The sequence below is a fragment of the Pyrus communis genome, chromosome 1 (genome assembly GCF_963583255.1).
Source record: "Pyrus communis chromosome 1, drPyrComm1.1, whole genome shotgun sequence".
Classification (NCBI taxonomy): domain Eukaryota; kingdom Viridiplantae; phylum Streptophyta; class Magnoliopsida; order Rosales; family Rosaceae; genus Pyrus; species Pyrus communis.
In genome coordinates this window covers 18,943,933-19,016,021 of record NC_084803.1, presented here as the reverse complement: position 1 = coordinate 19,016,021, position 72,089 = coordinate 18,943,933, and the positions used below count along the sequence as shown (strand labels likewise).

General features: G+C 35.0%; 6 protein-coding genes across 7 annotated transcripts; 4 read left to right on the top strand and 2 right to left on the bottom strand.

Annotated features, from left to right (window-relative positions):
- Positions 1–4,529: 4,529 nt before the first annotated feature.
- On the top strand, positions 4,530–6,204 carry LOC137735553 (protein DETOXIFICATION 49-like). The gene is made up of 2 exons (XM_068474981.1): positions 4,530–4,667; positions 4,792–6,204. The coding sequence occupies exons 1-2, from the start codon at positions 4,530–4,532 to the stop codon at positions 6,202–6,204; spliced, it is 1,551 nt and encodes a 516-aa protein (XP_068331082.1).
- An 8,199-nt stretch (positions 6,205–14,403) lies between these two features.
- Positions 14,404–15,229, top strand: LOC137728631 (calmodulin-like protein 30). Its single transcript, XM_068467365.1, has one exon. It carries the CDS (start codon positions 14,420–14,422, stop codon positions 15,017–15,019), a length of 600 nt encoding a protein of 199 aa, XP_068323466.1. The 5' UTR covers positions 14,404–14,419; the 3' UTR covers positions 15,020–15,229.
- Positions 15,230–40,261: 25,032 nt separating this feature from the next.
- LOC137728861 (uncharacterized) lies at positions 40,262–41,379 on the top strand. The gene is made up of 2 exons (XM_068467650.1): positions 40,262–40,778; positions 40,982–41,379. The coding sequence occupies exons 1-2, from the start codon at positions 40,272–40,274 to the stop codon at positions 41,024–41,026; spliced, it is 552 nt and encodes a 183-aa protein (XP_068323751.1). The 5' UTR covers positions 40,262–40,271; the 3' UTR covers positions 41,027–41,379.
- Positions 41,380–42,530: 1,151 nt separating this feature from the next.
- LOC137718071 (B3 domain-containing protein Os01g0234100-like) lies at positions 42,531–45,793 on the bottom strand. The gene is made up of 7 exons (XM_068457585.1): positions 45,530–45,793; positions 45,361–45,450; positions 44,830–44,864; positions 44,562–44,724; positions 44,237–44,443; positions 43,942–44,032; positions 42,531–43,807 (listed from the first exon to the last, which is right to left on the bottom strand). The coding sequence occupies exons 1-7, from the start codon at positions 45,665–45,667 to the stop codon at positions 43,026–43,028; spliced, it is 1,506 nt and encodes a 501-aa protein (XP_068313686.1). The 5' UTR covers positions 45,668–45,793; the 3' UTR covers positions 42,531–43,025.
- A 7,530-nt stretch (positions 45,794–53,323) lies between these two features.
- LOC137719186 (uncharacterized membrane protein At3g27390-like) lies at positions 53,324–57,343 on the top strand. The gene is made up of 9 exons (XM_068458405.1): positions 53,324–53,635; positions 53,776–53,884; positions 54,028–54,223; positions 54,346–54,479; positions 54,817–55,105; positions 55,196–55,302; positions 55,418–55,592; positions 56,093–56,544; positions 56,991–57,343. The coding sequence occupies exons 1-9, from the start codon at positions 53,509–53,511 to the stop codon at positions 57,157–57,159; spliced, it is 1,758 nt and encodes a 585-aa protein (XP_068314506.1). The 5' UTR covers positions 53,324–53,508; the 3' UTR covers positions 57,160–57,343.
- Positions 57,344–63,191: 5,848 nt separating this feature from the next.
- Positions 63,192–71,170, bottom strand: LOC137708528 (cyclin-dependent kinase inhibitor 6-like). 2 transcript variants are annotated; one of them, XM_068447636.1, is made up of 5 exons: positions 70,786–71,170; positions 70,619–70,674; positions 70,210–70,374; positions 69,990–70,097; positions 63,192–65,482 (listed from the first exon to the last, which is right to left on the bottom strand). In XM_068447636.1, the coding sequence occupies exons 1-4, from the start codon at positions 71,092–71,094 to the stop codon at positions 70,028–70,030; spliced, it is 600 nt and encodes a 199-aa protein (XP_068303737.1). In that variant the 5' UTR covers positions 71,095–71,170; the 3' UTR covers positions 63,192–65,482; positions 69,990–70,027. The 2 variants fall into 2 exon arrangements, with proteins under 2 accessions (XP_068303737.1, XP_068303729.1); XM_068447628.1 differs by lacking the exon at positions 63,192–65,482 and having other exon boundaries at positions 69,556–70,097.
- Positions 71,171–72,089: the final 919 nt, after the last annotated feature.

Genomic DNA, 72,089 nt, shown 5'->3' with positions numbered 1-72,089 from the left:
AACACTTGCAATAAAGTGTTAACAATTGACTTATATGCTTTCACCACTTCATGAAATAACACTATGCTATATGGCCTCCGTCACAACCTTAGTTAGTTGGTCACCCTTCCATGACCAACGCACCCTAGGAGAACCAATCAAAGAGCTACTCAACATTACCCTTTGCAAACTCTGTTTTACCAACACCTAGAAGACTTAAGAAGAAGAAAGAAATAACCTATATTTCTCATTCTTAAGCCCAAATTCTTGACCTCAAAAAGGAATTTACAACAACATCAACTGATTTGTCTTGCCCTACCACTGGTACAACATCAATTGTTTTACAACACTGTTGGAGACACTATTCTTCTCAATTTGGTACAACAATTTGCTTCCTTGGCTTGGACGTCTGACTTCTCATCTATTTCTCGTTTCGCGAGCATTAGTGCTAACTCTACTCAGTCCATCTTCCAACATTTCTAGCCCCAAAATTCTAGAAACCAGTAAGTATTATTTTATGCATAAGTAGAGTAAGACGTACAAAATAAAACAAGGATTTTGTTTTGGTACTACTCGCTTGATTGTAACTCTTCTTGAACACATAATCATATGCGGCATTAGTCACTTCTAAGAAAATACAATCATGCTCTAGACAACCTGCAACAATCTCCATTTGCAGCCTATCAATCTTCTTTAGTTCTTCAATTGAAAAAGCATGGAACATAATGACATCATCTAACTTATTCCAAACTAAAGTGTTCTCTCACATCTTCCATCACTTTTTCATCAACAAAATTGCCCCTTAAACCATATAGGAGATGCACCGCTTCCAATTTTAAAGTCAAAATAATTATCATATTATTAAAGTCAATTGTCTAAACTAGAAAGGTATTGGAGCATTATCACTTTTATAGGTGCAAAACACTTCTTTTATGAGTGATAATTCCACGTGCACAACATTTACTAAGCGTAATGTTCTCCGGGTCCTTTAATCGTGTTCGTTTAATGTACATCGCGGTCAATTTTCATCATGTACTGTTTATATTCAATTTTAAATAAAAAAAATTTACAATGATTTATAACCGCATGATGTACGATGAATGAACACAATTGGAGGATTCCCGGGATCCTCACAAAGAGGATTCGGAGAGGATCCTCATTTGGGATAGGTCTTTAGCCATTATAGATATAAATTGTTATTTGTTTTAAACATTGTTTTTAAGTGTGATTGTGTAAATCCTATATTAGATTTGACACTAGTTATTCTTCCTTATTAGGACTTGTATTCCTTGGAGGAAGAGAATTCTTTTTCCTCTTATTACTACAAATAAACTTATATTCCTCGTGCACACCCTTTCTCTCTTATCAAATAAAATAAGCCACAATATTATTATTATTATTATTATTATTATTATTATTATATTTGTAAGTTCTTTGTTTATGATGAGTATGACATTAGATTGAAATAGGTCTTTATTGGATCAACTAATTTTTGATCACCACAACATTCTTCTCCAGCCATGGAGGAGATGAGCAGTCGCAGTGCTTGGTTTGCTCTTCTTCTTCCTCCATGCTGCTAATAAGGGGTGTTTCCGATACGACAAGTTTTGGATTATGACGACTTAAGAGTGTCACAGATATTGGGTTCAACTTCAACTAGATGCTAACACAACAAACTCATGAATTAGGAGAAGGGAGGGGGTGGGGGGAGCCTTAGATTCCACTATGACACTAGCCCTTCTCTCTTGTGACTAGGAATTAGGGTTTGGGACTAATACTACTACGCAGCTAAGGATTAGAATTATTTTTCTAATGAGTTTGTAATTGTGCAGTTATGGTACTTTTTTATATTATTTTTTCGTGTATGTCTTCTTGATTTATTTTAAGAACCACATTTGGCTTGTCTTTTTTACGTACGTTTTTTTACTATATTCTTAAAAAAAAGTATTTATAAAAAAAGTAAATATTAAAAATATGAGTAATTCTCCATTTACTATCATAAAGTATCATGGTTTTCAGACTTTCATACATTAAGGTTTTTTTATCCTAGTTTCGTACTTAAAAGTTACATTTTTCTTCCAAATTCATACTCCGTTAGGTTGACCATTAGTACTCCGTTAAAACATAACGTGGCTCATATGTGGACAATAACTGTATATCCACGCATTACTGTGGCTCCACGTGGATAATTAAAAATAAAATAAAAAAGCTTTGAGAATTAAAAATTAAAAAAATTTCAACACGTGTTTTTTTTTCCTATCATCTTCCTCCCAAAAGAAGAAGTTCGATCCCAAGAACCCCAAAACTCAGAACCCTACAACCAAAATTTCATGATGTGGATCTTGGCAACAACATCACCTAATACCCTGAGCTCGACTCGGTCATTGAAGGAAGCGTCTCGAACTAAATCGACGGTGTCGGCTTGGAGCACATTGACTCAATAAACGGCGATGGTGGCAACGACTTGGCAGACAATGTGGGCATCCTGGTAGAAGTCGGGGATGAAGGCATTGCCCAATGGGATCCTGCGGTACATGACAATGAACCTGGACTTGCTGTACTTGTTCCCAACTTTGTTTGGGTTATCAACAGAGAAAAGCATGGGAATGTTAAAGGAGAGGAAGACGGAGGTAGGGTTTTGGATGCAGTCGGCGGTCAGGGTGGGTTTGGGGGAGTTGATGCCCATGTACTGGATGCCAACTTGCTGGAGACGAACTACGACTTCTTTGGCTTCACGGCGATGACGAGGAGGGTTAGGAAGGACAAGAGTAAGGGCTGGTTTGTTATTGCTATGCTTTGAAAAAAAAAAAAAAATGTTTCTGCTGTGCTGTGAGAATAAGCTCATTTTTGCTGCTTCATGTTTTCAGCTTAATTTCACCCAAAACTGTGAAAATAATCTATTTTTAAATATTTACCAAATACTTTTAATTATGAGCTCAGCTTTTTTTAATACCCAATTTTTTTTATAAAAACACATAAGTACCAAACCAGTACTAAGAAGAGGCGGCAACAACAGCAACCCTTGAAGGAATTGCTTAATTTATTTTATTTATTTTAATTGTTTATCTTTTATTTTTAAAATTAATTTTTAAAATTTAAAATTGTTTAATTGTCCATGTGGAGCCACAGTGACGCGTGGATATCCAGTTATCATTCACATGGGAGGCACGCCATGTTTCAACAAAGTTACTAACGATCAACCTAACGGAAGTATGAATTTGAGAAAAAAAACATAACTTTAGACATAAGACTTGGATGAAAAAAAAACTTGAGGTATAAAAGTTTGAAAACCACAATATTTTAGGATAATAAAGTGATAATCACCCGAAAATACATATAACAACAACAAAAAAGTATTCGAACATTATCACTTTTACAGGTGCAAACACTTCTTTTTAAGAATAATATTTCCACGTGCATAACATTTATTAAGTGTAGTGTTGACTGCGTCTCTTTTTGTCATACAAGATTAATTGTTTCCAAACCATTTCTACAATCGGAATGAGACTTGCTCATTGTTTTAATTAACTATGTATCATGGTTGTTGCTATTTTAAATTGGCGTGACTCGAATAAAATAATTGTATTGAGAAAACTCATTATGGCTCCTTATCACAAAACAAACAAGAACTCGCGACCGCTTAAAAACGAATCTTTTAAAATATGAAAACCTACAATTTTAAATAATACATTTATAATTTAAATGAAAAACTCATACATTTTCTGTTTAAGAGAACAATGATAAAATATTAAGTCATTGATTTCATCATTTGAATTTTACATACATGAATATGAATTTTTAAGTAATCAAATTATGTCAAATAAGAAAGGATTTTCAAATTTGATATTAGGTATTGATTTGGAAACATTCTGTCCATGATTTATTGGTTTCAAATATATGACATTTATTGGCCAATGGAAAAAAAAATCTCCAGACACAAAATTTATTTAGTTTGACCCAATGGTAAGAACATCAAAGTTTTTCCTTACTTTATAATTTACTTAGTTTGACCCAATGAGTTAACAACTTTTAATGCATTTGGTCTAAATTAAAGAGGTGTTAATTTGTCCTAGTATTCTAATCCTCACTTTTATCTCATTCTCAGAGTTATGTGGGTTCATGAATTTTTGGCATTCGGAGAGACTGCCAGTTTGTCACCAACGTTAAAGTGTCAAATCTGATGTAAAGCAAGATTGGCTTTCAGCCTTGTGAGAAATCCAAAGACAAAACCCTCATATAAAATGACAAACCACTCGCATGGCCACCTCTTCCCCTTTTCTTATCTTCCTCACACTCGTCAATCCCTCACTAGCAAACCCTAACTAACTCTTCAAGACAAAGACAAAACCGATCACTTACAATGAAAAGCCATGCCTATATGTTTGTCCAATCTATTTGTTATTGCCATTGTAGTGAGATAACTGTATAAAGATTTCTGAGTGCTAGGAAAATTAACCATCTTTCTCTCCTTAGTTTGAGTCCCGCTCCATTTCATCAATTTAGTCATTGAGATCTACACAAAAATTTCAATCTTGTTTAGCCAATTTGAGATGAGGTATAACAAGATTGGTGAAGCTACCTCACATATATATTTTTTGCTTTTGTCCAAGCTATTCGACCACCCCATCAATGACGATGAAGAAGATGGACAAGATTCTCAGCATCGGCCATCCACCATTTCTTCAATGGTAAGTTTTATGAAACGCTTTTGTTTTTTTTTCATACCATATTTGCATGTATGTATTTTTTTTTTTTTTTTTTTTTGTGCATCTGAATTATATTCATTATTTTTTGTTCAATTGATTTGAATAGGTTCTTGAAGAGATCAAGCAGTTATACAACATAGCTCTGCCAATGATTTTGACTGGCCTCATGGTGTATGCAAAATCAGCGATTTCAATGTTCTTTTTGGGAAAATCGGGAAAAGGGGAATTAGCAGGAGGGAGCCTAGCCATTAGTGTGGCCAACATTAGTGGTTACTCGGTTATTGCCGGCCTCGCTTCAGGCATGGAAGGGATCTCATCACAGGCATTTGGAGCCCAACAATGGCCTCTCATGTCTCACATCCTCCAACGCACTATCACCATCCTCATCCTCACCTCTATCCCCATTTCCATCTTGTGGTTCCATTGTGAGCCGTTACTTATCTTTTCGGGCCAAAACCCAACAATCTCATCCACGGCCACAACCTACCTCACCTTCTCTATCCCAACTTTATTTTTCCAATCTATCATAAATCCCCTCAGAATCCACCTTAGAACCCAAAGCATCACATTCCCTTTAATGCTTAGTGCTGCAGTGGCCCTTGTGATTCACACCCCTGCCAGCTATATGCTTGCATGGCATTTTGGCTTAGGCATTCAGGGTGTTGCCCTTGCTGAAACCTTAACCGACATGAGCTGTCTCATAACTCTTATACTATACTTGTGTGTTTCAAATATCAGCACAAACACATGGCAATGGTGGTCCATCCGATGTTGCTTCAATGGCTGGAGCCAAATTATACGTCAAGCAGTCCCAAGTTGTGTTTCTGTGTGCTTAGAGTGGTGGTGGTATGAGATTATGATTATCCTATCAGGGCTTCTCAGTAATGCAGCTGAAGCTATGTCTACCATGGGAATTATAATTCAGGCCACCGCGTTGGTCTACCAATTCCCCTATGCATTAAGTCAAGCTGTTTCGACTCGGGTGGGGAATGAGATAGGCGCCAACTATCCAAAACAAGCTAAGCAATCATCGTTTATTGCATTGTATTTTTCCATTCTCACAGGGCTTATAATATCCACTTTCTTGCTCACAATGCATAATGTTTGGGGGGAAATCTTCACGGCCGATCGAGCGGTTATATCACTGACTGCTTCTGTGTTGCCTGTGGTAGGGTTGTGTGAGCTTGGGAACTGCCCTCAAACCACTGTTTGTGGTGTGTTGAAAGGTAGTGCGAGGCCAATGTTGGGTGTGATTATCAACTTTGGTGCTTTCTACGTTGTTGGGTTACCTATGGCATTTTTAATGGCATTTGTGATGCATTTAGGCTTGTTGGGCCTATGGTTGGGCCTTCTAGCAGCCCAAATGGTTTGCTTTGTTGCGATGGTTATTGTGTTGATCAGGACTGACTGGGTGGCACTAGTGGAGAGATCTAGAGAGCTCACTAGTGCTGGTGTGGAGGAGATTTTAGCGAACGAATTCTATGAGGACTTGGTATATGCTATTATGCTAGTTAATTAGGAAATCAACATATCTATCGATCGACTTGTCTTTGTCTCTTGTTTTCTTTCTTAATAAAGCTTAACCTTTTTTAAGGTTACGTTTATGTTTAAATAAAATAATTTTTTTCTTTATTATATTTGTATATTGTGTGCAAGCAAGTACCAAAAACGAATTGTACAGCCTCTCTTGGACCCCATCAAGTTGAAGCTTTTCCGGCCTTCATTTTGGTCTTTCAAAACCTTAACAACTAAAAAGAGAAAATACATGAAGAATTTTCTCCTGTTAGACAATCAGAAAAATTATATCACAACCAAATAGTAATAACAGGTAAACCAACTTTTTAGATCATATTTGCAAATTATGTGATATTTCACCAATAAAAAAATACATGTTAAACAACACTTAAGTAATAACTGTTAAACAATAATTTAATATTAATCTAATTAAACAATATTATTAAAGATATGTGGTTTTTTTATCTATAATTTATAAGTCAAAGTACAAGTGTTAATATAACTGCTAAATAATAATTTAATATTAGTCTTATTTCTAAAAAATAAAAGACTTTCACTTTGTCAGAGAGAGAGAGAGAGAAATGTTTTGGTAGATAAAAGTTATTGTAAAACGTGTAAGGTTCGGTTTGCTTCTCTTTAGAAACTCACTACATGATTGTCGTCATGGGTCAAAATATTGTCTATTAATGTGGGTCCTACAATATGTGAGTCATAAGCGGCATCTTATCCTGTAATGGGTCCCATAAACCTCACCATGCAACCGACGACATAATTTGTTCTACCTTAAATCTCGCGCAAGCTTTTTCAAAACTTGAGTTGCGACAAGGGCAAGCTATTGGCATAATTAAAAATATAACAAAGTGGATGCAAATCTTTGCCATATTCTACCATGAGTAGAATTATTTGTACACCTATTTTTACTTTCTATACATCTTTGTCAATTTTTATCAATTGATATTTTTCAATTCATTTTATCTGATAGTCGAAAATTGAGAGAAGTGTGAGAGGTAAAAATGAGTCTCTTTTAGATAGTTTTCTAATTGTATTGTAATACTAAAGGGGAATACTTACCTTACTTAAATAAATACACAATGAGATGAGAAATCACACATCATAATTCACTCAATTCTTTCTACTTCTTGCGGCACCCTCTCTTTCAATCTCTCTATAGTTCTTCAATTAAATAGACTTATAACATATTACCAGCACGCTCTTGACACTACGTTAAAAAGAGTTTGTTCATCTTTATTCAGGGAAGTATTGCGTTTCAATCATTGTTATTATGATTAACTTTTTATTTATTATATTAGTATGCTTATATTGATTATACTTGGTTTTTCCTATACTGAACGTGATACAACACATCGGACCCGAAATTCCCAATTTTCAATAAGGATCTCCTATAAATTCAAAGGTTTTATTTCGTTTTCAACCAATTAGGTTCTTCCAATACACATACAAGATATTTTATAAACCCTTAGTTGTATGGAGACATTCCCAATGATGCATGAACCCCATGCTATTATTTCATAGTTTTACTATTATATATATATATATATATATATATATATATATATATATATATTGCATATTCTAATAGGGAATTGTTATTAGCACTCAAAAAATCTCATTTGGCACTCCAAACTTTCTATAATTAGAAAGAAAAATACACTTGTAAGGAGTGTCAAATGAGATTTTTGGAGTGCTTATAACAATTCTCATTTCAATATATATATATATATATATATATAAGTATGTTAATGCACACGCAATTAATATTTCATATATTTGATTTTGCAATATGTGTTATATTTTTATGAAATTGTTATGTGGAATTATGTGAGTCAAAGAAACCAAAAGAAAATAGAAGCACAAATTAGGGTTCTAAAAACTCAGGAAAATGAGAAAAACAAAAAAGGGAAATCGTGGTCGAGCCGCGGCCTGAAGTCACACTGCCACGCCGCATCTGAGTCTATGTAGAGTTGAAAGTAAGGATGGGCAAAATACCCATGGGTTTGGGTAACCGCGGTTATCCGCCTATTTAAAGTTTACGATTACGATTATGAGTAACCGTTTAGACGAACAAACGGTTTTGGGTATAACCGTTTATCTGTGAAATTTAAATGGACGGTTATGTGTATTATGCGCGGTTATAACGGGTATCCATCGGTTATAGGTATTACCCGCGGTTATAACAGATATCCATTTACCGATTTAATTTAATATATGTAAAATTAAAAACTCTAAATTTTCAATCTCTCCGCCAGACTCAGAGTCTCAAACGCCTCATCCCCCTCTCATCTCTTCTCCATCTCCGCCCTCTCTCTCATCTCCGCCTCTCATCTATCTCTCCTCGCTGCCTTCCTCCCATTGGCCTTGCCCTAATTTCTGCTGCTCGTCCATGGTCGCCTCCATATCAAATACAAAGAGAGAAAAAGTTGTAGAGAGAGAAGATTAACAATTGGAAATTGATTTAATATTTTTTGTGTGGGAATTATGTGCATTATTATTATTTTTTTTAAAATTGGAAATTTTAACGTTTTTTTTATTTAAAATTCTGGAGTTTGCAGGGAGAAAAATGAAAGAGGAAGCAGCGCAGTGAGCGTTCGTTTTTATAGCGAAGGAGAGAGGGGGATAGTGAGAGAGGAAGGTCGAATAGGAAAGTTCCGGAAAGTACCCGACCCGATTATTTGGAGCCCTACACTGCCATTCCCGATGTTTGCTGGGTGTAACAGAAAAATATCGTTTCTAAACTATTATTTCAATTATTGGAATTGTATGAGGACTTAAATGATTAAAATAAAGAAATTCATGCTAAAATGTATCTATAACGATGTTTAATTGTTAAAAAAATGAAAATTATGACAAAATTTTCTTTTGTAATTTTCAAGTTGTTAAAAAAAAAAACATGTAAACGGGTGAAAAAGGGGTAAATGGGTAAAAAAAAGGATAAACGGGTTCAAAAATGGGTAAGTAGGTAAATGATTATGGTTAAATAGGTAAACAGTTATGGTTAAATGGGTACACAGTTATGGGTATGGTTAACCTTTTATAAACGGCGGTTATAGGTATGGGTATAACCGTTTATACGGGTATAAATATAAACTGTTATGGGTAAATAACTGCGGTTACCCACCCGCCATAACTGTTGCCCATCTCTACTCGAAAGCTCTGTCACATGCACAAAACAACGCCATTGGCGTCTGGACCCAAACATCAACCCTCTAACCTGCTGCGTGCAAGACCAGCCCATTTTGGGCCTCCCTTCTCTGCTGGACTGGCCTGTTCAACTGATCCACTCGTTGGGCCCTTTATCTAACCAAGCTTGAAACTTGCTGCTGGCTGTTCCCCTCGGCCCGTGCTCTGCTGCAGCCTGTAAACGCACATTGGGCTTGTTTGTCTCGGCCCATGACACTGCAACAAGCCTGCAGCAGCCCGCCCGAGCCCAACAGCGTGAAGTTTTTGCTACAGAGCCTTGTTTACCATGCAATACATACTTGCTGGGCTGCTACATTTTCTCGGCTTAATATTAATTTTTGGCTTCATAGCTTAGTAGCCGCACCAAATTATGGGCTGTCATTGGCTCAAGCCTAATTAGGATATATTTTCTTAATCATTTAACCTTAAGTCATCTAAAGTGAATATAACCCAAATATCATTAATTTGTTTTCACGATCGATCCCGTATGATCCCGATCTATAAAATTAATTTAAGTGATCAATAGTCCATTAATTTGACAAAAATCCAATATGGCTTGCATTCCACTTTTTGGAACTAATGATGCAGTATTATGTCTTTTATGTGAATCGTTGACATCCTTTCATAGCTCCGAAGCTATTCACACTTGGGTTCCTAAATCAATATCAAATTCACCACACTTAGATGTATATTGTATTTTGTATTCTTGCAACTACCCCTTTTATGAACTAGAAGTTCATCTAAGCTCGAACCTGTAGTTTCGTATTTAGTGCATTTGAAACTCGAAGTTTTCATAAAACAATACACCTAGGGAAAACCCAAAGTTTTTCATGCAAACTAAACCAAACCATATCTTAGAACCCCGAATGTTCTAACTTTGATGCTTATGGAGGTTTTATTTCCAATAGCATCAACCACAATCTTGTTCCTTCCAACAAATTGTCAAATGATCAAAAGTTCGATTTCTTGAATTAGGAAGCTTTTGACAAAGCACTTTATGTGGGTACAAGATGTGAAGCTCCACTTGACTATGCAAAAGTTGAGAATACATTCGTCAATGAATAGGTATAATTCTAAAGTTTAGTAAACATGCCGTAAGAGGAAAAAGTGAGAGATTAGTTTGCATATGGTCCAATATCTTGATGGTTTAAGATGTTGGATTTCTATCAATGCATCTCACATTCGAAACTCCCCTCCCTACATTATTGTAGTAGTTTCAAATCCTCCCCTTCCCTTAATAATAATAATAATTTTAAAAAAAAAAATTCATAAGAGGAGGGAGATTCAGCTAAGCTGCACAATGTGCAAACTATAACTAGGAATCGAACTCGACACAAATATTATACATCGGATAATACTTGCATCCCCATGGGCATAAAGCACATATCTCACCCCTTAAAATAACGTATTTTCACCACATAAATTTTATAATCAAAACAGTTCAATTTCTTAATTTTCATTTGAAGATCATCTTTATAAAAAATAAAAAAAAAGTATTCGAACCAGAGATTGTTTATGCATCCAAATGTATGAATGGATGGTGTGAGTACCAAGTAACATATTCATTATGAACCGTCCATCAATGTGATATAATCGGATCACTATCAATCTCCAATTCGAATAATTTTTCTGTAGGGATGATCTTCAAATGAAGATTAAAAAACTAAATTGTTTTGATTATGAAATTTATAGGGCAACATTATTCGTACATAGTGATAAATGTGCATTCTCCATGTGGGATGTAAAGTATTATCCATATATATATTTATATTTATTTATATGTCTTCGTCATTTGTGTGGATCAAACCTTACGTGAAGTCTAGATTTATTGTTTGGCTTCCCTTGTCAAATGTTGTAAATTGTACCACCATGCACTAGTTAGATTTAGGGTTAAAATGCTACTTTGGGATCTTGCTGCTGGAAATATCATTTCAAGGCTTTAACTTCTTACATCAAAGGTTTGTTCATATATATGCATTTCACGCCATCATTTTCAGTTGATTCTGTCTAGTGGTTCTGTCTAGCCAAAACTTATTGCGTAATGTTCTTCATTGAATATTTCTAAACCTATCTTTGAAATTGCTTGCTTAAATTCGTTTTATATGCTCATTTGTTTTGGCTGGGAGTTTTACATTTTCATAGAATAGTTGTTTTAGCTTTGAGCTGCCTCCTTGAGTTCCTCATCAGAAACCCTAGCCACAAAATCACACTCATGCATTAAACACCCAAATAGTTGCATATTAGGATAGCTTTGTCATTGTGATTTTGTTTTAAGTTTGTGGTCAAGTTTTTTCAAGTTTCAAATCTTTAAACTGACGTATTTTTGGATTCGCGTCAGTTTCATCTTTCAAGTATTTGACTGGTGAAACTGACTAAACATCCAAAAATAGGTCAATTTAAATATTTGAAACTTGAAAAAACTTGACCACAAAGTTAAAACAAAATCACAATGACAATGCTACCCTAATGGTGATACTGACTAGACATCGAATCTAGATTTGCATCCACTTCATCATAACATCATTTGCATAAGTTGATTTGATTTTGGTGCCACAAGGTGAAGAGCTTAGGAGGAGCTGCCATTTCGTGAAAATCGAAGGAATCCATCTTGTGAAATGCAAGGTTGCACAAAGGTACAAGCTGCTCCATAAATTAGGATCTAAGAATTGAGCTTGTGTGGTTACTTTGTAAGAATCTTGATTTTACTAGTGGATTGGACTCAGTGGAGAGTCCCCAGTTTTTTTAACCCAGAGGTGGGTTTTTTCGGCCAAAAACTTCTTGCATTCTTTCTCTTAAGCTTGTCCACATATCTTATTTACTTGCATATGTTTCATGCATCCTATGAATTGTTATTTGATATGTGTTACAGACTAAGTTTACACTGCATATTATGAGCAATGAACTGATTTGTTGTTGACTAGGATAACTCGTAGTGAATTAAGTTTGATTCAAATTTGCTTTTGATTAACTGACGAATCTGTACTTAGTTGACTGGTAAGCTTGACTAGTCGATCCAGCATACTTTAATTCATAATTGCTTTATTATTATTGTTTGCATAATGAACTAATATGTAAATGTGTTCAAGTTTAGGAATTATTATTGGGAAACTAATCTGGGCAGACTTTGATTAGTTGAACGTATTGGTCAGTTAGGTTTTGTTCTTACAACTACCCTTTATATCACTGCTAACTTGTAACTAGTTGACTAGCTCATTTGACTAGTCTGCTGTGCAAGTTAATTTTTTATTTGCAGGATATTCCGCCTAGTACCAATTTCACCTTATACCTATTACTTACAACTAAAAAAAGGATATCATTTGACCATTATATAACGTGAATATTTCTCAGAATATTTAAGTATTAATTATGGTGTTGAAATTAATTCAAGTATGGTTAACAATAGGGTATCACTACAAAGAAAATGGAGGGTGGTTTTATTGCTAGTGCTACTCCCTTATTGAAGGCACCCCCTCATCACTCATATAACACTAGGGGTGGGTATGGTTCCAACCAAAATTTCGGTTCGGTTCGGTTTTCTTTCGGTTTTTTGCGGTTCAATTTTTTTTTCAGTTTGGTTTTGTTCGGTTCAGTTTCGGTTCAACTCCTTTTTTTTTTAATTTTATAAAACCTAATTTTTTTTTTTTTTAATACGAAATCTAGAAAAGGGGCTTGCATGGTACATATACAAAGTAAACCCAAGCACATCATTTACATACTCAATACAAATTGGCTTCTTAGAAGTTGCCTTCCAAAACTTTCCTCTATAACCAATGGAATAACGTCCCTAATTGAACCAAGTATGCTTCTTGAAAAGCTCTAGACTTAGTTTCAAACTTGGCAACAATGTTTCACAAAAGAAACATGATGAGCGTACATTCATAAAGTGTAAAGAAATTCAGTTCAGTTTCTGAACGTCCAAAATCGAAATCGAACCACTAAATTTCGGTTCAGTTCTTCTGTTTTTTGGGTTCGGTTTTTTTTTTTTTTTTTTTTTTTTTTTTTTTTTTTTTTTCTTCGATTTTTTGAACCCAGCATCTCCAAAAGAGTCTATTTGACATTAAACCTCACCAAATACAACTTTTCTAAAAATCTGAATAACATCTCTAGTGAGTCAATACTACAAGAGGAATTAGAAAGGTGTGATACTGATACAGACTAAGAGTAATAGAGTTATAGGTAATGCTAGGTAAATTAAATTTTGTAAGCTAAATGATGTGGTTGTTGATATAATATGCATGTTTTCCTTTCCTTTTTTTATTTTTTTACCTGAGATATAATCAATTAATCATCGATATTAGATGAGCAATCCTTTACCAATATGATGTTTATTTCATCTTCATTTTATAGAATATTCCACTCAACTAACACAAGAATGTGCAACTTTATTTGGTTGCGTCATGGCATATACCAAAATTGAGGTTTGGAATAGAAATCACCAAGATTATCATTTTATTACAATTTGCAAAAATAGGGACATTGTGGGTATGAATATCAATGATTTGAATTGTTTATTTTCAAGTTTCAATTCATAGATCAAATTGAGGTCAAAGAAATTAACAAACATTATGTTCTAAGAAACATTAAAATTTCATCATGACAATCAAATGGGCAAATGTTTCGAATTGAATTGATTTTTTGCATGAATAATCTACGAGGTGCAACTTGAAAATAGATAGTTCGGATTTAGGTTAAGTAATGCAAATCCCTTCCCTTAAGGACCGTGTGTTTGTGTGTGTATAATTCCTTCAGTTGTTTCTTTCTTCAATGAATTTAATCGGAAAGTGAGTGTGGAATAAGAATACATGGACCAATTTCATGTTGTGCTCTTTTCTTTTTGTTTTTTTTGTTAACTTTGAATCCGAATTTGTTTTGACAATGCGCGTGAATGTCTCTCTCTTTATATTATTCCTCAACAGATAAGACCCCAACACATTATATAAGATGGTAGTTTCATGCATGCAGTAGTATTCATCGCATTAGTCATATATATTACAATTTAATTTCCTCTGAATAAAACAAAAATGTCAAATTTCAGCTTTTTCAGGTTTCAATATGGCACTCCAAGAAAGCCTCCAAACAAACCAGCTCCCCAAATGAGTAATATCTCCAAAGAAACAACCCAAGTGAGCTTCTCCAAAGAAAGGTCTAAAAGGTCTCGTTTTTCAAGGCCTTCATCCCAACCAAAAGTGGAGGAAGTAAGATATGTGTTCGATAAATTCGACACGAACAAAGATGGTAGAATCAGCAGGGAGGAGTACAAGTCGGCTCTCAAGACCCTGGACAAAGACATTGCAGAGGGTGAGATTGCCAAGTCATTCAAGGCCCTTGACTCTGATGGGGATGGCTTCGTTGGGTTCACCGAGTTTGTGGAAACGTTCAACATGGGAAATGATGAGGCAAGAAAGGCGGACATCGAAAGCGCGTTTCGAGTGTTCGATTTGGATGGGAATGGGAAAATAAGCGCAGAGGAGTTGTCTCTGGTGTTGAAGAAGTTGGGAGAGAATTGCAGCCTTGGGGCTTGTAGGAATATGGTGAAAGCTGTGGACTCTAATGGTGATGGTTTAATTGACATGAATGAGTTTACCAAAATGATGGGAAGCTTCAAAACACCAACTGTTTGAAGAGATATATGTATATATAATTTGGTTTTCCCATACCATGTTATATACGGTCAAGTAATTTGGTTCTAATATTTGTAAGGGATGTTTGCTTCTGTTCTTAAATAAGCTATATCAGCTGGATGTCTGTCTTTGCTTCTAACATTACTATTTGCAAAGAGTAAAATAGATACATCTCCTCTTTTGGAGCATGTATGACTAATATAACTAATCAATTTTAGTGACCTCCTCACAATATGCATGGAAAACGAAAAAATTTCCTTGTATATAGGCCAACATAAAAGCTGCGGTGCTCTTAATTTGTAGGGCCCTGTGCGGTCGCACTGCTAACCCAAATCAGTGGCTAATATGATACTGTAGCTTTGATAAGTGCTCATGTTTGCTTTGCTAGTTTTCATGTCCAAAGTCTGATTAATCAGCTTATGAATAAATAAATCTAAAAGGAGAAACTTGGATGCTGTAAGATAGCTTAACTCTATGGCATATCATGGAAGGTTTTTTTTTTTTTTTTTGGACAAGCATGACATATTATGGAAGTTAAAATGATAAAAATGATGAGATTTGCTAGAATACGTACACACAAAATTTACTTTGTCATTACGGCCCAGTCCATGATTAAGGAACAAAAATCCTAAATCTTAGATATCTTTTATGTATAAAGCCGGAGGCCCATTTTGGGGTCACCCTCTTAGACAAAAAATTGTTGGACAAAAATGCTCCTCAGCCAAAAAAAATTCAAAGCAATAAAAAAGTATGTAGAAAATAAAGCAAGGGTAATTTTGTAAATTTATTTTTTAATAATATCCTGCATCTTCAATCAGTCTACAGTCTTCCACCGCTTCATTCTCGCTTTGTCCTTTCTGCTTTTGTCGTTCTCTCTCTAAAAGATTCTGCCTTCTCTCTCTAAAAGTCCTCTCTCTCCTCCTTCGCCATACCCAAGCTTTTCTCTGTCGGTTTGCTTTCCTGATTTCTGGTTTTCCCTTTTGCTCGCTGCGTGCAGATCAGCAGCTGCACTGCTGTTCTTCCTCTCATCCTTCTTAATTCTTCCACTCCAAAAACTTCATTTCATCATAACTTTTTCATAAGGCAATGAAATCGCACAAGGTCGGAGCTTATAAATTCGTATCAGAACCCTCTTCCATATGATATGACACCCATACCTCAAAATCAACTGTGCTCAAAGATCGGAGCCTAGAACAATGACGGTTTTTTGGCGGAGTTTTGCTGATTCCGCCTAATCCTGCCGGAATTTGGTCTCGACCCAAGTTCAACTTAAAAGCAAACAACGTTGGCGATGTACCTGATAGCTTGCACTACAAGACCTTGAATGTTGGTAGGTGTTTGGACATAGGATTAACTATAACCGGAACAGGAGGAAGATGGTGTGCGGACACAGGACAACAGCATCCATACATGTACTAGCAACAGAAAGGGATGACGACGTCTGGAAACAGACAATTTGAGAATTGGGGTGATAATTCAGCCATGGCTGACAACAGCCAGCAGATTGATACTTAACCCTAGTTGGTACTGAGATGATTTTGAAAAACGTGGCTATCAAAAAAAGGCCCCAGCTTTTTTTCACAGTTTTGGGTGAAAAAAAAGTCATACGTGGCTATCAAAAAAAGCTCCCAGTTTTTTTTCACAGTTTTGGGTGAAAAAAAGCCAAAAACACAAAGATGCAAAACTCAGCTTTGAAAAATCAGTTTTTTTTCACATTTGTTTTACATAAAATTTTATCAAACACTATAATACTGTTTTTTTTTTTTTTTTTTTCAAAAACACTTTTACAAAAAAAGTTTACTAAACACTCTGCTGCTTTATTTCACGCTGCTTATTCTCACAGCACAATATAAGCAATTTTTTTTTCAAGTACAACAATATCAAATCAGCCCTTAAACGAATGTCGACACCGATGACAAAAAGCATGTATCACCACCTCTCTATGTGGTCTCTGTTTCACGAGCATATGTGCCTGCTAGATTGCTACCATACTTTTTCATGGGAATCTTTCTATGGCCTTAGTGGAATTGAGAATCATTTGAAATTTGGAATTTTGGATTACCATCCATGTTGTTTCAAGCTTCAAATAACATGTAGACGTTTGTTTGGTCAGTTGGGCTCACGGCTCGGCCCCTTTGCATTATAGTTCGAATCTACCTCCCATAAATTATAGTAATTTAGAAAATCGCTTTGTCAATTAAAAAGATAGTTTCCAGAATGTTTTCGATTCAATTACTACCTTAATAACATGGCCCATATCTAAGTTGATTTGCTTTAAATCTGCATATTTTACCGTAAACTTTATTTAGCTTTCTAATTTTTTAGTGTCAGTGGATTAATATGAGATACGATTTTGTTTTAGGTTCATGGGGTGCAGCATGGAGCACTAATGGTAGTGGATTCCACAGAGCAGGCAGAGGAAAGAACAACTGGTGACCAAAAGTAATATTTGGTTTATTGATGAAAGTGATTTTATTAGAAAGGTGGAAAGTTTTACCAAATTACCGTACCAACCGCCCTACCAGCCATACCATATTAAATTATTATCAAAATTTTGTATCAATTGGTAATGGTACTGTATTTGTACCGTATCATACTATTTCGGTACGGTATTGATATCCAAAACTAGTACCGGTGGTATACTATATCTACCAATATTATTAATATTATATTATGTATTTATTCATATAATTATTTGAGGGCAAAATTAATAAAATTAATAATAATTATTGTAGAAGTGTAAAAAAAAAAAAAAAAAAAAAAAATGCAATCACTCATAGTGACAAGCTTTACAACTTTCATGTAGAGGTCATCTTAAAAATCCAACACTATAATTCATAAACCTTAAATTTATATTTAACCGTTGATTGTTATTTACGCTTTATTCTTCTTATTGAATTTCATTTTTTAAATTTCATTTTTTGAAACTATGAACATCTAGCGGATGTAAGAAGATGAACCGTTAAGATCTTTGATATTACGCTTTGATATTTACGGTTAACTGAAATATGCGTAGATGTCATATAGTTTGTAGAAACTTTATAAACATCAAGCAATATTTTTACTAACCGTAAAACTCTAAACATAATATCAATGATCCAAATCGTACATCTTCCTGCATCATCTAATAGATCATGTTTTCAAAAAAGAAAATCCGAAAAAAAAAAAAAATTTAATGAGAAAAATGAAGCGTAAATGCAAACAACAATCAACGGTTAAATTTTGATCTATGATTTATATGATTATAATGGTGAATTTCAAAGTTAAGCTCTTCACGAAAGTTGTAAAACTTGACATTACAAGCGTTTATATATTTTTTCTATATTTTTTACACTTCTATATTAATTAAAAAATATTAGATTTTGGGCAAACTAAGTGGCGTAAAACAAAGTGACAATTACCATTGGCATACCATACCAACTAAACTATTTGGTATATCGATATTTCAGTATACCAAAAGTTTGGTATATCGATATTTCAGCACTTATTTGAATGTCTTTTTTCTATTTAATTTCATCGAGAGCTTCCTTATACCTTTTTAGACCGTGACATCTTAGACTAATTATATAACGTTACGTGAGAGTGTTAAAACATATTGGATCACGTTATTCATTTGGCGTAACACACTGGCATACCAGGGTGTAGGTCTGTAACCCAGCGTCTAAATCTTTTAGCTATCTTGAGACAAAGTCTCGGTATCAACCCTGAAGATTCACTGCCAGGTCTATAAAAATTAAGTTTGTCTTAAATGCTTCTCAGCCTTCTCACTCTCTTTAATAGCAAAGGCCTATTTTTTTAGCCTCCCTCCCCTTTTTCACTTCTCTTTTGGTTTAATTTTATGGATTTTTGGCGTCTGATTTTGGTTTTTGATGTGATTGACTTCTTTGGTGTTTATTTTTTTAAGTTTTCTCAGTGGTATAGTGACTGCCAGAATTATTGGGTTTTCGATTTATTTGAATAATTTTTAAGTCGCGGGGTCTGTATCATTTTTGGTGAGTTTTTGCGATTTTCTTACTGGCTTTAGTTCCTTTTTTGGTTTGTTCTGTATATTTACATGGGTTTTGTCTGTTCATTTCTTTTTTTTCTGGATATCGTTTAGATTGATTCTATGAATGTGTCGTTGAGTTTTGTTTTTTATTTCAGGAGGTGCAGCTTTTCGTTTTATTTTGGCCTTTTCTATCTGATGTTGTAACATTTTTGAAATAAAGATGAGTAATTTACATTTTTTTTTTCAAGCTGTTCTCTAACGAAGTAATAATTTTTTATGAATGTTGTGAGACTTCACTTTTATATAATCTGATGCATAAATGTGTTTGATGTTATTTTATGAATATTTTAAATGGGTTAAGATGCATATCGCTGTTTACAGGGTATAAAAAGTAGTTAGCTGCTGTTTTTTGTATTTTTGGGGATTTTATCAGATTTGAAAAAAGATGGAGACGAAATTGATTTCGAACAAATTAAAGAATGCAAAATTTTGGTTATTTGGTTATTGTTATTAATTGGTAATGAGCTATTCAACATTTTTATTTTAATTGTGAGAACAACTTCCGAATGACTTCCTCCTCCTATGTGTCTTCAAAAGTTGTTTTACTGTACTATATAAAGGTTTTGACCTGTATGTCACCGAAGCCAATACCTGAAGGGGCAAATTTCTTGGGCCGAACGTGTTTAAGTTGACTTTAATGTGCTGGAAGAAATGGAGGAATTTTACTGGCGCTTGAATTGCTAAGTTGACTTGACTTAGCAGGATTTGGGCAATCTCAGAATTGTCAAACAAAACCTTTGATTTCCTGGATAGTTTTTGACTTGATATTAATCTAATTACATGTGAAAGGACAGGTCATAGCTCTAACAATTAGAGAGATATAGTGACTCAGACTCTTGCTGCCTTCTTAATTCTCATTCTCCTATTGTATACAATGCAGTTGATCTTTTGTGTTATTTGATACTTTTTTTAGTGGTTCTTGATAGCTTGAGTGATGCTTATTGAAAAAACAGGGTTTCAAAATACTATGCTTTCACGTTTCGGCATCTTTCCGTTTCTGTTTCAAGGATTTTTGCACTAAGAGTGAGTGATTCTAAAATTAGGGAATTGTTAACATCAGTCTCTGAAAAAACAAAATTTTTCACTTGATATAATGTGATCAATTCCTTTGACAAATGCAAGTGTTTGAAAAATTCAACTGTGCAAGTTGTGAAAAAAAAAAGAAGGGATTTCGAAATACTGTGCTTTCACGTTTCTACATCTTTTTGTTTCTGTTTCAAGGATTTCTGCATAAAGGTGAGTGATATAAAATTAGGGAATTGTTAACATCACATTTTAAGCATTTGTTTTCGTTCTGTTTTTTAAGTTTGAATAAACTTTGGTATTCCTTTTAGCTTTTATCGTGTTTAAATTGAAGTCCTAATTTCGGTGGATTGTTCATAATTAGTATGTTATGTTGTTTTACTATGTGTTTTATGTGTTTGTTAATTTATCGGAGTCTTCATAAGAAATGTTGTGTACAAAGATATTTTGCTTCCATCAAATATATGATAAGGTTATATTCATTCTTTTAATTTTTAATTCACTTTTTAAATCCACGCATATAAATACATTTAAATTTTATAAGTCGCGCGTAGAACGCCGTAATTATAAAAAAAAACCTTCCACACACACGTGAACGTGTGCAGGGAGGCTTGTGTGTGTGTGTGTGTGTGTGTGTGTGTGTGTGTGTGTGTGTTGCTCTAACCAGTCCCATCCCGTTGTTTTGACGACTTCCATCATCTACTTCTTAAGATCAAAATTGTACCGTAGATGATAGACAATCAATAGCTTCAAAAGTTTTACGTTTCTACGGAAGGAATCAACAATGCATATCAAACTCACTTATCTTTAAACAATAAATTTCGCACGTTACAGATTGATAGGGGTTGGAGGGACTAAATCAAACTCAAACTCAAAACCACTTGAAAGCCAACTAGTAAAGAAGAGGGGACTGAAACTCAAACTCAAACCCACTTATAAAAAAAATGGTTATGGTACCATGTTAAGCTATAAGAAATTGTGTCAAAAACGTATACCAAATCATATTTCCAACCCTCTTCACTAGTACATGAGCATTCATATGAAACAAAGGAAAGAAACATTATAAAGTATACATGCTCTAGTCACGATTTAATGTTCACGATTTTTCTTAATTAATACACTAATTGAAGCCGTATATTGTGAGACAAATACCAATGTCCATACTTTTAGTGGCAGTGTATGTGAGATTGAAGTGACACGTGTGCTTGAAATGGTAATGGATCAAACTCATGTTGAGTGATAGCATTGTGTTTGAAGTCACATGCATCACTCCGACACGTGTTAAAAGTGTTTGCACTTGGAGTGAACACGTACCGAAGAAAAACCACCAAGGTAATTTTGAAAGATGATAGATTGACGAAACGGTTATTTAGTACTACGGTTTGGTGGTATTCTTTTTAACTTGGAAGTGAGAGGTCTTATATTTGAATCTTGTAGATAGTGAATTCGATAACAAATTAGGTTGCCCATTATGTGGCTTTGTTGAACTTCCTCTCCTCTTAGTGTAAAAATCAATATACTCAAAAAAAAAATTGAAGAAATGAAATAGACAAGGGCATTGATGTTCATCAAGATCAAACGTTGATGGCATTTTTCAATGCAACCGTCATATTCGCAATTGCCCAATCACTATAGGCTAATTTGGAATTACCTCTTTAAAAAACACTTATGCTCAGAAGTATTTTCAGTGAAAAATGTTTTTATTAAATACACATTGACTTTTTTTTCTTAAGAATCCACGTGTTCTTTGGAAAAAAAAAAAATACTTGAAGTGGTTACTGATAGAAGTACACGTTAGGTGTTTCTTCTAGAAAACATTTTAAGGCTTTTTTTAATTGAGAAGCATTGTAAAAAAAAATTTGTCAAATATAGTCAGAAGAGTTTTTCGTAATCTAAAAACGCTTTTAATCGTTTTAAAAGTATTTCCAAACAAACCCTATGTATTTCCTCATATTGTTAATATTTTAGATGCACAAAAATCTCAAGCACGGATGGCTCTTGACTGAAAATTCATTTCTGTGGAGAAATCAAATAATGTTCAAATGAAGTCAAATATACCAAAATTTACAGATGGCACTTACCCAATAATTCATAGAGCTTTATAAACTCGCTGCATTACTAAATATATTAGTAAGTATATAACAACTTTGTCACATATGCCTTGAAGCAATAACCAATTTTATTCTGTACTTTTTGTTCTTCTACGTTATTATATAATTGTATACACCGCAATAATATTCTCTCCGTAAACTTTTTAGGAACGTTTGTTTGGCCTCGTTAGTTTTTATTGGACTAGACTGGGTTACTTATTAGTCTAGTCTAGCGTTTGTTCTATGCATGGATAAGTTTAATGGTACTAAATAGGACTGGTGTGGACTAAGTAACTCGCTAAGAGGTCTTAGCGAGTCCCCCTGAAAACGTCGGTACTCGGTACTACTAAGACCTTCGCTTCCTCTCCTTCACATCCCAGCACTTGCTTCATTTCTGTCCTAATAATGGGTAAGTTTCTTCTAGACCTGACAATTTCTTACACGACCAGTTAACACGACACGTAAACGACACGAAAATAACGAATTTTGGATCAACACGATAACTAATCGGGTCATTATCGGATCACGATAATAACCCATTAATAACGGGTCCTTAACAGGTTTACACGCGAGTAACACATGGGTAACTTGTTTCGACATGAGAAGAAAAAAGTTATTTGATGATTTTAATTTTTTAAACTACTAAAAAAACTTACTATAAAATACAATAGATATAATGAATATGTATATATTGTTTATTAATTATTAATCTATATAAATTTTAAAATTTAAGTTTTATGTATTTATTTATTTTTATAGTATATTATAGCCAAAATTTGAGATTAAAAATCATAAAACACATTAAAAATAAAAATATCAAGTAATTTAAAAATACCAAACACATTAAAAAAATTATAATAATTAATTTATATGTGCGAAAAATATGAAAAAAAAATATGCAAATGCTCGTAGTCGCATCCTCTACGCTTTGAGGATGGGTATATGATCGTTTGAATTTTTAAAACCATACAAACTCTCATGAATTGTAACATCCCATATCGCTCAGGGGAGTGTATCTTGTAAGCCTTATATGTATATTCTCATCTCTACCTAGCACGGGGCCTTTTGGGAGCTCACTGGCTTCAGGTTCCTTAGGAACTCTGAAGTGAAGCGAGTTGGGGGCAAGAGCATTCTCAGTAGGCCTGGCAAACGGGTCATGTCTATTGTTTTCGTGTGACACCTGTTATCTTAACGGGTCGTGTCGTGTCACACACGTTATCTTAACGGGTCCTTAACAGGTTAAAGTGACCCGACCCGTTATGACCCGTTAAGAAAAAAAAATATATATATTTTTTTAATTTGCACATACCACACATTGCCGCATAAATATTACTTCAAAACATTAAAACATTTGTCGTTTAAGTACTATATCTACACTCGAAAATAAGAGCCTAATAAAAAAATAATACATACACTACTAATCTATTACAAATATTAAATGTGCAAGGATATGCAAAATGAAAGAGTTTTTGTTTTCAAGGTTGTAAGTCTTTCTCAAAAGTTTAAACCTACATTTACAAAATCTTCAATTTACATCGATCATCATGAAATTGTATTGGAACTTTGGCTTGATCTATTGTGTTCAAGAGTTATGTTGATGATGTTTTCAGTAAAGTTTTCCACGTCAGAACTCTCTTCTGCATAAACTAAGTATAGAAAAACCAAACATTAAAAATCATTCAAATTATGAGAAGTTTACCAAAATAATTATGAAAAAAAAATAATAGTACTATACCATATAAAAATATATTACCTCATTTTCCAAATAGCCAATCTCGTGTGCACAATAAAGCTTGAACTGTTTCTGGTAACAATGACCTACGATACTGATCTAGTACTCTGCCCCAATACTAAATGCAGATTCTGATGCAACAGTTGAAATAGGAATTGTTAACACATCTCATGCTAACTGAGAAAATATCGGATAATGAAAACGCTCCATTTGCCACCAAGAAAGAACATCTATGTCTACTTTTCTATCTATTCTTTTATCCTCCAAATATTTCTGCAATTCATTTTTTTTTCAATCGAACTTGAACCATCATAATTATTATCAAAATCCTACATCATAAAAAATCATGCATCATGTCAATTTCAAATATAATATCAACACTTTTTATAGTACTAATACTACAATCTACAAATATATAAAGTAAATAAAAACAAACTTAGGTTACCTCAAAGATAACATCTATAGATTCTGTTTGATGAATAGGCACTGAATTCACTGCAGTATTTGAATTATCAAGATGCAGAAGTTTTTCCAAGTACACACCAAAAAAATCATTCAATTTGTCATTAACCTTTGTAAATTCGACCGAATTCACACTATGAAGCTTTGTGTAAGCCCAATCCACAAAATGCAATTTATAACGAGGATCTAAGATGATTGCAATTGCCAAAATCAAACTGTACTTAGACCAATATTTCTCAAACTTCATATACATATAAGTCCCCATCTTCTTCATGAAACTTTTAGAGTCATTCATGGCTACCTTAATTTGAAGTTGGATTACAAAGACCTTAGGGAAGAACAAATTTGATGTGGGGTACTTTGTCCCAGAGAATAAGCAGGTAACCTCATAAAAGTACCCCAAAAACTTGGAAATCTTCATTATTTTATCCCACTCTTCAGAAGATGGACAACTAGTAAAATTGGAATCACTCAACCCTAAATGAATCAAAGCATATCGATAGAAAATTGCACTATCTAGCATAATATCGGTTGAGTTCCATCTAGTAGGGACATCTTGTCTCAACCCTCTCCTACTATCCAATATCCCTACTTGTCTAACACATTCACAAAACTTTAGTTTCCTAGCCTCAGAGCCCTTTATATACTTGACGCATTCACAAATTTTTATCACCGAAGAATCAATTTCTTTAAGTCCATCTTGAACTATCAAATTCAAGACATGAGCACAACAACGCACATGAAAGAAGTCACCATTCATCACGAGAAGACTTCTAAGATTCAATTGATTCTTCAAAATGCTAACAAAAGAAATATTTGAAGAAGCATTATCCAAAGTAATAGAAAATAACTTCTTCTCAATCCCTCACTTAGTCACCAATGCATTAATTTTCTTAGATAATGCAACACCAGTATGAGGAGGAGGCATGTGACAAAAACTTAAAATTCTCTTATGCAATTTCCAATCTTTGTCTGCAAAGTGAGCAGTAAGAGCAAGATACCCATCAGTGCATTGTGAGGTCCATAAGTCTGATGTCAAACAAATTCTACCTTCAACTGAGCCTAACAAATTATGAAGCTTTTGTTTTTCATTTTTGAACATCCTCAACGCACAAGCTTTAATTTTATTTCTACATGGTAACTTAATATTAGGAGATATATATGCAAACAAAGCCCTAATTCCCTCATATTCAAAAAAACTAAAAGGAAGATTATGCTTGATGATGACCTCTACCAATAACCCACGGAATACCATAGGATCAAAGTTTTGGGAACATAATTCAGACACCGACAATAATCCACCAGGCTGTCCAGGGCATGTTTTCAAATGTCTATTCATATTACCCGTCCCATGATGACTAACATCTATTACCAGTTTCTTACAATCTTTGCATTGAGCACAACTTTTACCATCTTCAAAAACAATAGTCAATTTGTTGAAAGTTTTCCAAACAAGAGACCTGAGTGTTCGCTTACCTAATTTGATAACTCTAGCCTTTTTCTTTGCCGGACTTGTATTTGTATCTTATGTATTTTCACTTCCATGATTAGGTTGCATTCCCATTGTCACTTCCACTGACCCTCCATCATTAAGGTTCGTAAAATCTTGCTCTACAACATCCATTGCTTCAAGAAAGAAAAACAAAATTTTCAAATCTTGCTCATACCAATTTCATACCATATCCATTTCAATTTCACATATATAATTGCACTCAAACAGTAAGCAAACAGTAAACAAATAATGGAATATCGAATGATTTTGACTAAATTAGTAAGCCGTATAATGGAATATCATACTAATTTGAGTATTCCACATACATAGTTGATTTATTTTTTCATATTTAACCATAAGATCACCATGTTAAAACACTTGTGTCCATCTATATTATAACAGTGCTACAACTATGTCAAAAGATTCTCTCATATAACCGTTAAATTTGGCACATAACAGTGTTGTTATTTCATCTATATTATAACCGTCAAAAAGATTTTCTCATTCAATTTGTCCATCTATATCATTCAACTATGTCACTTAAATTTGGCACCCACCACAGCATATGTGGTATATGCAATCAACTGTTAAAGTGGATAAGGACTTTTAAAATGCTCTGCAACCAGCACAAGCAAATCCTTGCATTTTCTCCGACTTTATTTAGAGCTGGTTTGAGGTTATTTAAATTTTTTCTAAATGTGGATTTAAAAAAAAAAAAAAGTAAAAAAAAACTTAATTGTGAAAAAATATTCCCCTATCTTTTTCCATGATTGTATTTCTCACAAAGTCATAGCATAGTGCAAATACAATTTAAAAAAAATAAATATAGAAACTAGGCCATACAATGCAGAATACATCTTCATAAAACGTTTAATTTCATCATGCTCCTCTTTCTATCTTTAACTATTAAAATGAAAAAGAACAAAGAAGGAAAGAACAAAATCCCAAAAGCCCTAATTCAGAGTCCCTATTCAAAATCCCTAGTTCAGAAACATGAATTTCAGAAATTCCGAATTCCAAAAGCCCTAATTCAGAGTCCCTATTCAAAATCCCTAATTTAGAAACCTGAATTTCAGAAATTCCTAATTCCCAAAGCCCTAATTTAGAAACCCTAATTTCAGTAATTCCTAATTCGAAAAGCCCTAATTCAGAAACCCTTGAGTTTATTGCAGGAATTTCTTACCTTGTGCAGTGAAGAGGAGTGCGGACTGAGATCAAGAGCTCGATTTAGGAGCCGGATTTGGGTGGTACTGGTATGGACAGTGGGTGAATCGGTCAGGAGTGAGGAGATTGACTGAGTGACTGAGTGAGGAGGGTGATAGTCTGGTTGAGGTCGAGACTCGAGGACGACGAGGAGAGTGAGGTCATTGATTTAAGACTGAGGTGAGGGCCCATGAGGAGGGTTAGGTGCTGCGTCCGCGTGAGGTCTCGAAGTTGAAGACGAAGTCGATTGAAAGAGAGAGTGATTTGAGTCTGAGTTAATGAGAGAGAAGAGTAATAGCCTACAATGGACGGCTGAGATTAAATCTCAGCCGATCCAATGGTTATCAATTTTTTAAATTTAATAAATAAATAAATAAAAAATATATATATAATTATGAAATGGACGGCTAAGATTAAATCTCAGCCGATCCAATGGTCATCAATTTTTTAAATGTAATTTAATATATATATAAGTATATTATATAATTATTATAGTTTTTAGGAGTATAAAATTGTTAAATTAATGTATATAATTATTATAGTTGATTCATACTTTTATTAAGTATATAACATAAGATTTTGTGATATCCACATCCACTAGTGTAAATATTTTAAATTGAAGATCGAATTCATTCTTTGTATTCATATAGGGTCAAGGAGTGTAGCTGTAAAAAATCATCAAAATCGGAGTTAAAATAACTGTTAAATTGTGATTTTTCGTTTATAACCGTCGAAAAGTTTTGTCTCGTTAACTTGATCTCTGAATGTTTGTTTTTTGCAATTTTTTGCTAACGTGATCTCGAAGCATATACAAACAAGTTTGACGGTTAGGATCGTTGAAATTAGTTTCAGAGAATTTGTATCCCATCAAAACGATAGATTGACTAACACTTAAAGTTTATTTATACTTTTATTAAGTATAACATAAGATTTTTTGGTATCCACTTGTGTAAATATTTTAAATTGAAGATCGAATTCATTCAGTATATTCATATAGGGTCAAGGAGTGTAGTTGTAAAAAATCATCAAAATCAGAGTTAAAATAACCGTTAAATCATGATTTTTTGTTTTTAACCGTCGAAAAGCTTTATCCAATTACTTGATCTCTGAATGTTTGTTTTTTGTTATTTTTTGCTGATGTGATCTCGAAGCATATACAAACAAGTCTGACGGTTGGGATCGTTGAAATTAGTTTCGGAGAATTTGTATCCCATCAAAACGATAGATTGACTAACACTTGAAGTTTATTTATACTTTCATTAAGTATAACATAAGATTTTGTGGTATCCACTTGTGTAAATATTTTAAATTGAAGATCGAAATCATTCATTGTATTCATATAGGGTCAAGGAGTGTAGCTGTAAAAAATCATCAAAATCGGAGTTAAAATAACCATTAAATCGTGATTTTTCGTTTATAACCGTCGAAAAGCTTTGTCCCGTTACTTGATCTCTGAATGTTTGTTTTTTGCGATTTTTTGCTGATGTGATCTTGAAGCATATACAAACAAGTTTGACGATTGTGATCGTTGAAATTATTTTCGAAGAATTCGTATCCCATCAAGTTCAATGGTGTGTGTGTATATATATATATATTAAGTAGATTTAAATCTATTTATTTTGTACGTATAATTGATCGGTACACGGAGTAGTACATTCACGTGTGTCATTATAAAAATAGTGAGATATGTCATATGTGTGATAAAAAGTTAATAACTTAACAAAAATAAAAAAATTTCTCACCACTTCTATTAATTTTCATTTTTCCCTCTCTTTTTTGTTTCCTTTTCAACTTTTCTTATAATTTTCACTTTTCCCTCTGGCAGTCTACGGTGCCTAGCCTACCTATCTTTCCTTAATTCCTTCTCTTTTTTGTTTCCTTTTCAACTTTTCTTATCATTTTCATTTTCCCTCCCTTTTTCTTCAAAAAAGGCGGCACTGCAAGGAATGGAATGGAATTATCAATTATGGAATCAACGGCACTGCAAGGAATGGAATGGAATTATCAATTATGGAATCAAATCAATGGATGCATATTAATTAATAAATATTATAGTTTTTATAAAATTTAATTCAAAATTTAATATATATATAATTATTATAGATAGTTAATATTTTGGGGGTATAATTATTATAGTATATATAATTATTATAGTTAATTTCATATATATATATATAATTATTATAGTTTTTAGGGGTATAAAATTGTTAAATTAATATATATATATATATATATAATTATTACATTATTTTTTTAGGGTTATAAAATTATAAAAATAATATTTTGCTTATCGTGTTACCCACGTGTATACCCGAATCAACCTGTTATCTTAACAGGTGCTTATCGGATTACCCAATAACGACCCAATTCGTTATCGTATCGACCTGAACACCTGTTAATTTCGTGTCGTGTCGTGTCAGGTTATCGGGTCGTGTTAGGAATTGTCAGGCCTAATTCCCAGGATGGTTGACCCACTGGGAAGTTCTCGTGTGAGTTCCTATAAACAAAATCGTGAGGACATGGTCGGGGCCTAAAGCGGACAATATCGTGCTACGATGGAGTCGAGCCTGGGATGTGGTGGGGGCTCGGGCTGGGATGTGACAATTTGGTATCAGAGCCAATCCTTGGCCGGAAGTGTGCCGACGAGGACGTCGGGCCCCTAAGGGGGTGGGATTATAACATCCCACATCGCTTAGGGGAGTGGATCCTATAAGCCTTATATGTATATTCCCATCTCTACCTAGCACGAGGCCTTTTGGGAGCTCACTGGCTTCGGGTTCCTTAAGAACTCCGAAGTTAAGAGAGTTGGGGGCGTGAGCATTCTCAGGATGGGTGACCCACTGGGAAGTTCTCGTGTGAGTTCCCAGAAACAAAACTGTGATGGCATGGTCGGGGCCCAAAGTGGACAATATCGTGCTACGGTGGAGTCGAGCCCAGGATGGGTGATCCATTGGGAAGTTCTCGTGTGAGTTCCCAGAAACAAAACCGTGAGGGCATGGTCGGGGCCCAAAACGGACAATATCGTGCTACGGTGGAATCGAGCCCTGGATGTGGTAGGGACTCGGGCCAGGATGTGACATGAATAGTATTTTTAAGGGAGTTCAAAATAAACAAAATTCATAATCATTAATGTATAAGTCTAAAAGATGTGAAATCATAATAAACGTTCATAATTGCATCTTCAACGCTTAGATGATGGTTACATAGTCGTTTAGATTTTTAAAACCCTCCAAATCTCATGAACAATGTTTTTTATTTGAGTGCAAAATTAATAAAATTAATAATAATTATTGTAGAAGTGTGAAAAATGTAATCACTCGTAACGAAAAGTTTTTAAACTTTCATGAAGGGGTCAACTCTGAAATTTAGTATATATATACTAATTTAGTATTATGTTTTACATTTTTTTGGGTCAAATTATGTTTTTCATTTTCATTTTTATTGATTTAAAATATATTTTTATTAACAGGTAACGGGTCGAGTCATATTACCTAATAATATTAACGGGTTGATTTCGGATCGGGTCATATTACCCGTTTACTTTAACGGGTCATATTACCCGTTTACTTTAACGGGTAATACACAACACGATTCGTTAAGTTATCGGGTATGACACGAAAACGATACGAACACAAGAAACATGACATGAATGCCAGGTCTAATTTCTTCCCTAATTCCCCCGCCAACATACAAACTATGTAATTACACCTGTGTATAGAAAATGAGGAAGATGAAAATCACGGCTTTGCTGGTCCTCAAATCCAGACGAATTTGACCCAATCACCAACGCCTCTGATATCAACCACTTCGGCTACTTCCAAAAGTCTAGGGTTCAGGAGTTATCGCCTTCGTCGGTCACATTGCCGCCAAACGCAACCCGCCCCCAGCGCCAGTCCATCAACCACGAAGGGTCTTTTGATATCTGACGTGAATATGAAGAATGGTTTGTGGATAGAACTGGAGGGATTGAAACAGTTGGAATTGTTGTCAAACCAAGAGAGATTGAAGGAGGAAAAGGACGGCGGAGCGGGGATTGAAGCTTGTCGAAGAAGAGAAAAAAATAGGAATTTTCTCTAGATGCGAAGAAGATAAGGAAATGGAAAAGGAAAGTAGAGAGAGGGGAAGAGAGTAGTCGGCAAAAAAACAGTGACATTAATAATAATAAAATACTAATAAATTAATTAGAAAATAATAAAAGGATTATTTGTATGTGAAAATAATTTAGTCCGTTAGTCTGACACTGTACCAAACACGATTCATGATTCTTATACTACTTAGACCATGCCAAGCTAATCCAGCTTATCCCTGAAGCTAGTTCAGTCCGACTTAATCCGGTGCAACAAACGCACCATTTAGGTCTTGAGCGGATCCACTTTCATTCTAAAAATGATTGTCAAACGCTTGTTTGCTTTCTCTACACGTCTTTGTTATTTTATGTTTGATTCTCTTTGATTTATTCATCTCTTTCATAAATAATTAAACATGTGAAAGCGGCAGAAAAAGGTTTTGTGGATATCAATTCCCTATATAATTGCCTATCATTTTATATAATTACACTTAGTTAACTATGTTGATCCCATTCGTACTCGCAAGAATAAAGTTAGCACACGGCCTTAAAGAAATAACTAGTGATGTGGAAAAAAGATGCCAATAAAAAGTGTCAATCCATACATGCCTAAATTCGATTCTCCACTACTAAAAATCCACTTTAAATCGTCTAAGTAGAGAACCAAACCAAACCAAAACAAACCAAGCTTGCCTGCCCATATAGCAACATTTCCATAATTTCCATCTTCTCCGGACAAAACATTTTTCTACATAGAAAGTAGAGAAAACTTCAATCCATTATGGCCATAATGTGTTGTGTGCAGGTGCAGCCTAACCAGGAGATGACGGTGGAAGAGTTCAAAGCGTGGATTTACGGATTTGACAATGATCACAACGGGCAGATTAGCCGTGAGGAACTGAAAGAGGCTCTTCGCAGCCTGAGGGTTTGGTTCGGGTGGTGGAGAGCTCGCCAAGCAATTAAGTCATCGGATTTCAACGGTAGTGGCCAAATCGACAACCCCAAAGAGTTTGAGAAGCTTGTTAACTATGCACAGCAACGTCTAGGCATGAAAATTCATGAAAATAATGATTGGTGATCATTTATAATGCATGGTAGAACCAAAAACGAATGTCTCTATGCTTGTAGGATTTGATTAAGCGAAATAAAAATAAAATAATTTGGTGTTGTTATGTTGCTATTAATTTCTTGTTTTTTTTAGCACTTCTTTTTTATTTTTTATGCTATAGTCTGATTCAGATGGTTTTGTTTTACATGAGACAAAATCCTTACATATCTATATATTGATTGGAAGATGTTTTTTTTTTCTTTCTCCTGATGATTTAATTTGTTTGTTTATGAATAAACAGTATAGGTTCTGTTTTGTGGTATTGTATATCTTTTATTTATTTAGTTCAAAGGATCTGGTATGAATTCGTACGTCAAAAATGGACCAAAACTAGAGACAGAGGACACGAGGAATTCATGAGCAAAAACATGAAACATGAACAAATTTGGTCGCTATTGTGCATGGTTCAATAATCTAGGCAGAGAACCAAACAAAAAGCTTGGATGCGAACAATTGAGATATATAAAAAAATGTTGAAAAAAATAAACGTGACTAGTTTTATAGCTTTGTAAACAATTGTTTAAAAAAATTAAGTTGTTTCATATTGTTCTCCAACCACTTTGTCTTGATAGTTCTTCTCAACTTTTTTAGCAATTTTACTTCCTAGCATATACATGTTATGATATAGATGGTCATGTCATGTGGTGCATCCGATTGATGTAGAAAATTGTTTAACATTTAGTTGTGCATGTGGCTAAATTGAAAGCAATAAACGTCTAAGCATATGTGATCAAACTTATCAACCATTTTGTGCACAATAAAAGACCTAAAGACTAAAGTACCAATTGGTTATTAATTTAGTGGCGTTTTTCTTCTTAATATTAGAAGTCTTTGAATCATTCTATACAGCTGATTGGAAGAAACAAAAATTCTAATTATGTTTTTTAAGAAAATTTTGAAAAAGCATTACAAAGAGGATCTTTGGCAAATCTTAAGAGAAGTGCTATTGGCACTCTAAAAATCTTATTCTATACTCCTCACACTTGTTTTTTTCTTTCTAAATATAGAAAGTTTGGAGTGTAGAATGAAAATTTTGGAGTGTCAATAATAATTCCCAATCTTAAATCCATAAAAATCACTTTAACCTACGCAACATTTCATTTGCCGCAATATGAGCTTCTCGATAAGTATAATCAATGATCAATTTGAAATTTATTGAAGAAGTTGCCAAATATCTTGTAAAATAATAGCGACTATCCACATAATATGGATTTTTTATTTATTTCCAAACTGATAATAATGAAATATTTGGGACTCCATACCGAATCTTTCGATACAAGACTCGGAATTACGTATTCAATGGTTCAGAATTCCAAACCGAACCGAATATATATATTCATTTATTTTTTTATTTTGGTTGCATGCATTTAAATGTTGGATTTAAGTAGTTTGACAGTAGACTATATTATAAATTGTAGTGTGAAATTGAGTAGTTGGAACTTTGAAATGTCAATTTGACTTGGTATGAAATTTCAAATTTTTATGAGGTAAAAGCTTAAATCTCAATTGATATGAAATTGGGCAACAAAATTTCAGGCCTAAAGTCCAAACTTTGGCTCACAATCCAAAAATCTCAAATTTCAGCCGAAAAACCCAAAACCCAAAATTCAGTCCCGATCCATTCCGAAATACTGAAAACATTTCAGGAATCCAGAAAATTGGGAATACCGAATTTTTGGTTCAGGATTGGTCTTCAAATTCACGTCCCGTAAATTTTCAGTTTGGGATTCAGGATCCTATTTTCGGTTTGGAATCCCATACCAAATCACCCCTAGAAAGAAAGGCCCAAAGCACTAGTTAACAAAAGGGAAAACCTCAAAGCCAAAGCCTAATCCATGTTGGGGAAGGCAAAAAACATAGAGCACAAGGAGCAGCAACATTCCAATTATGGAAGACCCACATGTTAAATGTGAAAGGCTTAACTTTTAAAGTGCAAATCGACATCGAATCATATTGGTGATCAGCTGAAGAACTGTATCTAAGGGTTTCTTGTAGTTGTTGAGATGCGATTATTCTACTCACACCATATGCAGTATATAATGGCTACTAGAGAGAGTTTTTTTAACTACCATGGGAAAGGATTTCCCCCACCATTGGGCCGCCACATACTCCACAAAAGAAGACCAACGAGGGTCCCCACACCTCATCAACATATGCTGCCAAAGACCTCACTATAAAGGGCACTCAAAGAAAATGTGAGTCATATTCCAACTTAGATATTCACAAAACACATAGTCAAGATTGGCACGAAGAGCAAACTAACTAATGTGGTCAAGCTTAGTCAATTTATTCTTTATGGTTAACCACAACACAAAACTCATGTCAAATAGGCGCACTATGTGACGCCAAGTGGTCCTAAGAAATTTTAGGAGCCACCGGATTGATGCAATTCCACATAGAAACCGAAGAAAAAATACCGTCATTGCTAGGAACCCAAAAGGAGGAATCCAAACTTTGAGAAGAAGGCACAATGTTGTAGGAATTTGATTGAATGAAAAGGAAAGTTGAGTTGGAGTAAACGGCCAACACCACTTTGAGCCCTTATTCACATGGGAAAGCTTAGAGTTTATATGAAGACCAGAGACCAACACTACCTCGTTGCTCGAAATGTCTAAGAGAATGGCATAAGAGTGCCAGTTATCATACCATGGAAAAGTAGACGACCCATCACCCACTAAAACATGAATAAGAGGCTTAATAAGCTCATGAAGCTTTAAAAGTTTCCTCCAATTCCATGAGAAAGTAGACAACCATGTTAGGCTCCAAAAATACTTGTCTTGAAGGAAATAGGCTTGATCCATTTAGATCACACATTACCAACCCATCACTGAACAAAAACCAAATATGGCGAGCCATAAGAGCTAATTAAATTCCAAGAGTACATATCTTTAATACCCAATCCTCCTTCATCTTTGGGACAGCAGACCTCCCTCCAAGACATTTTATCAAAAGACACACAAAGATACTTGAAGGGACAATACCTCTCTTGAAACCCAAGAAATATGAGTTTCTTTCTTAATTGCTTGGATAATGACTATGTAAATTCCTTATTAAGAGACCTAAATTAAGTTTGGTTAGTGTCATACAAGCCCATATCATATGACACAAGTTCTTGGTAGGTTGCTAAAGAAGTCTGGCCCTAATGGCTCATGTCCTGGAGGGGACCCCAAACTGATATGGACACTTAAATCAGACCCAGCAGGATACGGGGCCTTGCACGACCATTCGGTTTGTGTTTGGGTTTTTTGTCCACATCCAAACGCTTTGTGCTTATAGGAATCCACCACGTGTCCATTCCCCATTAGGGTGCCCCATTCGAAGGAAGAAAAGTGTGTTGTTTGTTGTCATGACACCACAAGAAAAGGTTAAACCATGTGATTGACAGCCATGTCCTTTGCTTGCAAGTTGAGTTTCAAAGCTTCCAATTCTCTCTCTTGGTCCCCTCTTTCTTCTTTCTTCCAATAATTATGCCAAAATAATTGTATGCACACAAATTCTATTCACAGATATTGTGAAGATTCATGAAAAATAAGACACATGTTTTGCTGTGCTAGTATATTCAAAGTTAATTTTGTATTTCGGTGTGTAAATTTTCTTCAGCGATGATTTTTAAGTAACTATTTAATTTGTATGGTAATAAGATCCGTCAGTAGTTATTTTTAATTTTAATTCATCTTTCATGCATTATTTATTCATTTATAATATAATGTCATTTTTAAGTGAAATGAAAATAATTAGATTAAATACATGTAAGTATTGCATTATTTATTCATTTATAATATAATGTTGTTTTTTTAAGTGAAATGAAAATAATTGGATTAAATTATTGTCATTATTGTAGCCAAATTCATAAATATATATGTATATATATATATATTTTAAACTCAAAATTAGTGAAATTATTTTTGTGCACATGTGTGGTTGGTGTAAATATTTAAGATTCCTATGTGATCAAGAAGATCTTAGACTTTCTTACTTGTAGGGCAAGTAAGCCCGTTAAACACGATGTTTTTCATAAATAAAGGCATACATACACAAAATTTCCTTATACCTTTCTTTTCTCTCCCTTCGCCGCCGCACCCTTTCTCTCCTTCAGATAAATTTAACCCAAAACATCTTGTTTCTTTTTGTACTAATACATGTTTTCTTTTGAAAGAAATACATCATTGTTTTCTTTCCGTCCTCAGTCCTCTCAATTTGAGACAAATTAGAAGATTTGATCCTATTTATAAATCTAGAATCAAATAAATTACTTATGATGCATAGAATAATAATATATTTATTTTCTGTATATTGGAATGGAATCTACGTAAAACCCATGCTCATGTTAGACCTACCAAGTGGCAGAAAAATCAGTGAAGTGTACCATATCCAAAATGACAAGATCCCTTGTATTAAAAGCCAAATCTGAAGAAAACAATATAATAAAATCCCTTAATTTCTTAAAAAACCAAAGAAAATAAGATCATCATAATTTATTTAATTAAATATTTAAATGAGATTATCTATACTTCTTATTGAATACTTGGGTTCACTTTCCATTTGGATTGCGTAGAGTTTGAAGACACTCTAGTCTCCACGTCCCACTATCTTTCTATGAAATGTTACATGCTCGACATTTATCGCTTGAACAAAGAGTTGAGTGAGCGGTCAAAATTCCAACAGTAAAAATATCGCAATGTATGATGTACACCGGTGCAGAAAACTCTCTCTCTCTTCAGAACCCAAAGAAAGAAATGGTGTGACTGTGTCAGTGGCGAACAGCAAACTAGCTCGGCCACCACCATGGCACTATCTCAGGAAGGACATTAGCTTCTGCACGTGCTCACGTGATCTCTTCCAGTATATACAAGTAACAATGAATCATAACATAAATACGGCTTTAGGGTTTTGCATGAGGCGTACAGTTAATATGAGCACCCCAAATTTCCATGTAAACAATAATATATTCTTTAATTTTCCGCCTTTAATTAATTCACAAGTCTTTGTAATTAGCTAAACTAATCAAATTAATCTCTCACAGCCACTTAGTACTACGATTTAGTAGTATTTCTCTTCATTTGTAAATGAAAGATCTTAGTTCGATTCTCGCCAAATGCTAATTTGAACCACATTATTATGGCTCGTCCATTATAAGGTTTAGTCCACTCTCTCACTTCTTAGTATTGATATATTATTTGTTAAAAAAGAATCTTTTCCATCTCTAGGGGGTGCCCGAATTAACAAATCCTCCTATTCCTATGCAGTTTTCTAATTTTAATTTTAATTATGAATATTATTTTATGGAATGCAAGGCAACCCTGATCACATGGTCCCTTTGACCAGTCGATGTCTCCAGCTCATTCACTGCATCTGCATATCCACTAAGCAGTCAAACCTCGGTCAACGATGACAATGCATGCCAACCCCCTCTGGATTCTGCCCTCCACTGCGCCTCTCTGTGTCACTGTGACTGTGTGGGACTAGAATTCTCGCAATCTCTCTTTCTATCTCTTTCAATTTCATTCACTCACATTCTTTATTTTGTCTTTTATTTTTTATAAAAAAATTAATATAAAATGTTGACATGACTTAACCGTAACTGTTAGGAAAGAGAAAAGGAAAGGAAAAAAAAGAAAGAAGAGAATCTTGCCCCAAAATTTGCATTGCCATGGCATATATATTTCAACATTCAAAACATTTTTTTTTTATTCTTCCCCCTCTTTAATTCACCAAAATAAAAAGACTTATTTTTTATTTTTGTTTTTTTATACCAATGATTTTCTAATTCAGGCGGATCGAAATTGCAAAGAAAAAAATTCGAACTCAGATACATAAAAATTACATATCGTCATATATTCTCTAATTAAAGTAGCTATGTCCACGTTTGATTGTTTATGTTTTATAAACTTAAATGAGTGTTTTCTTCACTCTCCTCTTCACCTCTTGTAGGAGATCAAGAAGAAGTGAGATACCTATTCTACATTGAACTAATATAAACTGTATGAAGACTGTAATGATAACTTGGTTGCATTGGAAGGATTACATTTGGTCTAGCAAGCCAATGTGATTACGTTCATGTCTGTTTGTTTTTGTTTTTCAAATTTAAAGGAGAAAAAAGAACATTGATGGTGTTGCTTCCTTCCAGCAATGGATTCAAACTGAAAACATCCCCACAAACTGTGGCTGGCCCCAAGTTTGTGAGTACTCAATTTGGCCATTTATGCACTGTCCTCCCTCTCCCATGCATTCTGATTTCTGAGGCTCGCATCTTTCTTGGCCCCAGTTTTCATCACCTTTTTCACAATTTTGCCATCTCAGCAAAACCTGCGTCCATGCTTTGCATTATCAATACTGCATACCTTTCTTGTGAAATCTCTGATCCTGCCAGCCTTTGCTTCCAAGATCATCACATCCAAATCAAGAAAAAAGATATGTTGATTAATTAATTTTTCTAATTAATTAAGGTCATCTCCAACTGAAGGGTTTAGAGGGCCGAAAATAGCCCGAAAACCATCTCCAACCAAGGGCTAGGCCAGAGGGCTCGTGGGCCCCACGGAATTTGAAAGGGCCAAAGGGCTAGAGGGCTGGCCCCTTCCAGTCAGCTAGCCAGCCTCGGGCTAGCCAAAATTTTACTTAAAACTGTTGGATTTCCTATCGGATATAACCGACAGGAATAATTTTGTTTATCACAATAGTGTCGGTTATAACCGACACGAATAGTAACGACTACACATGAATAATTTTGATTAATTGCAATGATGTCGGTTATAACCAACATGAATGGTATGAAAATTTTGAATACAACGGCTAGCTTAGTCAGTTAGCCGTTGTAATCATTTTTTATTTTTTATTTTTTATTATGAATTTAAAGCTTTTTTTTTCTTTTTATTTTTCTATAACTTCTATTTTACAAAATTGTTTCATATTTTTTTTCCTATAACTTCTATTTTACAAAATTTGGTTCATATTTTTTTTCGTATAACTTCTATTTTACTAAATTTGGTTCAAATCCAACGGCTAGCTGACGTCACTTAGCCGTTGGATTTAAATTTAAGTTGTAGTTTTTTAAGTAATAAATTATGTTTGGCCCTCGGTTGGAGACGATTTTTTGTGACAATGCTAAAACGAGCCCTATGGCCCTTTGGCCCTCGGTTGGAGATGGAGGCAAATATGGCCATATTCATTAAAATATTAATATCTTGGAGGGCTAGAGGGCTAAAACAAGTTCTTTGGCTAGCCCTCGATTAGAGATAGCCTAACAAGGCTCATACAGTTAACCTACACCAGAGTGCAGCATATCATTATCCCTCTTTTTTTACTGTTTAAAATCTTCCACCCTTCAAAATTTTGATCACCTTCTGATCAGCCTGTACAATTTGTACATGTACTTTGTACATTTGATGTGGTCCATCACATAAACTAATCTATTTAATTGTTTAACTCGAAGGAAATTTTCTTAGAATCTTCATGAGATATAGTATTTTAGTAATATTCATATATTATATATACATAAGCATGAACACATCCAATATTATGAGATTACATCGTGTAGTAAATTTTGATTAGTACTGTATTAACATACTAATTTAATCTTCGTGAAACTAGGGTTTGATATGAATCATATGATTCTTTTCACCCAATTCCAAGGTACTGAAATAAAAAGGAAAAACGTGATTATATTCACACCTCAAATTACTTTTTTCATAACTTTTTAGTTTTTTAATTTTTTTTATCAAGTTTTAATGAAAAAAGAGTGAACGGTGTGCTTCTTGGCAGCTTCACCCATATCCAAGGAAAGCAGTGAAAATATTGGAGACCGTACTCGCCCCTCAAGATTTAATTGGTCACCATTCAATGCCCCCAATTTATCATGTCATGACAAAACCCATCACATCAGGAATGCATGCATAAAAATGTGCACTGTATTTTCTGAAAATAATAATAATTCTGAATTCATAAAAAATCACCACATATATTAGATATAAATACACACCTATACATGTTATGTTTTTGAATTGTATTTACCAAGGGTTGTTTTGAAATCTGATGGCAGCCTGCTTAGACATGTACAACCCATCAGAGCATAAGTTTGCTCCTCTTCCTCCTCCTCCAATGAGCCCAAGAATCTCCTTCTCCAATGACTTTGCAGATGCCATCCACCATGAAATCCGGAGAGAGGTGGCGGCTGCTCCGCCTGCTGTCTCCTCCGATTTTGAGTTCTCTGTTTCCAACTACTCCATGATGAGCGCTGACGAGCTCTTCTCCAAGGGCAGGCTGCTGCCCTTCAAGGACGGCTGCAGCAGCCAGACGCGGAGAAGCACCACCACTCTCAGAGATGAGCTGCTTCATGGGGAGGATCATGACGATGAAGTTTCGTCATCCAGGCCGCCGAAGGGTTCGTCGTCAACAAGGTGGAAGGGGCTCCTGGGAAGGAAGAGTAGGTCCCACATTGTTTCCAAGAAAGCTGAGAAGAGTGATGGAGATGGCAGAAGGTCTGAACTTGCGGTGGTTCATGAGGAAGCTCAGCATCATGTTAATAATAAGACTTCACAGGTGAGAAAATATTAAACTAGATAAAATTAATTACACCCAATTCGTTTTTAATTTTGAGTTTAATATAGCAAACGTGGGTTAGGTTAGTTGGCCGATGACATTGGGTTAGATCAATGAGCTCCAATAGTTTAGAATATCGTTTTGTCGAAGAAAAAAGACTTGAGCTTTACATGACATGGTGGTGGTATTATTTTTTGTTGCAGGAGGTGTTGAATGAAGGAGGGTCAAGTTGGAGAGACGTGTGGTGATGAATTTGTAGAGGTGTGGCCCTGTGGGGAGTACTTTTTGAATTTCCATATTTTTTTACCATTTGGAGGCTTAGAGAAATTAAGGAGGATGAATATTGTTACTCTTGTATTTTGACCGCTGGTTTTTTGGTTAAAGTTGGAGAGGTGGTGGTTTCTGTTAGTGAGTGGTCGGTTTTAATTAGGGCTCTCCAATATTTCTGGTGTACTTTAATTTCAAAGTTTATATCTGTTTAGTTTATCTGGATTGGGGTTTGGTATTTTTGGCTCTTCATTGTACAAAAATGTTTGCAGTGGAAGAACCTGTATGCAATCAAATGTCACTCCGACACCTTAATTTGTTTGAACATTTTGAAGTATTATTGTTACCAAACCATCGTAATTGTCTTCCAAGTAATTAAGCTGTACTCAGTTTTTTTTTTTTTTTATTTTTTTATTTTTTTACTTTTTTTTAAATTTGGTGTCAAACGATAAATTTATTAAATTAAGGAACCGATGTTCCAATTCACACTGTAGTGCAAGGATAACACTCACCAAACTTATCTCCACCGCTGTGGTAGATGACTACTTGCAATTTAGCAGTACTCTTGGATCAACCCTCCATCTTTCCAGAACTTAGGCAACAAAGTATAATTATGGAGAAATGATTTTTGCACTTTCTATTTTCTCAAACTGTACTTCGTCCCTTAATCATGACAGTGTCCTTGAATTTGTACTCGAGTTTTACTTTAACGCTTCAATTTAGTATTCAAAATCTATGGTACTTGGTGTCCCACTTTCGCTCAGTGTGTCATATCTTTCATTGGTTTCGACAATTTTATCGCATCGTAATTGGCTAAGAGCATTTCCACCGAATTTGTTAAATTTTTGCTAGTTTAGCATATGAACAATGTCGAAAAATTACTTTAACCAGTCTTCTTAACTTTTTATCTCCAACAACATTATGTTTTAACAAACTTTACATTATGTTTTAAAAAACTTTGAATATTTTATTTATTAACAATCATTTCAAAAAGAAAAAAAATCTAACTTACGTACTTGTCTAAAATTGAATTGAATGACCAAAGTAAAATAAGGGTACAAACTCAAGGACCATTGTCGTAATTAATCGTGGCAATGGAATTATAACGAAGTTAAGCCTTGTTTTCAGTTTTATTTGAAAAAACATAGTTGAAAACTGAAACAAAATAGTTATCAATCAGCTTTTTAACTTATTAAAGTTAGTCAACAAAAGTTGAAGGTTTGGATGAATGGAGAGGTTTTAGCGCAGATTGGATAGGTGCAACACAGTAACAGGCAGAGTGCTATAAATGTGACAGCCAAGCCACGGCTATCGAACCTTACGTATACATATAATCTCGTATCGACAGATCTGGAGAGTGTCACATGCAAAAGCACTAAAGGAGTGGACAAACCAGAAGGGGTTACAAGATTCATAGTCAAAATCTCAAAGATCCTCCACTGCAGGAATAGACCGAAGCGAAGGCATTAAAGCTTGCACCTATCCCTACTCAGAAGGACTTACATGAAAAGTGTTTATTATCACTGCAGCGTCGTGAGCCACTAATACAAAGTCATATGTAAGACTATCTAGATGAAATGAAAATACACTTTCTACTCCGACTTCTTTTGGTTGATAAATACTTCCTAAAGAAACATACAGGAAATACCAAAATCAGTCGAGCTTATCTTGGCGTGCTCGTGAGATCCACAAAGCAGGAACGATCAAAATCAGCTACGCACCACATGGAGACTAATCCTAGTACTCCTCTAAACACAATTATATCCCAAATCCAAGTCAAAAATGCATATTGTGATGAATCTCTTTCTCCTCATTGAGGATATGTACCTATCTTATATGATGTAGCTAAAGTTGCTAGTCGTTTACCACCACCATACAAAGCAGAATCAGCCATCTTTTGGGGCACAGATATAAACTAGAAATAAGTACATTGAAATGAACACAAAAAAGGAAGTGCAATTTATATTCACAATAGCATATTTACCAAGGAGCAGTAACCTCTTCCTGGAACCTGAGCTTGTTGATTTCAGCTTTCGATCTCAGGCTCTCAATGGCAGCACCAAATTCATCGCACGCCTCCATCAGTTCCTCCAGCCTCAGCTCGATATTTCTTATCCCTATTCCTGCCTGAGATCGCTCAATTCTAGCTTCTTTATACATCTTTGCCTCCATGGCAGCTTCCGAGTCGTCGGCAAGGTTTGCAAGCCGACATACCCGTTCACGTAAAAATCCAACATTCATGCCCAACAACTCAAAGGCCGTTAAATACTTGTCCCAAGACATAAAATCATCTCGAAGCGCAGTGACCTTGCAAGCTTTAATGGAATCAGCAATATTTACGGTTTCAGATATGGCTCCTATAATCAAATTATGATTCATGCCCTTGATAACATTTTCATGAAGAAATGCTTTCTGGCTGCGACAGAGCTTGTAGTACTTTCTTCGTACATCTTCGGGGAACTCAGGATCTAGAAACAACCCATCTACTAGAATGTTGAAATTCTCATAACTTCGGATGTCCTCAAATTGAAGAGTTGCAGCAGGTGACTTGAGATCTTCTGAAACTTCAGAACCAACCTCCTCACTATCGGTTTCAGATTGTTTGACTTGCAGCAAACCAATCTTTTTCTTCTTTGGAACTACTAATTGAGGAGAATGTGCGCGTTTCCTATTAGAGTCATTCCAAGGCATAGTGCTTGTTGCTGCACATTTCTTGGTAGAGTCATTACAAGGCGTAGTGCTCGTTTCTGCATTATCTTTATCTGAGTGCAACATCCAAGAGAAATGGTAGAAACATCAATGTATGCACATGTAAATATAGCATGATTTCCTAAAAAAGTAATATCATAAATGCATGATGCTAGGAAGAAACAAACAGAGAGATTGATGAACTTGCCTGCATCCTTTTGTTTTGTATTATTATCCAAATTTGGAAGGCCAAGATCCCCATCAACTTCAGCCAAACCATTTGACCTTATTATGTAAACCTACAAGACGTGGGAAGATAGGATTATACATAGGAAACTTCCTTCATGACACGACAAGGTGGAAGTTCAAATAAAGCAACAGTGTTGGTCCCAAGGATAGGTTTAAGGCAATTGAATCAAGAGATAGACCAACTTAGTCGTGCACTAAATGTAGCAGCCTATAATGCTCTTGTGACTTTGGGTATAAAAGATTTGAAACATTACCTTAAATTTTGTAGGTTCAACTAATTGGAAGGCCAAAACATCTCCCTCGAGCAAATTGTGCGAAGCAGCAAACTGCCTCCAACCAGCGCTTAGTCCGGTCTTGCATGCAATGTATTTCGACTGATACTGTCTACCACTTTCATCTTCCAAAGTCATTGTAATATCTTTATCTGGTAAGTGTGATTTGCAGAACAGCGAAGGAAGCCCCTATTACACAGAATACATAAACAAAATATAGGGCAGAAAACGACAAGGATGTTAACATGTATACACAACTTCTGTTATAACTAATGTTTTCGCTTTCATCTACTGTAACAGAATTTACCATCCAAAAACAACTAGCCACGTGTGATCTGACCAGTGATTTCACAAAGCTGGGGAATTGAGGTTCTAGTTTTGATCGAACTTCCTGCGCTCGAATGACAGCAGATGACTTTGCTTGACCTCGTGAGGGTGATCCATCAACTGGAAAATCATACTGCGTATTGCTTTTAAAAAATTCAGAAAGACAGCATTGTCATGAATCAAATATACAAATACAAACAAAGAGGGAAAAAAAAATACACAAAAACTGTACAAGATCTTTCACTGACCTAATGGCCAGGGACTTCCCTGCATGACTCAACATCTGCTGTTCAAGAATTTTTAAAAGCTTTCAGGAACAATGCCATTTCATCCATACAACAAATTCATTCATGATACAAGAGGTTACAAATCAAGACAGTCAAATGCAATCGCAAAAGAAGAAACATATGAACTAAATGCATTGCACCAATTCTGCTAATCTATAACAACATTGCCTTCTCACACACTACTCCTATTAACTTTCTGATCAATCAAAGCCTCTATATGCTCGAAAAAAAGGTGAGGCACGAAAAAGAAACGATTTTTCAATGAATTTGTGTAATTTAAATGGCTAATCCATTCTATATGTTAGTGTGGAAAGTACATTGTATCGAAAAACAGGTGAAGCACGAAAAAGAAACGATTTTTCAATCTTAAGCCTACCCCATGATGCCAAATCACAAACTAATCCACAAATTTTGTGAACAGAAGTATCAAAATTAAGAAATCCAAAGGTTTAATTTAAGTTTCGAAAAAAAATAAAAAGGGGGGAGTCATACCTTTGTAATTTGGGTATTAGAAAGCTCCTTCATAGGCATGGAATACTCCACTTCTTGCTCTTTTGGCTTCCCTGGCTTCTTCAACTTCCCCTATTCCACAATGCACCAAAAACCCACATCAATTTCAATGGAAAAAAAAACACACACACACATAGAGAGAGAGAGAGACCGTGGGGAGAGAAGAAGGTTTGGGGTTGGTGGCGGGCTTGGGGCGGAGCCTGGGTTTGGGCAATGGAGGCGGAGTCAGGTGGCCGTCCTCCTTCGACAGCGGTGTTTGGGGCTTGGCGTTCTTAACATTCCGAGCCATGGTGAAATAACGCCGGGTAGGTGTTTGTGTTTATACCTGAATCATTTTCTGGTTTGAACAAACCCAAACCAGCCAGATACCATGAGGCTGACTTCCAGCCTCCTCCCCTCCTCCCTCCTTCCTCCTTTCCTTCTCCTTTTTTCAAAAAATAAAATCATAAAAAATCGTTTTTTCTTTTTTTATTAATTTAACTTTTTGGGTTTTTCATTTTTGTTGTGATATGTTTGTGAGAGGGAGTGAGCTTTCACCGTTATTTTTTTGTTTAAAAAAAGATACGTTTATCGTATATTTATTTTTTAAGGATAATTTTAAGAAGATTAAATTTTTAAATTCAACGATATGATTGTTGATAATTGAATTATTAGTTAAGTGTTTATAAACGTGTTTATTTCATACTGGTGACATATCATTTGATTTGCAAATTTAATCCCTAGCATTATACAAACGAGACTAACATATGTTAGACACTTCTACCTCTATTAAAAAAAAAAATGAGTTTAATTACACATACACCTTTAAAAGTTTTTTTTGCTTTTACAAAACCCCTCAGATTTTGAACATATCACCAACACCACATGACGTTTTAAAATCACTTCACAAAACTTATTTCATCAGAGTTCTGTTAGTTTTATGCCGTTATCTGCGTACAATAATTTTTGAAATGACAAAATTAACCTTTTATAGCTATTTCAGTTAAGAATATGATATTCCACTTGTAACCAAACACTCCAATTTACCAATCTCCTCTGTCTTATTTGCTCTCTTCTTATATTTATCTCTAAATCTCTCCTAAGCTTCCGCACAAATCCCACACTCGGACTTGGGCTCTACAGATTCTATAAAAGAACCCCAACTCAGATCCTTAGTTCTCAGCTAGTACAGCAAGGCAAATTCACAAACCTTTTGCCAAAACCTCACTACCCAAAATACCTAGAACAGAAACAGCCTCAGTTTCTCCCTTCTCCTTTCAATTTCGAAACGGTTCTCAATCCACTAAATGGTTCAGCAACTCTGCAAGAATGGTTCTTTTCGGCCTAGAATGCGCACCTCACACAACTCCCCCTGCGTGCATGGTGAATTAGATGTTAGCTTTGAAAGGTGCCTTTGTGGTTACTTGGTTGTGGATGATTTGATTTCTTACGCCATAAGTTACTTAGACTTCCTTAATCAAGGGACTGTTTATGGAAGGGTTAAGTCCATAAAATGTTCTTTTCTTTGCCTTGGAGCCAAGGACTTTTGATTTATGTCAAATGCCAATTTTAAGATAAATTAAAAGCAATGAAGGAAATTGATTCATCAAAATTTCTTAAACAATAGAAAAAGTAAAGTAAATATGAAAGATATTAAGTGATAACTTGGAATGGAAACTCGCAGCAAAAAATTAGAAATGAATTGAAAATGACAGTACAAAGTATGTAAAAGCAATAATTGATATAGTAAAGCACAAATATAAAAGTTCGGACATAGTTTCAACCTGGTTAGACAAAGTTAGTTGCTTGTTGGGTTGAATGCAGCAGAGCTAAAAATACAAAGGTGGTGACTTTGGCTATAAAAGGAATGCGAAGAAAGTGATAGAGCTATTCAGAGTCTGTTTTTAGAGTTGAGTTGAGTGTCATTTCTTTTTGTTCTTATGTGGCTTTTATAAAGCTTATTTTCTTGTGAATTAAGCATTCCGTCTCTGATACATCTCTCCTCACATCAAGTGGTTGAAGTAACTTGCTCAGTAAGGGGTGAGTTCACACTTGATCTTCTTGAATTTACGGGGTTTTTCCATTGAAAAGAGTTTTTCCCATGCAAAACCCTTCTGCAAATTCCCCCTAGTCTGTAGGTTTAACACTCATAGCTACCACGTCACAATCATATTTAAAAATTGGTTTGGTTATTGTTCACAAGCTTCAAATTAAACACCCATTAAGCATTCAACGGTTTCGAGATCGTATTAGGCCGCGATGTAAGACCAGTGTTTAATTTTGGTCCAAACAATGCCCTCTTTAAACATGATTAAACCGTTAGCACGCCCGCTTTAATTGTGTTTAAACCTTTTGATTCCCCCCTTCAGAACTATGCTTTAGCACCATTAACGACTGTTGTACCTGAAATTTGTTCCACTAACCCATAAAACTCTAACGACACGATGATATAAAAGGAAAAACTAGTGGGTTTTAACTTTGCCTTTGCTTCTAAGTACTTCTAAAGTTTAAGATTTTTCCAGACTTCAAGTTTTTTACTTCCTTAGACATTTCATCATTTTCAATGGTTTTTTCCTCTCAACCTCGTCATGTATTTGGAATCACCAACCTTCGTTATCGCACTAGTCTCTTATTCCAAACCTAGCCAAACCTTCACCAAGAAGTGTTTTTCCAACAAGGTCAAGTCTATCGATATTTCCTCAAATTTGCTTATCAATATTTCTACTGATATCAATATTTTAAATATTAATTACCTCTAAGCGTAAAAGCTCGTCTATGTATTGCTCCATACAATCTTGGCTTGTTTCAACTTTCAAGGATAATCATCAAGCTTTGCCCTTTATGTTAAGTTGAATTGTTGTTTTTCTTTATTTTCAAAATTATGAGTATTTTAAATCTCAAGTCTAACGAATTTGCTCAATATCATCTTTTATGATCAAATCAAGTCAATATGTCACTTAGTACTATGATCTAGTGTTATTATTTTTCATTTGTAAGTAAGAGGTCTTAGGTTTGATTTTCGCCAAATGCGAATTTGAACCACTTTATTACTAATCCATTGCGAGTCTTAGCCCAACCCAGCACTCTCTTAGTGCAAATAATATCATTTGTTCAGAATTGAGTCAATTTGGACTAACTCAAGTTGTGTAGGGCATTGTACTTTCCTTTATGCACTCAAGTTTGAATATTTATTTTCATAATTTAAATAAACGGTATTTTAGTCAAAAATCAATAAAAACTCTACTATTAAGCCATATATCACTAACATATATATATATATATATATATATATATATATATATATTTACCTAATCAATGATATATTTGTATTAATTAGGCATAGGTCAATGATGAATGTGAAATTGGTACCAGGTGAAATATCCTGTAAATAAAAATTATAATCCGCTGGACTGACTAGTCAAGCCCGTTAGTCAACTAAGATAGATTTGTTAGTCAATAAATTGAAGATTCAATTACCAATTTCTATTCCACAAACTATCATAGTCAACAAGGCTGCAGTTCATTACAAGTTATTAATGTGTCAAGTGGGCAGGATTGTGAGCACATACCATTTAAATGTTCAACAGATATATTTGAGATGTGTGACATAATAACAATAACTTGAGCACAAGATATTTTTGGTCGGAAAAAAAAAAAACCCACCTCTGGGTTAAAAAACTAGGGACTCTCCACTGAGTCCAATCCACTAGTGTAAACAAATATTCATACAAAGATCACACAAGCTTAATTCCTAGAACCCTATCTATGAAGCAATTTTACCTTCGTGCAACTTTGCCTTACATGAGATGGACTCATTTGGTCTTCATGAAGTGGTAGCTCCTCTTGAGCTCATCACCTTGTGGCATCGAGGTCAACACGATCAATGATGTGATATGATTTTATGACATGCACATGAAATCTGGATTCAACTGACCAGTCAGATTCTCCAGTCAAATAGTTGAAGGAAAAATCTAATTGAATCCAAAGCTTGGTCTAAAACCGAATTTAAAGCTTAAAACCAGACCAAGACTTTAATGCAAAACCTTAAAGCAATGCAATGCTAATAGACAATGATTGGGTGTTTAATGCATGAGGAAGGTTTGGCAGTTAGGGCTTCATAAATGGAAAAGATGCAAGCTTAAAGCCTTTAAGGCAACTTTCTCTCTCTAAAACTAAGTTCTAAACCCCCAAGAACAAAATAAAACTCTAGGGAACAAATATACCCAAGGAACTCTAATCTTTCATTAGCCAACTTGTCCCAATGACACTTGTCGACTGCAAAAGAAATCTAGGCAGATTAATGGCCAGAAAATGACTACCATCAGAAAGGTCTCAGTCAGCTCATGTAGGTTGTCTTAATTTGTGTGCCTACATAGCTGGAAGTCAGCACGCAAAACTAATTAGACAATTAACCTAGACATAATGCAACACAAATAAAGATGTAAGATGCACATGCATGAACAAACCTTTGACATGAGGTGAGCCACGTACTTGAACGTTTAATCCCAATAGCAGCATCCTATACTCAGATAATGTAGTTTAAAACTAAATTGAGCATGTTGTACACAAATACAATATTTGATAAGGAAAGCCAAACACTTAAGACTACACTTTACAAAATGCCACATAGGCTTTAAGTCATTATAAATAGTTAGAATTTGACTATTCTTCATTCTCTCTTTCTATGAATGCTATATGGGTTGTAAGCTATTATGAATAGGGATTTAGATCCTCTTTGGATCAATTTTGTGAGATCCTTCGGACCGATGAATCTCATCCATTAATACAAATACAACAACCAAAATCTCTTATGCTTCCTCCCTTCCCCTTAACTATTTTATTTCTCACTCACTTCAAAGCTCTCAACCTCGAACCATCAGCCCTCCAAATTCCAGATCAAATTTAACCTCATCCAAAAAACCAGCATTGCCACAACCCACCCACCTAACCCACAATCCATAATTGTAGGTCCTTCACCTTACTTTTGCCAAAATCAGCCACAACACCACCACATCCCTAAATTGCAAATCCCTCAACCTTAAAATCTCAGCCGATGTTAAGGAAACAACAAAAAGAGGGGTCATGCGAACCAGTGTCTTTTGGTTGCAGAGATCTTTTTCATAACTATGGAAGAATTATAGAGAGACAAAGTTATAGTAGAGACATAAATCTCAAACATGAAGAAGAAAGAAATGACAAATAAAAAATAAAAATAGTAAAAGAGAGCAAAATATTAATAAATCAAACTTATAGCACATATGATCTGCAATTTTGGGGTTTGTTAACAGCGGTGAGGTGTGGCGGTGCGAGGAAGAAAAATGAGCCAAGGGGGAAGATATTTTGGCCGTTGGATTTCTATCCTCATGAAATTGATTCGGAGAGGATATGAACTCCATAAATAGTTAGAACATGAAGATTCTATCACTCACTCTCTCTCTCACTCTTCGTTTACACAGAGGAGTCTGCTCAACTGAAACCAAAAAAAAAAAAAAAAAAAAACAGGAAATGGACACTGCATTGCAGTGTTCAAATCCAAAAGTAAAAAATTGAACTAGAAAACGAACACTGCCTTACAATGTTTGAATCCAAATGTAAAAAACAAAGCCAGGAAATGGACACTACATTACAATGTCTGAATCTAAATGTAAAAAACCAGCAACAGTGCGAGGTGTGAAGCGTAGGAGACGTGTGAGTGATGGAATAAACAGAATAAGAAAACAGACACTGCAACGCAGCGCCTAAATCCAAAAGAAAAAAACCAGAACTAGGAAACGCACACAACAATGACAACATTGGAGTGTTTGAATCCAAATGTAAAAAACAAAATTAGGAAACATATGCTCCATATTGACTTATTCCAAAATATAAAACTATGAGAGAAGGGAATGTCAATTAAAGTGGGTGGCAGCAGTAGTGACAGATTTTGTAATCCTTGTTTATTTTAAATGTATTTAAGTATTACAATATATGATTGATCTATTTATAATGAATATAAATATTGTTGATATATTGTTAATATTGTAACTTTTTAGTGGCTTTACAAAATGACCATTAAATAAAAGGAAAATTAACGAAATGTCCAAAAAAACTTTAGTTTTAATGAAAAATGACAAATAAAGGTGTAGTGAATAGTGCTAGAAAAATGTAAAATGTGATTTTTCGTTAAAAGTGAACATTATCAGAAGTTTCGTTAAAACTTCTTTAAATAAATTTAGTAAATATTATGTTATTGTTTGTGAAAAGAAAAATAGTTACATGAAGTGTTCTAGTTAGGAAAGGGAAATTCTCTAGATCCCTTTCGTCAAATTCACCAAATCAATCAATATAGACTTTTGAAATTTGATCTAACGGTTACAAATAGAAAGCTCTTTGAAAAGTTATTAAAAAAAATTAACCGTTTGATTAAATTTCAAAAATCCGAATTAAGATATTAGATGAATTTGGTAGAATGCATCCTGAGAGAGGATCCCTTTCCTTCTAGTTAATCACCAGTAGTCATAATCAGTCATAATCAATCACAATCAAATAGTACTCGCTTTGTTTTTTGTACTTCCGTTGGCAGCGTGCAACTTTGTAAGGATGTTCTCACAAAAAACAATTGATTTAGGTCGTTGGACCGCATTCGCATAATATAAAACATGTCATAACAACGCTGTTTTATTTTCTTACAAAAAGATTCCCTTTTTGAAAGTTCACCATAACATATATTATAGTATAAAGTGCAATGACGACATCATCAAATTTATGTTGAATTTTTATTTTTTAAGGAGTAAATTGTAATATTGGTCTCATAATTAAAAATTCATTATTATTGGTCATTCAACTTATCAAAATGCGTAGTTATGATTATTTTCTTCAACTTCGTTGGAATTTTGTCAAAATAAATTATGTTGGAAGGATCATTGTTATAATTGAGGTTCCTTAACTCATCAAAATGTGTAGTTACGGTCATTTTCTTCAACTTCGTCAGAATTTTTGTCAAAATGAGTTATGTTGGAAGGACCATTGTTACAATTCGATTAAAGTTGAGGAACCATTGCTCCAATTAGATTAAAGTTGAAGGATTATTTCTCTAGTTGGATTTAAGTTGAGGGACCAATGGTAATGAAATTTTAGTTGCAGCACCATAGCTGTACGTTTTGATGAATTGAATGACCAATGATAATGATTTTTTAGTTGATGAACTATTGATCCAATTGAGTTAAAGTTAAGGAACCATTACTACAATTTACTTTTTTTAAATACATATTATATCAAAAACCCAAAATATTGAAAAAAAAATCAAATGGATTTTTGCTTTGTGCTTTTCATGCATAAAATATGGAATAAAGTACAACATAATTATGTCAAAGCGTTGAATTAAAAAAATAAAAATTTCAACACGCCATATTAAATCCAAATAGTATATACAGTCAACCAAAAAAAAATTAAACTCGATTATTTATCTTTGGCGTGACATAAAGAATGATGTATTTTTTGTAATCCAACTTGGTGCACCACAACATCATGCAACCTGAAAAAACAGCCGTTGGATTCAAAATCATATCCTAAAGTACCAAACAAATAGCATGAGGCTATGGTGTCAATTGTCCATGTCACGTCAAATACTTGCAGAATAGAAAATCTGCGTACATCCAGTGGCATATTAAGTTTGCATGATTGCTCTCGTTTTTACACTTTATACTTAAAAACGTTGAGAGAGAGAATCGAACTCAGAATCTCGAGTGCAATATGTATGGTCATTCGTCACAGGATGGAGTTTGCTAGTAAACCAACAAAACAAAAAACTAGTTGGTTCCACAACTCTACGTCTCTAATGAATGTTCATTTTTTAGTTTGAACATACAGTTCCCTTTTGGTTCCAAACATCCTGGGTTGAATGGATTTGGTTGGCTAGCGGCCTTTATTGTACTCGTTGTTCTCATTCTCTGTCGTCTTTGCAGCACAAGTCTCTTTCCCTCTCTCTCCCCTTTCAACCTCTCTGGACACGTAAACTGTTCATATAATACAATATTTTCTGACGAATATCTGATAATAATTGTGCCTTTTTTTCTTCATGGAAAGCTTCAAATTCAAAAGCTTTCATCTGGGGCATAAATTCATAACAAAACCTGAAAAGGGTTGTCCGAATTTCGGTTGACAATCTCTCCAATGGCGATGTTCCTGAATCTATGGCCGTTTTTTGGGGCGGATTCCCCACAATCTTTCAGACGCTTCGTCAAAATTTTCTCTCTGGTTTTTGCATTCGGCTCTGCTCTCTGCCTTGGTGCTCTTAAAGGTACCACCTTTCGCTATTGAGGATATGTATCTATATATACCTATATACATATACATATATACAGATTTTGCATGTTTTCTGCTGAATTTACTGGAAATTTTGATGGTTGGTTTTTGGGATTTTGATCATATATGTTGCAGGTCTTCTGGTCGGACCCATTTCTGCACTAATACTGATTTTGGGGAATGTGGGAATAATTTTAGGTTTGTTTCCTGCACATGTTGTCTGGACAATCTACACTCTCATAAAGTTAGTATCTTTGAAACTACCTCTTTTCAAAATTTTCAGTAAAACTCCTACTTTTTCAGAGATTTAATACTCTCTGTTTTCAACCCCCCCCCCCCCCCCCCCCCCCCCCCCCCCCCCACCAAATAAATGTCGGGAATTTGCAGGATTCACAGATTTGATGTACCACTTAAAATTGCAATTTTGTTTGCCTTGCCTGGCCTGCTGGGTATATGGCTGGGTTTGAGCATAGTTGGGAGTGTTCTGTTGGGTGTGGGATATGGATTCCTAACTCCCTGGGTTTCTACTTTTGAGGCCTTTAGGCATGACAACCAGTACAAGAAATTCAAACATTGTATTCTGGTAAAACTTTTGAATTCGGTCTTTTTTTCTTTTTTTTTCCTTCTTCAATTTTTCTGTTTGGTTTAGTGTCAAATTTAGCTCTCTTCGTTGTGTTTCACTCATGCAACTTCGTTACTTGTTAGGATGGAACTTGGGGGACTGTTAAAGGAAGCTGTACTGTAGTTAGAGACTTTGCAGACCTGTGTTACCAATCGTACCCGCTTTACTTGAAGGAGTTGCGCGAATCACCCGCTGCAGAGGAAGTTCGCACTCTTAGGTAATCGTGTTGTAATTAGTTACTCAGAGTTATGTTGCTTTTGTCATCAAATTATGTATCAAAAGCCAAGTATAGACATTTTAATCAAACCATAAGGTAATCATGTTGTAGTTAGTGACCTGAATTGTTTTGCTTCTGTCATCAAATTATGTAGCAAAAACTAAATATAAACATTTGAATCGAACTCTAAGGTAATCGTGTTGTAATTAGTGACTCGAATTGTTTTGCTTCTGTGATCAAATTATGTAGCAATAGCCAAATACAAACATTTGAAATAGCATTGCGTAAAACAGCTGTTTTAATCTGAACTCAATTCTTTTTCGAGGACATATTGTAGGTTGATTCACATTCCGGCATGTATTATAGTTGGCATGTTGGGGCTAATCGTGGAGATTCCTGTTTACACTGCAATTGCTGTTGTAAAGAGTCCCTATATGCTGCTTAAGGGCTGGTATCGACTGATTCATGATCTGATTACTCGAGAAGGTCCATTTCTTGAAATAGCATGCATCCCTATTGCTGGTTTGACAATCCTTCTGTGGCCAATTGTGGTTGTTGCGAGTATCGTATTGGCAGTTTTCTCGAGCATTTTAATCGGATTGTATGCATCAGTTGTAGTATATCAGGTTTGCTTACACCCGACTATAATCATATTAATCTCCTTGGCCTTTCATGATAAGTAAAATTATACATCTTTTAACCATTTGTGAATGAAGGAAAGGTCTTTCAGGAAAGGTGTGGCGTACGTGATTGCAATGGTGGCTGAATTTGATGAATACACAAATGACTGGCTGTATCTTCGAGAGGGAACAATCTTTCCAAAGTTGATGACTTTCCTGCTTATGAAATATTGTTCTTTGAGCTCATTAAGTATTACTGCAGCTAGATTTTGTTATTTTTCTCTTGTAAATCTTTACTAGTGCATTATGCGTAGCCAGGCCCAAATATCGAAAAAGAGCTGTCGCTCAATCACCCGAGTTCTCTGTTCGAGGAAATCAGCTGGCTGAAGGTACACTCAGTCCTGCTCCTATGGAAGCACCTGCAATGCTTATGCCAAGTATAGCCGACTCGAGATCAGTTAGAGACGTTATACAAGAAGTGAAAATGGTTCAGGTATGCCCTTAGGTTATGACGGTGGTTTTTCTACGAGCCTGAATTCTTCGATTCAGTATCTTTTGCAAATGAATTTGTTTTGCTTTAATTTCCTTTTCACGAAAAGTATATCACCGAACTAGCTATGCAACCTTAGGATGAATTTTCTGTGCCATGTACTACAACTTTATGGGAGATACGAAGTAGTAATGTTGTAGTTAATGACAAGGCAATGAGAGCTTAGTGCTTCTGCTAGTTCCAGAAACTTACTCTTCAATTATCCCCTCCTAAGGATGTAGCAAAATGTGCAAGGGGTTGGCGGGGGAAGGGGAAAGGGAAAACGAGTGGAGAGCGTGGAGGAAGAGGGGATATTTCTTTTTTTTTTCAGCTTTAGCTTTTAAAAGCATGAACATTTGTTCTCCTTTGCTATGATGATTAAATTTCTTACGAAATTTCTGTTAATTAGCCCTCTCGCTTGTTTTGTTTCATGACGAGAGTTTATTGTACTTGAAATGCAACAGATATGGGAAAACATGATGAGGTCCTGCGAACTGAGGGGCAAGGAGTTGTTGGATGATAATGTAATAGCCACAACTGACCTCGATGAATGGTTGAAAGCAAAGAACAGCAACGAAGCATCCATTATCGGTGTTGGTCTGCCTTGTTATTCATGCTTGCAGACTCTTCTATGCTCCATCAGATCGAATTCAGATGGTTTACTGCTGCTTGATGACGTTGAAATTAACTACTTAAATAGACCGCATGAAAAATTGTGGGACTGGTTCTTTAATCCGATAATGGTCTTGAAGGAACAGATTAAGGTCATAAAATTGTCAGAGGGTGAGGTTAGATATTTGGAGAAAGTGGTTCTTTTCGGAACCAATAATCCACAACGCGTAGTGGCTTGGGATAATGGAAGTTTACTACCTCAAGACGCTCTAAGAGCTGCTCAAATCGAAGGCATTAGTAGAAGGTATGAAATTTCTTCTATCCCATTTTGAACCAACTAAAATAACCAAACTATTCACATTCCATGGAGGAAAAAAATGAACAAATCCAAATGTCGCCAATCTTTAACAAATAGAGAGCGCAAAACTTATGTGCGTGTAGGGTAATACTCTATTTCGTACAGTCCAGAATGTCATGTTGCCATGTTATCAATCAGATCGTATCAACTTAGTCGATGATTTAAACTGACAGGATGAAACCTGCTTTTAGTAAGTGGCAGTGACAATTTTTGGAACTGTGGAATAAGGCTTACACTGCATCTGAATATCGTAGAAAATTAGAATCGATCAGTTTTCTTGTTCGGAAGCATATCATCTATTGTCTGGCTGGTGGAAGCAACTGAACTTAGCATTAAGTTACTGCAAGTAGTTTCTGTATGTTCATGTTCTGATGTAGTGATTGTATTTGTAGGATGATTGGAATGATGAGAAGTGTCTCAAAATTTCCCACTTACAGAAGGAAATTCCGGCACGTTGTCAAGGCTTTAGTCGCATATTCCTTGCCGAAGGAGGCTTCAATTGCATCCGGTTCTGTTAAATCTACCATCTCCAGTGAAGATGTTGTGCTGGATGAACCTTAATTTATCTTCGTTTTATTTACATTTCCCCCCCCTTGACATTGGACTGTGATTATAATTTCTCAAGGACATGTATTTTAGATCATTGGTCATATCACTAGTCTGACATGCTAAGTTATTAATGTCTCGCGACGATTTAAACCTAGTTTACATTTTTATTGGCATATGAACAATCTGACACTAGAGGAGTTTTGCTTCATAATTGATTGGAAGGGTCGACATCTACAATATAAATATAAATCATTGTTACAATAGATTGTTGTCTTTGAATTTATGGTCTACATTGTGAATCCAACACATAATATGTCATGTTATACGAAAATTCTGCAATGCATAGGTGTATGGAATGCATCAGCATGATATACAGTTGGATTTGCATGGTTGTGTTTTTGACAATCTGAATCTTTCTAGCTGCTCAAGTATCGATACAACATGTACATTGGTGTATGATGTTAAACTATTGTATACATCATGTACACCATGATTAGAAGCTATATCATATAGCTAGGATATGACCAACAAGGTGAAGCAACAAGGACATGAAAGCTTACTGCATGGTAAGTTTAGTGTAGGACCACAATTTTAGAAAATAGTAAAATGTTATGCATTGTGTGCTATCTATTTATGCAAAAGGTCACATTTTAGCAGCAACATATGGAGATCGGGGGATATGAAATGCTAACATAATTTACATGATTAAAAATAATCTCTCCTTTTTACACAAAATCAACTTAATAAAGTGCATTCTTTCTTCCTCAGCTGCATATCAGAGACCGTTGGACCAACATATATACTAAAGTGACTTACAAGAATAATAAAAGGAGAACTGTATGCATATATGTTAAACTAAGTTTTGTTTTTAAAGAGAGGAATGACTCCTTAACCTTAATTTGAATATTGTTTTAACACTAAGAACCTATTTGATAACCATTTCAATTTTTTGTTATTACCTTTTACTTTTTAAGTTAATGATAGAACGAAATACATAGGAAAAATGAGGCGTGAAAAAGAGTGGATAAAGAATCGTGGGAGAAGTGCAGCAGAAAAGTACAAGAAAAGAACATAAAATGAAAATCAAAACAAAAAACTATTTTAAGTTACTTTCACTTTTAAAATTTTGTTTTAGTTTATTCTTTCTTATTTCTCTCCCTGTCTCAAACCACTCTTCTTCATCCCTCCTCATTTTTCTTTTTGTCAAACTTATTCATCCCTCTTTTAGTGCATATAAGGCCTCGTTTGGCACATCGGATAGTACTAATAATACGGAGTACGGTGTTTGGTGTCCGTTTGTATTAAATAGCCACTGGATTAAACAATCTGGGTCCACCTACTTTATATGATAAAGACCCGCTTGTTTATCCTCTCCAAAACCACAGTACAATTTAGTCGAGCGCTTTCTCCTTCCTCTCCAGACGCAGCCGCTCTCTACTATAGGTTAGTCTTCTCATGCTTTCTTCTTCTTCGTTTGAATCCCAGTTCATTTTCTCATTTGTCTTCTTCTTCCCAAGTAAGTCTTCTCATGCTTTCTTCTTCTTCGTTTGAATCCCAGTTCATTTTCTCATTTTTCTTCTTCTTCCCAAGTTCCCCTCCCTCTGTTCTTCTTATTCGTTTCCCCTCCCTCTGTTCTTCCCCCTCATTCCCACAAAGCCCAAAACCCAATTCCTTCGTTGGCCACCATGAACCACCACCCCCACCAAGTTCCATCCAACCACCCAGAACAAGAGTCTTCTTTCCCTGCATCTTCTTCTGGCTATCACAGGATCTCCCTCCTTCTCCGCCGCTGCATCTCCGACCCCTACAACCCTCCGTCTGTGACCACCCCCAATGATGCATTTGAGCATTCTTTCTCTGCTTCTCGCTATGGCGGTTCTTTGTGCAACATGACTCTCTCTTACTCTCCTAATCGACTCCACTTCCCCAAGACTTTGTCCCATTCCCTGGTAGCGGTTTTGCCTCCTTTTTCTCCACCTCAGACTCAACGGCGCTTCGTCTTGGATCTCAATCCCTCTCTGGCCAAGACCTCTTCCCGCTCCTCCACCTCCTTCCAAGATTTCCACTTCTCCACCGACATTGCACGCAGTCAGCTGCTAGAATTTGGCCCTTTTTATAGCTTAGTTTATTGGAAAATATTTTGAATTTGATGTATGGAATTTACTATTTTTCTTTGTTATTTGAAACTTTGTGTGGTTTTCAAATTTTCAATAGGTATAAATATGAGAAAAGTTCAACAAACAAACAAAGATTTGTCAATTTTTTTTTCTTCTTCCTTTTCTTATTCGGTTAAGTACCAAACACAATATAAATAATACAATTATTAGTCCAATACTACACCAAATGCCCGACTAATTTAGTCAGTACTATCTGATGACTATTTCTCCTATCCGACAGAAATAGTCAGTACAATCCAAGTTGCTAAACGAGGCCTAACTTCTTTATATCTAACAATCAAAAAATAACAAAAAAGAAATGAACTTGTTATCAAACCAGTCATAATGTATTGCAACAATTAATAGGTATTACATTTTCACAAAAGCCCTAAAATCTTAAGCCCATTAATGGAAAACTAGGCCCATAGTCCAATTAATTTTCTTTTGGTCACCCAGGATCCATCACAACCAACTCATCGAAAGCTCTTATGAGAACTGAGAAGAATCTCAACAAACAAGGCCCATCTAGAAAAAGAATTATCCTATAGATTAAGGGTTTTTCTCGGTTTCTTCTTTTTTTTTTTTTTGGTTAACTAGAGAGGCAAATTCTACTTTGTATTTTGTGATCTACACTGGTGTGGCAAGTAGAATTGGCTTCTTTTGAAATATTTTCTAGAATTTTATTTGGTTACAAATTTCATTTATTAGTATAATGGTCTAGTAGTTGAGCTCTTTACTTATAAGTGAAAGTTTTATTTCTGGTACCACATTTTTATGGCGTGCTCATTACGATTAAATCTCCAACCATGTAATATATGTATGTATCACAAAAAAATCTTTCTTTGAAATGGAATGTGTTGAAGCACATACAAGCATGCCTAAGGTTCTTCTGTGGGCGTTGGGCATGCCAGTTCACTCGCTTTATAACATTTTAATTGATAATGACATTGATTGATGAAATAATGGATCCAAGATCAAATTGATGCGCAACTATGATTAGCAAAATATAAGTTGTGCAAATGGGTTTTGGTGTCCATTTAGGCCATTGACCCGCTATTTTGAAGAGAACAGTGACTCGAGACCATTTCATGATTTCGTTGGGATGCCTGGTCTTTTTATGCCAAAATTTTCGACTTTTTTTTTCTTCATAAATTCGTTTCTTATTTTTACTCTCATAAACCAAGGGCTAAGAGGCTAGTTGCTTATGCAATGAGGTTATCGTTTGATACACTCTCCTTGTCATGCTGCGTCATATATTTGAATCCATAATCAGTTTTCACCTTCTGTAAGTTAACTTTAATATACATACTAAAAGTACTAACATTGAGAAGCCATTGAATCCAAGCTTAGTGATGAAACAAAAACACAGCAGCAAGCAAAGATCTCCTGCTCCTAGTACACGCCTTATGCATTCCTATATGGGGTCGGGTTTTGTTCTAGAATGTGTGTACAAGAGTGGGGACCTAAGCCTTATATTTATAGGTGAGTATTTTAGGTTTCTTGCCCATAAAGAAATCCCTAATACATATCTTTAGCACCTCTAGAATCCATGACCTAATAGGAAAGATATTCCCAATCATTATAAGTTTACTTGACCACCAAGTAATCTGGGATAACCAAATATTTCTTCCTATCTTGTATTCTTAATCAGTTAGGACTCCTAAATAGATGTAAGCCCAATAAAAGTCTTACATTCTCCCACTTGGGTGAGACATCTATTCAAAAGTTCTCTTTAGGATCAAGAATCAATTTCCTTATGCGCGCAACCTTGGAAGATCATTTGATAACAATATCTTTTCAAACTCAGTGTCAAATATCATTAGCTTGTAGAACTATAGACTATGATATTCAATAGCGAATACATACCTCCATAATCACATACAAGCAACAATATTCACATGAAGTACCAACAAGTCATGGACAAACTCATATATATGGTCAGTGAGCTTAATGGTGGATATCACACTTGACACATATATGGTCCTCTTTACGATCACAAAGTGACCTTTAATGCTTAAAATAAGCCCTTATGTCAAAAGAGCAATCTTGATATATAGAAAATTAGCTTATTGGAATGAAATAAGTATGTAGAAACAAAGCATATCATTCTTTAATGCATATCCATGAAACCTCAACCAAAAGAAAATTTTCAAAACTAAAAAAGATAACTAGCAAACAAGAACAACTCTAGCTCCCACTCTATTAAGATATCTTCGAAACTTGATAGAACTCCCATGCTTGTGACATGTTTTAGAAAATCTACATTAGATATAGCTTTGTTCAATGGCTCTGCAATCATGTCCACGGTACTGATATGATCAATCGTAGTGACTCATTCTCGCACATTTTCTCTAACCTTCAAGAACTTTATGTCAACATGCTTGAGTCCTGAAGATCTCTTGTTGTTTTTGCAAAAGAAAATAGCTCCCTTGTTGTCACAATACAATTGAATAGGTCTTGATATATTATCGACAACTTGCAAACCTAACACAAAGTTCCTCAACCAAATGCCATGCATCGTTGCTTCAAAACATGCCATGAACTCGGCATGCATTGTCGAGACAACCATAGTTTTCTATTTGACACTTTTTCTAGGCTATTGCACCACCTCCAAACATAAACACAAAATTGGAAGTTGACATTAAGTCATCATGACATCCAACAAAATCAGAATCGGGATAACCTACCAATTCTAACTTGTCAGTCTTCTTGAAAACAAGCATGTGATATTTGGTTCTTTGTAAATAACGCAGAACCTTCTTTGCAGCTTTCCAGTGTGCCATTCCTGGATTAGATTGGTACCTACCTAGAACACTAACAGAAAATGCTAAGTCTGGGCGAGTACATTCTTGAGCATACATAATGCTTCCAACCACTGAAGCGTAAGGCTTGTTCTTCATCTCCTTCATTTCTATGTCATTCTTCGGACAATCTTTGTTACTCAATTTATCACCCTTGGAGATTGGAACTTCAGCACTGTTGCTTGTCAACATGTTAAATCTCTTCAATACTTTCTCAATATAGGCCTTTTGTGAGAGACCTAACAAACCACGAAATCTATCTCGATGAATTTCAATGCCCAAAACATAAGAAGCCTCTCCAAGGTCATTCATCTCAAAATTCTTGGACAAGAACTCTTTGGTGTCATGCAACAAATCCTTATCACTATTGGAAAGTAGTATGTCATCAACATATAGAACAAGAAAAATAAACTTGCTCCCACAGAATTTAACATATATGCATGCATCAATTTTATTTTCCTTGAGACCATATAAAGTGACAATCTTATCACATTTCAAATACCATTGCCTCGAAGCTTGTCTTAACCTATAGATTGACCTCTTCAACTTACACACCAAGTGTTCTTTTCCTTCCTCCACAAAACCCTTAGGTTGCCTCATGAATATTTCTTCATCCAAATCGCCATTGAGGAACGCATTTTTAACGTCCATTTCATGCATATATAGATCAAAATGTGCTACCAAGGCTATGATGATTCTAAATGCATCTTTTGTCGAAACTGGAGAAAAGGTCTTGGTGTAGTTTACACCTTCTTGTTGTGTGAAACCTTTAGCTACCAATCTTGCCTTGTGTCTCTCGATGTTGCCTTTAGAATCCTTCTTAGTTTTAAATACCCGCTTGCATCCAAAAAGTTTAACTCCTTGATGTGGTTCAACTAGCTCCCACACTTTGTTATTTTCCATGGACTTTAACTCACTTTGCACAGCTTCAATCCACTTTTCAGACTCTACACTAGTGATAGCCTCTTTGTATGTTAAAGAGTCTTCATATTCTGAAACATTATAGTTCATCTCAGTCATGTAAACAAAATCTAGTAGTACAGTTAGCCTTCTTTCTCTATGAGATCTCCTAAATTCTTGTGTCTCATGTTGTGTCATGCCACCAAGTTCAACATTCTCTTCCACATGTGGTGCTTCATCTTGTACATTTTCTTGATTTATTGGCTTAACAACGTGCTCAGCTTGTGGTAGAGGTCGAAGTAAAGGAATGGCAACAATTGGTTCAAGAATGGTGGGATTAGTTGGTTCAATCCCAATCTCTCATTCTTCTTCAAAAAATAAAGTCCTTGTTCACTCCTTCAACAACATCATCATACTCAATGAACTTGGCTTTTCCAGTCTTTAGAATTCTGGTAGTGTGATTAGGGCTATAAAAACGAAAACCTTTCAATCTTTCTGCATAGCCAATGAAGAAACAACTTATTATTTTGGGATCCAATTTAGCTAACTCTGGATTGTAAACTCGGGCTTCAGCTTTGCTTCCCCATACGTGCAAGTGATTGAGGCTTGGTTTTCTTTTATTCCACAACTCAGAAGGTGTTTGGGGAACTGACTTACTAGGAACTCTATTAAAGATGTAGTTGGCAGTCTTAATCGCATATCCCCACAGAAATCTTGTGAGATTAGTGTTACAAATCATGCTTCTCACATATCTTTCAAAGTTCTATTTCTTCGTTTAGCTACTCCATTTTCTTCTGGAGTCCCAGGGGTTAGTGTACTAAGCAACTATCCCACCATCTTGCAAATAACGTGCAAAGGATGCATGATGCCTTCCTTGCTCATCATACTTGCCATAATATTCTCCTCCCCTATCGGATCAAACCAATTTAATTTTTAGGTCAAGTTGGCTTTCTTCTTCAGTTTTAAAGACTTTGAAAACCTCAAATGCACTAGATTTAGTTGGGATTAGGTAAAGATAACATAACCTTGAGTAATCATCAATGAAAATGATGAAGTACCTATGACCCTCTAGAGTTTCGATTGGAAAAGGACCACATATATCGGTGTGGATGATTTGTAAGAAATGAGAACTCCTAGTTGACCCTAATTTCCTTGTGTTAGTCATCTTTCCTTTAATGCACTCGATGCAATCACCATAATTTGTAAAGTCTAATGGAGGAAGGATTTCCTCCTTGACTAGGCATTGCATTCTTTCTCTAAATATGTGACCTAGACGTTTGTGCCATAACCTTGATGAACTATCTCGGATGAGAGGACGTTTTTGACCTATGGTTTCAACATTAAGAGCTAATTTTTCTTTTCCATGAGTCAATTGAAACATTTCATCAACTAACAAACCATTCCCAACACGAATAGAATTTAAGAACAAATCAAAACTAAAATCATGCATATCAACCTTAAACTTCGATTTGACAAGTTTGGAAATAGAAATCAAATTCCTTCTCATGGAAGGTACATAAACAACGTCATTTAACTCTAAACAAATCCATAATCTAGATAAAGTCTAACGGTGCCTATTGCATGGACTCGAACTCTCTTGCCATTCCTTACAACGACTTGAACTTGGTTTTTATTTGGTGTTTTCTGGCTTATGAAGTCCTTTAGCAGCCCTTTTCTCTGCCCAACGCTTATATCTATTGCAATTTCTCCTTATATGACCTAATTTGTTACAAAAGTAACAGCCAGGATTATTGGTTTGATTGACACCAAGAGCAGGCGTCTTAGGGGAAGGATTAGGCTTTGCAACTTCTTTATTGGCAGTATGAAAGCTTCATTTGAAGGGACGGCGCTTATGAGCATTAATGGTGAGATGCACATAATGAGTCTCCTTCTCTTCCTTGAACCTTTCTTTTTCTTGAACACAGACAGAAATCAGTTCATTCACACTCTATTTGTCCTTCAAAGCATTGTAGATGATCTTGAGTTGATCATATTTGGAAGGAAGGGAGTTAAGGACCAAATGGACTAAGTACAGATTAGCTATGGGAATTTTAAGACTGTTCAGCTTGGTTGCAACGTCTACCATACTTAAAATATACTCCCTTATACCTCAAACTCCATCATATTTCATAATTGTGCGCTTACTCATCAGGTTTCCAATCTCAGCTTTCTTGGATTCCATGAACTTTGCACTCACAGATTCCAAAAATTCCTTGGCATTCTCAGAGGCTAGTATTCCACCAAAAATAGCTTTAGTGATGGTCTTCTCCATGATCAGCAAGCACAGTGTATTCGAGCTTTCCCACTTCTCGAATTTGAGTTTCTGTTATGCTGGTGTTAGTTAGTGCAACTGGTTTCTCTTTTTTTAGGGCTAAGTTGATGTCCCATAGACCTAGGACAATCTCTAAATCTCTTTTCCACTTCTTAAAGTTGTCACCAGACAAGGGTCAATGGAATTGATGGCAGACGGGTTCACTACTGAAAGAGAAACAAGGAACATGCAACTTTATTAATCTTTAACCCCAAAACTTTATACATAATTGATAAACATCTGCGGACAGATTATCAACATGCCTTTAATACTTTCACAAGGCTACTATATGAACTTAACATGAAAAAACTGTTATCAAAACCCTTCACATCTGTAGACTGAAAAGAGCCAAAATTCGTATAAGTTAATATAATACCTTGTTCTATTATAGATGACGTCCAATTAAAAGTTCACATCTGTAGCCCGAAAACCCTAACTGGCAGTGTCTATAATACAAATTTGTCATTATAATCTGGGATTGAAAGGATGGCTGGCTACTCGATTGAATGGTTGTGTGCTAGACAATAAAATAGGATATCTCTTCAATCTTGACATCTTTATGGGTCTTTTAATACTTGCAGCGGAATTTTAACATGTTTATGTTTTATGTAAAAGGGGAAGAACAAGCTAAGTTGTTTTGGAAAACCCTAATCGAGTTCGTGATTCAATTATGTGCTGCAATCTAACATGCTGTAATGCTATTTGAAATAATATATACACAGAACCATAGCAGTATATATATATATATATATATATATATATATATATATATATATATATATAAATTACTTTCATGCCTTGAATAATCAATTCTACATCAAATTAATGCCATGGCATGACACACCCCGACCAAAATCAAGGTGTGACGGCCAGCACGCCTTGATTTTGGTTGGGGTGTGTCACGGCAACCTTGATATGCTTCAAGTCTTGTAAACAACACGTAGTATAAACAAGTATAAGACACATGATTTGAACAGCAATCTTGCTTCTTAGTTTCTTTATAAATATAATCTTGGTTTTAGACATCTAGATGCATATAACCTACTCTCTGATACCACATGTAAGTTAACTTTAATATACATACTAAAAGTACTAACCTTGAAAAGCCATTGAATCCAAGCTTAGTGATGAAACACTAACACAACAGCAAGCAAAGATCTTCCGCTCCTAGTACACGCCTTATGCACTCCTATATAGGGTAGGGTTTTATGCCATAATGTGTGTACAAGAGTGGGGACCTAAGCCTTATATTTATAGGTGAGTATATTAGGTTTCTTGCCCATAAAGAAATCCCTAATACATATCTTTAGCACCAAATAGGAAAAATATTCCCAATCATTATAAGTTTACTTGACCATCAAGTAATCCGGGATAACCAAATATTTCTTCCTCTCTTGTATTCTTAATCAATTAGAACTCCTAAATAGATGTAAGCTCAATAAAAATCTTGCACCTTCCTATCCGCACGTTTCACACTTTTAATTTTAAGTAAGATCTCTATAACTTTAAAAAATCTACTCCTCTCTATGTCTCTCTTTTGACAATCTACCTCTATAACCCCTAAACTTTTTTAATTAGTAACTAAACAAATATAAACATTGCTAATCGATCCTTGAAGTAGCTAGGAACTTTTAATCAGTTAAAAGGTTGTAGATGCTTGAGGTATCAAGAAATATCAACGGTTGATGAAAATAATTTCTTGTATTCTAGTGTAAACTTATAGTCAAGAGAATCAGAATCTTCGTAACACCCACCTCTTTTGTCTTTTTATTTTCTTGTTCACTCTACCGTGCAACAAATTTCCAAAATATCATAAATGATCAAGACACATGCAGTAAAAAAATGTTGAACAATTTAATCCCATGTTGGAATCTTTTCGTGATAAAATTCATCAGGTGTTGAATTATGCAAGTGATTAAGTTGAGACAATATCAGCATAATTAAGCAGATTATAAAATCTTGACATGGTATCAGATGGGTGCTTTTTTGCACACCACTCTCAAGTGATGGTAATATTTAGCACCGTACTTATTACCGTTGGATGAGTTTAAGTTTTAAAATTTGCGACTATACACTACACAAATTTCAAAATTTAAACTCATATAAAAATGATAAATAAGGATGTGATGAGCATCACCAACTTAAGGATGGTTAGCAAAAATATCCTTGTATCACATCTCGTTCTCCTTAACAACTTATATTAAATAGTTAAGCTTCTAATTACCTATGCAGTAAAATCAAACATCTGTCAAACCGTAAATGTGATTGAATTGAAACAATATGGACATGAATAGACTGCTCACTGGACTACGAAATCTCGAACAAAAAATATACCTTCCCCTCGAAAGTACAGATGAAGCATGAGTTAAATTAAAAGCCTCTGATCACTTCTCTTTACAGACCTTTCATATTTTGCCTTCTGTGTCTCTTTAACTGTTTTGTAGTACACGTATAAACAAGTAGAGAGTAGCAGAAGAAACTCAGGTGAATGGAGTGAATTTGTCTTATTTTTTAGTTGCCTTTTTTTTACTTTTACCCAAATCAGTTTGCGATCTCCGTACAACATGGAGCTATAATGAGAACCAGGATCCTCGCCGGATCCATTCACTAGGGATTCTAGGGATGATGCAATTGTATTCGTTCATCGTATATCGTGTGGTCATAAATCATTTAAAATTTAAAATTTAAAATTCAAATATAAATAGTAGCTAACAAAAACTTACCGCACGATATATGATAAACGAACATAATTGCGTGATCCCTAGGATCCCTAGAGAATGGATCCGGCGAGGATCCTGGTTCCTATAATGATAGCTAGTAATAGTAAATATTATCTCTTTCCGATTCCATGCATTTTCATTTTTTTTTTTTTTTCACTCAGGATTTGTAATGGCCACGCAAATGTGAGAGATTTTTTAATGTGATCATTATACGAAGTGATACATCACGTGTCTTTATATAAATGATGGGTTATGTGCGTTAAAAGGTTAATAACTTAAAAATTAAAAATTTCAACCACTTGTATAAAAACATGTAGTATATCATCCATGTTCTCGTCACAATTAAAAATTTCTGTGCAGATAGAACAATGCTCGGTGTTGATTGATGGAGGGGATAAGATAACTTTCCGGACTTCGAACACGTGGCCGGATATTACAGGCTACACTAATCATCATCAACTATGATGACAACTCGACCAAGAGGAGACTTCCAAATTCCCAGAAAATTAGGAAAACATCAAAAACAAATTATTTTTAGGTCGGCTTGGGATTCTGATACTTCAAAAAAAAAAGTTTATTAAAAAATTTAGAACAAAAATAAGTGATTTTTTTTTTAAATTGTTGCTAATAACCGTAGAAAAGTGGAAGTATGATCCAAAAAAAGTGTTTTTATTTTCAAATAATAGTAATAAGTGCTTATTTAATGAAATTTACAAATAACATATTTTGCAAAATTACAATCTTTGCCTTCTATTATTATATTATATTAATAGTAATAAGTTATTGCCTCTGATAATCATTATATTATATTAAAAACATATTTTTTTAATCATTTAACATATTCACATCAATTTATATAAAAGTTTACCAAGCACTCCTATATTGTTTTTTTTTTTTTTGTTAAAAGCACTTTTACAAAATAAATAAATAAATAAAGGTTTGTCAAACACTCAACAACTTTATTTTATAGCGGTTTATTCTCACAACACAACATAAGCAGTTTTCTTTAAAGCACAACAATACCAAACTAACCCTTAATTTAGAGAATTTTTATTTCCTTTACAATAAGAAAAATGCTAGAAAGTTCACATTTTTGTACCACATGTGTCTACCATGTGATGTGGTAAATGATATGTACATGTCATGTTAATTAATGAATTTATTTGATTAGATGTTGATTGTATGCATTACTTACAACATGTGATGGCATACCAATGTGGTATAAATATATGGTCTACTTAACATTACTCAAATAGTAATAAAAAACGCTAAAATGCACGAAATTATTGCCTGCATTTGCATGTATTATTGGAACACTACAGGTCTGGAAAGTTATTATTATCATCCTGGAACACATATTCGTGATATAACAAATACTGTTATAGTATTGAGTTAGTATGATCGTACTAAAACACAATTAATTACGGGATATAACAATATTAGCTACTATTGTAATACTAGACAAAATAGGGACTGGTTTTTTACTTACCACGTGGCTATGATTCAGTATCACACAATAATTTTTCTATACTGAAACATAATTACGAGATATAACCAATACTAACTAATATCATGTTACTGTACTACATCACAATGGGTTATACATACCACATAACTGTGAATAATTTCTCAGGGTACGAGAGAGAAGAGTACTGCAAAAGAATGAAGAGTAGGAGTCTAGATAGGTGGAGAGAACGAGACACCAGAAAATGAAGGGAGATCAGAATTCTAGAAGCTTTTGTTATTCCAACAGTCGTTTGTTCTCTTCTAGAATTCAGATCGTACAGAAAAACAAAACAAACTGCTTCTTCTTCTAAACTAACTTACAGTGCTAAGCTTAGCTGTACATGATTAAAAGAAGAAAAACGATAAAACTAGCGAAGAACTGAACGTAATTAGTAGAACCTAATTAAAAAAAAATTAATAATAGCAACAGATTATGCATGAGAATTACCGATCTTTTTCGATTCCTTTCGACCGCTCGCTCGTGTTTCATGGCTTTAATCGAACCCACTCGTAACGTCCTTCGAGCGGCTTGTCCTTAGAAACATCAAAATTGTACCTGAAAATTTATCATCAATTTAGAATTTCATGCTCGGACAATGAGAACGTAAAACCTAAATTCGAACGAGCTATAAATTAATTTTTTTTTTTTTTAAAATGAGTTGACTTACTTCTCGTTAAATTTTTGCTGGCTTTCCTTTTCCACGACAGCGAAGAATTCTTCGAGCTCCGACGCGTTCACTACCGCCGGTGATCGTCGTTGAGACTCCTCTTTAAGCCTCGCCGTCGATTCTGCTTCCGCTCCAACTTCGCTCGTCGGTGCCGTCATCTTTCTCCTGCCGCGAAAGCAAAAAAACGCACGCAAAAGCGAGAGAAGTGAATTGAGAAACAAATAATTTAGACAGAGTGTGCAAATTTAAATACACTTCACCTAAGTGAGTGAAACAAATTCGAATTTTGAAACAAAATTAAACTTTTGAATTTTGAAATTTAAGATAGGATGCAAAAAATACGGTAATAAATGTTCGACGAATTGTAATATTATATGCATATTTATATATGTGTGTGTGCGAATAAAACCTTTCGTATCTGCTGGAATTATACGTCCACGATTCGACCTGGTCACTCTCATCCTCCTGCAAAAAATAATTAATTAAAATTCCAGTTAATTAAAGCGCGACAAAACTGAAAAATTCAAAGAGTTACAAGAGAATTGAATTTATTTCACTAATTAATTTTGAATTTACCAGCTCGCTCGAGCCGTTACTCGAGCAGCAGGAGCTCTCCGCGTGATCCGACGTCCAAACGTCGTCGTTGGAAGTCCGTACGCTCTCTGCCTCCGTCTTGATTTTCGGCGCGCTGCTAACCACGACGACGGGTCTTCTCGGCCTCTTCTTGTGCTGAGCCACATCATACGACGACGGCAATTCGACTGATTCTCCGTCCGCGCTGCCGGCCTTCCTCTTTCTCGCCGCCGTCTCTGACGTGGCAGCTCGAGTCACCTCCATCGTCGTAAATTCCTCTTCTGCAAGATCTTCGTGCTGTTGCTTCCTCATCGTTGTCTCTCCCTGGACCTCGTTTCTAGAGAGAGAGAGAGAGAGGAGAGGGAGAGCGCGATGACGATGATAATGATGGTGCTGATGATGAGTCCGTTGGACGGCTGTGATTGATTTGGTTTATAAGTGCGGGTTGGCCAAACGTGGTCCAGACTCCGTTAACAGTGACGGGGAATCTGAAAACGGGCGTTTTGACGGCGCCGTTACATAGATCTGGGCCGCGCCGAACATTCCTCGAATTGCTTGCTGCCACGTGGATGGGATGCACGTTGAAGATAACAGGAACAATTAAATGATAAGAGATTTTGCAATGTGTCGAAAATAAGATTTAGTATATTAAGTATTATAATACAAACGGTTAAAATTGTTTTTTCAAGCATTTAAATACTTTTATTATAAAAATGTATTAAATCCTATTTTTGATACATTAAAAAATCTATGTTAAATGATTGCCTGCACGAGGGTTCAGGTTTGGAGGCTGTACGGTTGTGGAAGTAGAACGGGATTCACTGAATTACGGGCAGTTAGAAAGAGCTGAATTACTTATATGCCCTCGCGTTTATTTGGAATCATCTGTGCTTCCATCAACTAGTTTGTTTTACTTGTTCCGTAATTACCAATGAGTTAATGATGGTTTGTGCATGTTAATCTGCATGTTTGGGCCGATTAAATAAGTGTAAAATATCAGTTTTCGAAACTTTATGGCCAATGGTAATTGAATAGGGGAAGTTTTAGACATTGTAAATTGAATAAGTGCAAAAGATCAACTGCGTTATTTACCACATTCAAAATAAAAGTTCGACTCTTGATTTTTTTAACTTTTAAATAAAATTAAAAAATAAATTTGATTTTTGGTGTAGTTCATAACTACCAATGTTCTTTGACTGAAACTTTTGTGGGATTAAAAATATTAGATAAACTCTCCTTTATATTGTGTGTGTGTGTGTGTATAAAACGTTCATCAAAACTAACCAAAAAATTATTGTACTAAAATA

What these genes read in the sequence shown, in the direction of transcription:
- LOC137735553 (XM_068474981.1), top strand. Translation starts at nt 4,530, where the DNA reads ATGAGGTATAACAAGATTGGTGAAGCTACCTCACATATATATTTTTTG. An exon ending in CATCCACCATTTCTTCAATG is followed by an intron (nt 4,668 to 4,791) that starts GTAAGTTTTATG and finishes TGATTTGAATAG; the next exon opens with GTTCTTGAAGAGATCAAGCA.
- LOC137728631 (XM_068467365.1), top strand. Translation starts at nt 14,420, where the DNA reads ATGTCAAATTTCAGCTTTTTCAGGTTTCAATATGGCACTCCAAGAAAG.
- LOC137728861 (XM_068467650.1), top strand. Translation starts at nt 40,272, where the DNA reads ATGGCAGCCTGCTTAGACATGTACAACCCATCAGAGCATAAGTTTGCT. An exon ending in TTAATAATAAGACTTCACAG is followed by an intron (nt 40,779 to 40,981) that starts GTGAGAAAATAT and finishes TTTTTGTTGCAG; the next exon opens with GAGGTGTTGAATGAAGGAGG.
- LOC137718071 (XM_068457585.1), bottom strand. Translation starts at nt 45,667, where the DNA reads ATGGCTCGGAATGTTAAGAACGCCAAGCCCCAAACACCGCTGTCGAAG. An exon ending in TGGCTAGTTGTTTTTGGATG is followed by an intron (nt 44,444 to 44,561) that starts GTAAATTCTGTT and finishes TCTGTGTAATAG; the next exon opens with GGGCTTCCTTCGCTGTTCTG. An exon ending in TTGAACCTACAAAATTTAAG is followed by an intron (nt 44,033 to 44,236) that starts GTAATGTTTCAA and finishes CACGTCTTGTAG; the next exon opens with GTTTACATAATAAGGTCAAA.
- LOC137719186 (XM_068458405.1), top strand. Translation starts at nt 53,509, where the DNA reads ATGGCGATGTTCCTGAATCTATGGCCGTTTTTTGGGGCGGATTCCCCA. An exon ending in CTGCCTTGGTGCTCTTAAAG is followed by an intron (nt 53,636 to 53,775) that starts GTACCACCTTTC and finishes TATATGTTGCAG; the next exon opens with GTCTTCTGGTCGGACCCATT. An exon ending in CATCAGTTGTAGTATATCAG is followed by an intron (nt 55,106 to 55,195) that starts GTTTGCTTACAC and finishes TTGTGAATGAAG; the next exon opens with GAAAGGTCTTTCAGGAAAGG.
- LOC137708528 (XM_068447636.1), bottom strand. Translation starts at nt 71,094, where the DNA reads ATGAGGAAGCAACAGCACGAAGATCTTGCAGAAGAGGAATTTACGACG. An exon ending in GTAACGGCTCGAGCGAGCTG is followed by an intron (nt 70,675 to 70,785) that starts GTAAATTCAAAA and finishes TATTTTTTGCAG; the next exon opens with GAGGATGAGAGTGACCAGGT. An exon ending in CAGCAAAAATTTAACGAGAA is followed by an intron (nt 70,098 to 70,209) that starts GTAAGTCAACTC and finishes ATAAATTTTCAG; the next exon opens with GTACAATTTTGATGTTTCTA.